This window comes from Molossus molossus, unplaced genomic scaffold (genome assembly GCF_014108415.1).
Source record: "Molossus molossus isolate mMolMol1 unplaced genomic scaffold, mMolMol1.p scaffold_m16_p_21, whole genome shotgun sequence".
NCBI classification, from domain to species: Eukaryota; Metazoa; Chordata; class Mammalia; order Chiroptera; family Molossidae; genus Molossus; species Molossus molossus.
In genome coordinates this window covers 10082089-10145161 of record NW_023425357.1, presented here as the reverse complement: position 1 = coordinate 10145161, position 63073 = coordinate 10082089, and the positions used below count along the sequence as shown (strand labels likewise).

Below are 63073 nucleotides of genomic sequence, written 5' to 3'. Positions count from 1 at the left end.
GCATGCAGGAGGTGGCCAATATGTGTTCTCTCTCATCGATGTTTCTATTTCTCTGTCCCTCTCCCTTCCTCTCTCTCTTTCTAATATCAATAAAGAAAAAAATAAAATGAAAGGTTAATGTGACCTTACTCTCCTGCTAAAACTCTCTTCCGTGTTTAACACTTTCTGAAGATAAAAATGGAACTCTTTCGTAGGGCACTTAATTTGGACTCCCACCTAGCTGGCCATTTTGATTCTACTGCCCTCTTGAACTTTGTGCTATAAGAACATTGAACTTTTATGTTGTTTCTAGCACAAATCACACTTTTATGTGTCTGTGCCTTTCTCTCGTCCTGGAGTGCCTTAGGAAGCCTTGTCTGCCTGGCATCTTCCTGGCACTGCTGCCCCATGCTGAGTGCCAGCACCTCCCCATCCAGTCTGCAGGTGCCCATGCAGCTTCAGGCGCTCCATTGCAGCAACCTTCGACTTTCAACAAAGTTCCTTGAGGGCAGGGATTGATTCTGATGTGAGGCTACCCAGGGGGTCGCAGAACACATGTTACGAGGAGAAGTATCCACAAATCTGTGTTGAATGTTTTGGGATTGGCATTTTTGAAACTAGACAAAACTGGCTCACCTTTGAGCTTAGCTAATTAGGTGCTGTTTCACCTTGGGCACACTTAATATAAGCTCTTCGAGCTCCTTGATTCTAGCAAGGCTGTTAGCTCTGGAGTTCAAAAGATGCACTCTGCCCGGCCCGTGTTGCTCAGTGGATTGAGCATCAGTCCTATGGGCTGAGAAGTCCCGGTTCGATTCCCGGTCAGGGCACATGTCCAGGTTGTGGGCTCCATCCCCAGTCGGGGACATGCAGGAGGCAGCCAATCAATGTATCTCTTGCACATTGATGTTTCTATCTCTCTCCCTTTCTCTCTCTCTAAAAAATCAATAAAGACGTATATTTTTTTTAAAAGATGCACCCTGCAGTCATACTTTCTGGGTTTGACTCCTGGTTTTGCCACTTACTGGCTATGCACCCATAGGTAAGCTAATTTACTGCTTTAGCAGAATGGGAATAAAGCTAGCTAGTATATACTTCAGAAGGTTGTTGTATTAAATGAGTTAATACACAGAAAGTTCTTGCTGCTTAAGTAAATTTTTAAAAAATGTTAGTGCCTGTATAAGTTTTCTATTGTAGCTGTAACAAATTTTCATAAACTTAGCTGCTTTTTTTGTTTCAGACAGAGTGGGAAGGAGAGGGAGAGAGAAATATCAATGTGAGAGAGACACATCAATTGGTTGCCTCCCGCACAACCCCGCCCAGGACCAAAGGGCAACTGAGGTACGTGCCCTTGACGGGAATCAAACCTACGACTCTTTGGTCTGAGAGCAGACACTCTAACCACTGAGCCAAACCGGCCAGGGCAGTTGAGCTGCTTTCAACAACATAAATGTACTTTCTCACAGTTTGGTAGGTCAGGAGTCCAGGTGGCCTTGACTGGCTTCTCTGAACTGAGCTTCACAAGGCTGAAATCAAGGGGTCTGCCCGCCGGGTTCAGAGCTGAAGACTGGAAAGAATCAGCTTCCAAACTTCTTCAGGTTGTTGGTAAAAATCAGTTTCGTGTGATTGTAGGACTGAGGCCTCTGTTTCCTTGCTGACTCTCAGCCGGGGGTTCCCCTTAGCGCCTGGAGGCTTTTCTCCAGGCCTTGCACCTACATGCCAGAGCCAGCAGCACATCAAATCCTTCCTCCCTTCGGAATCTCTCTGACCCGTCTCTCTGCCCCCTCTCCCTCTTGTGCATCACCTGATTCCAGCTGGAAAAAGTTTCCTGCTTTTAAGGATTCGTGTGATGAGATTGCCTCTCCCTCTCCCCCAAATAGTCCAGGATAAACTCCCTCTTTAAAGGTCTGTAACCTTCATTATATCTGCAAAGTCCCTAATGCCCTCTGCCTACCACAGTGCCATCTCACAGGTTGTTTTGAGTATTAAACGAAGAGAGAGAGATAAATATGTCTAACAATACATGTGATAGGCACTTAGTATATGTTGGCTCCCCTTAGCTCTGGAGAAACATTCTTTCACCCCAAAACTTTCAGCCAGCCCTTCTAACCACAGGATCTGCCTTGTAAAGGTGCCTCCCTGTGAGGAAACAATGCCACTTATGTCCCAGGAAAGCTGCCTGTCGTCCGAAGGTCTCTGTCGCAGTGTGTGAAGCACACATCTGCCTCGCTGGAGCAGTGGAATAGGTCCCATGCTACACACCTCACTGTACACTAGCCTTGACATTTACCACAGCTGTAATTTGTTTTCAATTTAGAGAAGTTGCAGAACAGTATAAAGAATAATAGAGCAAATACTCATGTGCCTACTACTCAGAATTTCACATTTGAAATGCATTGTAATTAGTTTTGGGGGGGTAATTATCCAATGTCTGGATACTTTCCCTTTGCATAATATTTTCAAGGTTCATCCACATTGTAGCAGGTAACAGTACTTCATTCCTTTTTATGGCTGAATAATATTACATTGTGGAATATTATATATATTTATATAAATGTATATATGCTTATATACACACACATAAACATATTGTATATATATTTACATACATACTTTTAGGCTATTATAAATAATGCTACTGTGAACATCACAAATTTTTGAGTGAAGATATGTTATTTTCAAGACTTTTTTTTTTTTTTTTTTACAGAATCTGTAGGTTTATAACAAAATGCAGCAGAAGATACAGAGATTTCCCATATACTACCTGCCTCCACACAAGCATATCTTCCCTCATTTTCATCAGTAACCAGAATGGTACATTTTCGCCAAGAATGAACTTACATTCACCGTATGACATCATAGTGACCCATAGAATGGGTCAACACTCTTGTACATTCTATGGGTTTGGACAAATGTATAATAACATATATCCATCATTATAGAATATTTTTACTGTCCTAAAAATCCCCACTGTTCTGCCTATTCATTTCCCCCACCCCTGATAACCACTGATCTTTTTATTGTCTCCATAATTTTGCCTTTTTGAGAATGACATATAGTTGGAATCATATCGTTTATAGCCTTTGATTTATTTTTAAATATTTTTTCTTTATTGATTTTAGAGAGAGAGGAAGGGAGAGGGAGAGAGAGATGGAAACATCGATGAGATAGAACATCGATTGGCCGCCTCCTGCATGCCTACCACAGGGGATCAGGCCCACAACCTGGGCATGTTCTCTGACCAAGAACTGAACCGGTGACCTCTTGGTGCATGGGTTGATGCTCAACCACTGAGCCACACCAGCTGGGCATATGTAGTCTTTTCTTTTTTCTTTTTTTTTTTTTTTACTTAGTAATATTCATCTGAAGTTCCCCCATGTCTTTTCATGAGTTTGATAGCTCATTTCTCTTTTAGCCCTGAATAATATTTCATTGTCTGGATATACCGCAGTTTATGTATCCATTCACCTACTGAAGGACATCTTGGTTACTTCCAAGTTTTGGCAATTTGATTTCAACTTCTCCACATCCTTGTCAACATTTGTTATTTTCCATTTTAAAAAGTTATAACCATCCTAGTGGATGTGAAATGGGTATTTCATTGCAGGTTTGATTTTCATTTCCAGTGACTAATGATGTTGAGCATCTTTGCATGTGGGTGCTGGCCATTTGTATATCGTATACATCATATACACCTAGATGGTACAGCCCTAGGCTGTATGGCATACCACCATCTTAAATGTGCTCTTCATTGACCAACATATTCTGTGGGGCATGACTGTATTTATTTATTTATTTATTTTTATCCTCACCTGAGGACATTTTTTCCATATTTTATTCAGATAGAATGGGAGAGAGAGAGAGAAAGAGAGAAACATCGATGTGAAAGGGACACATCGAATAGTTGCCACCCACACAACCCAACCAGGGCTGGGGACAAACTGCAACCGAGGTACGTGCCCTTAGCGGGAACCGAACCCGGGTCTCTCGGGACCACAGGCCGACGCTCTAACCACTGAGCCAAACTAGCCAGGGCTTAATCATATTTTTAAATGAATAAAGTTACATGCTGTTAATCAGAGTAAATCAAAAATGTTATAACACAGAAACTTTAAAGTGTCACTAGTATCATGCCCTTCTGTTTCTCAAAATCATCTAAAAGCAATAGATGAGTAGATAAAAAAAAAGCTGTGGTACATTTACACAATGGAATACTACTCCAATCTGAGTTTAGTCTATATTTGTTAAGAAATGACATGTTTCTGTCACCTTACTTCTTTCTATTTATCGTATTTTTTTTTTACTTCTTATGTTTCATCTTATATTCCTTCTATTGGATTGATTTATAGTTTATGTCCTCTACTGGTTAAATCATACATTCTATCTGTTTCTTTCTTATTGGTAGTTTTCTTATATACGTATTAATGTGCCTTTCAGTGTCCTGAGAATTTCATCTAAGAACAGTAAATGTCAGATAACCTACGCAGAGCATGCTGAGATCGTGAAGGAGATTTTTGTGGCCCTTAGCTCATTACCATCTGAGGTGTAGATTGAAAATGATTTCTTTAGACAGAATTGTTGGTTTCTCCTTTCCTCTTGTTTTTCCTCCTTGTCGGTATAAGTGAGGTACATGGCATCTGGAGAACTTGATAGGTATCCCCTGGAGGTAGGTGGGTCTCTGGCTCATGCCCGGAAAAATGTTTAAAGGGGTGTAAGTTATCAGGAAGCAGGTCGTGAGCCAGCTCTGTCAAGGGAAGTATCTCTCACCAAGGTAACAGAGGGGTCTCGGTGTCAGCTCCCTATCTGTTACGAGCCCAAGTACTATCCCCTCTCTTTGCCACGGCAATACTACCCTACCCCTAGCCATGTGGTTGGCTGGGGCTCTGGTAACCACCTCTTCTCAGGACCAGCACGGAAATAGTTTGTACTTCTTGCTGTTTCCTTTCCCAGCCCCCTTTTCATTTCTGGCTCCTGGAACCCAGCTCGTTCTTTTATTCAGAATTTCTAGGAATTGGTGGTGGGAGGCTTTCCAGTTACTTTAGTCTGGTGTCTCGTGAGAACGCGATGTCTATTTTAACGTGTGTAGTGTCTGCTTTCCATATTGTGTAGTAGACTCCTTGCAGATAGATATTGTTCTTGTTACTGCTTGAGCGCCAGGTCTAAGCACAGAGCCTGGCATACGACGGACACTGAGTAAATATTTGTTAAATGAGTGAGTGACTTACACATACATGAAGGTTCCCGTAGTGAAGAGGATAGATATAATTATGTCTACAAACTTACATCTACCAAAATGAGCATCCTGGTGAAGAGCGTTAAGGAAGAGCCGGGAAGCCAGGCTCCTGTATTATTTCAACTGTGCTACAGCGGACTCGCCCAAACTCAACCAACAGTTTGCTGCATTTTTCCCTGTTTCTAAACTTCACAAAACTCTTACTTTACTCCTGTCCTCTTTCATTGATTGATTTTTATTCTTCACCCGAGGATATTTTTCTACTTATTATCAGATAGAGTGGGAGGAAGGGGGGGAGAGAGAGAGAGACAGAGAGAAACATCGATGTGAGAGAGACACATCGCCTGGTTGCCTCCTGCACAACCCGGCCAGGGCCGGTATGAACCACAACCAAGGTATGTGCCCTTGACCAGAATCAAACCCGTGACTCTTTGGTCCGCGGGCTGATGCTCTAACTGCTGAGCCAAAGGGGCCAGGGACTCCTCTCCTCTTTTAGAAATCAAATTTATTTAGGTATAGTTTGCATGTATTAAGTGTACCCATTATAAGTGTACGTTTTGATGAGTTTTGACGAGTTATATATCCATGAAGCCACTACCACAGTCAAGATCCAGAGCACCTCCATCACAATAAGAAGTCCCCTTTCCCCACTCCCAGACAGTCTCCCAAACTGTTAGCCCCAAGGAACCACTGATCTGCGCTCTGCCCCTGTCGGTTAGATTAATCTTTTCTGGAATGTCACATAAATGGGTTCAGTAGTATGTGCTCTTTGATGTCGGGCTTCTACTCACTGGGATTTTCTTTTTTTATCCTCACCCAAGGACATTTCTACATTTATCTTCAGATAGAGCAGGAGGGAGAGAGAGAGAGAGACATCCATGTGAGAGAGACACATGGAGTGGTTGCCACCCACACAACCCCAACCAGGTCCGGGGACAAACTGCAACCGAGGTACATGCCCTTAGCGGGAACCAAACCCGGGACTCTCTGGTTCACGGGCCGACACTCTAACCACTGAGCAAAACAGGCCAGGGCTCACTTTAATGTTTTTAAGAATTATCCATGTTGTTGTAAACATCAGTGTGTTCTCGCCTCCTTCTTTTTGAAATAAGAGAGTGTCTCCTGTTTCTACAGAAGGACTTGCGCTTCTCCCCTTCTCCAACTTTTCTTGTCGTCCTTTCCTCTCTTTATTCCTTTAATTTCCAGGGTAACGTCAGATGTTGTGATTAAGTCAGTCACTCTTACGTCCCACAGGTCCTGTAACACAAGATGTCTGGAAAGAGCGCAACAGCTACAAGGATGTTGCCCTCATCCAGGCTTATTCCTGAGTGGAAGGACTTGAAACTCTTCCTAAGTAAGATCCAGAAGGAAGTAAAGGTGATGTATGGGCGAGATACGCACTTGGTGGGCTTGGACTAGTTACCTGTTGCTGCCAGGGCCCGCGGTGGCACAGGCAACGTGTGAGCAGCCTTGGAAGGACACCCACACCCCCCAAAACCACTCCCCCTTCTAGATGATGTCTATGACATTAGTTATATATGTTCTGCTATAAAATATAGAAAACGAGCTTACATGGTTAAACAAGCAGAAGGCCTCTTTGTCTTAGGACCCATGTTCCTTTTCTGTCTTTCCCACCACTGTTAGTATGTTAAGGTTACAAGATAAGTTACTGCCCTTCCAGATATCAGCTTTAAACTGCAAGTAGGTAGAACAGAGAAGGTCGGAGAGCACAGGGCTGTGCCGGCCGTGGAGGACCGAGATGCCAGAATTTTGGGGTCCATGATCGCCCTAAACAAGATCAGGGTTTTGTTGGGATGGAAGAAGGGGTGAGAGGAAGGAAGAGGCATTGATGTGAAATAGGCAGCAGTAGTGCCAGGCACAGAAACCTTGCTTGGGTTTCTTAGTCTTTTTGAGTAGAAAAGTATTGATACTTTGTGTTGAATAAGTGAATGCATTGTTTATACATGAAGTCTGGAAAGGAAAAGATGAATGGTGGTTAACTGATGGGAGAAGAGGTATATAAATAAGTCTTCTAATTCAATGAAGAGGGATGGGGGATTGGGCGCTCAGACACCAGGGTCCTTCCAACTCCGCTGCGGCCCCTGAATCAGCAATGTCAGTGGGTGCTAGAGGCTCTCCAGCTCTCTGCATTCTCTCTTCTACAGAAGATCTAAAAGTGAGCACTGTAGGGAGAAGCTAGATTCTCACTATAGATACTGGCCTCGGGGTAGTCTCAATTCATTTCTGTATGCAGGAAGTACGCGTGATGGACGTTTTGAATAAAGACGCAGGAATACTTCCGTTTAATACAGCATTTTACTTTCCAACTTAGGTGGTCCTAATACAAAATTTCAATGCAGAGACTCTAACTTCGAGAGTTAAATTCATGGAGCATTATTGTTCAAGAGGCAGGTTATAGCCCAAGGTTCTGCTAAGAAGAGAGCCCTCACCATCAAACTTCACGAGCCTCCGTTTTGGCTGATCAGAATGAGGAGTTTAGATACGTATATGATAGATACAGGCTACGTCACTGGAAGGTAGTGCGCATTATTTGTGTTCTGCTGTGTAACATGTGACAAGGTACATATCGCCCTTGCCAGACACAAACACACACACACACACACACCCCACTGGGTAGGATACAGAATGTTAGGGCTGAAGCGCAGTGAACTCCATGTTGTGCACGTAAGAACAGTGAAGGAGGGGAAACCACAGCGTCTCGCTGTCAGACACGGTGGACATTCTATGTCTGTAAAGTATGAGTTTCCCATAGGTAGTATATCATGAGTGTGATTGTGACAGAAGTGGTCCCTGGGTGTAGGCAGGAACTCTGAAGTTAGTTCAACTGTGACAAGTAGAGATGTTTGCCCAAGTTGAGTTCCTTTGTCATACTCCTAGGTGATTGAATTCCTTTCTTTTGAAGCACTTATTTGTTTTGTACATTCGTTTGTTGTTTCTTTTTATTTTAAATAATTTGTATTGAGCCCTGGCCGGTTTGCTCAGTGGTTAGAGCGCCGGCCCACAGACCACTTAGTCCTGGGTTCGATTCCAGCCAAGGGCATGTACCTCAGTTGCGATTCATCCCTGGCCCTGGTTGGGTCGTGCAGGAGGCAACCAGTCGACATGGCTCTATCATGTCGATGTTTCTCGCTGTCTCTCTCTCTCCCCCTCCCTCCCACTCTATCTGATGATAAATGGAAAAATATCCTCAGGTGAGGAATAAAAAAAAAGATTTTGTATTGATTCTTAGAGAGAGAGGAAGGGAAAGGGAGAGAGAGAGAGAAACATTGATGTGAGAGAGAAACATTGATCAACTGCCTCCTGCACAACCCCTACGAGGGTATGGAGCCTGCAACCCGGCCATGTGCCCTGACTCAGAATCAAACCAGCAACCTTTTGGTCGATGGGATGGCACCCAACCAACTGAGCCACACAGTGAGGGCATTAGTTGTTTCTTTAACATATGTTCCCCCTTCCCCCACTGGACTCTTACCTTTTTCTTAAATCCTCACTCAAGGATATTTTTCCATTTATCTAAAGATAGAGTGGGAGAGGGAGAGAGAAAGAGGAACATCGATATGAGAAGGACACATCAATTGGTTGCCACCTACACGACCCCAACTGGGACTGGGGCCGACAAACCACAACCAAGGTACACGCCCTTGGCCAGAATTGAACCCAGGACTCTTTGGTCCATGGGCCAACACTCTAACTGCCGAGCCAAACCGGCCAGGGCTAGACTCTTATGTTTTGAGAGCTAAGGCCACATCTCTTAGCATTGTATCCTGTGTCTGTGGTAGAACATACCAGCCTTTCTCAGGTGTGGCTCCTCGTACAATCATGGAACACAGAAAATGATTTAGGGGCTATTTTCCCTTAAGGGTGGCACATAACTAGTAGCAGTCTAGATGTGTAGAGGAGAAATTAATTCATTATGTAGAATGGATACTTTAGGACATTAGGGCTTACTTCTCTTATGAAACCTTGGTTATGAAAGGCTAGGAAGACTTGGATGAATGAGGATGTATTCTGAGGGTGAGCAAAGGATGACTCCCCAAATAGTGCTTTCCAGAAGTAGGGCGAATAAATGTTGGTTAGCTTCGAAACAACAAATGTTCATTGATCCCTCGTAAATATTTATTACATGAATGAGTTAGTGGGGACTTGGGCCTCTTAGCTCAGGCTACCCTTCTCTCTCAGGTTGATAGAAAACCAAAGAAAAATATGGTTGTATTGAGTGACTGGCCTGAGACTCTGTACAAGGATTCTCACCATCCCCAGAACAAGCCTTTCATTTGCTTCTACTCCATCAAGGTCAACTATTTTGTCTCCTTCAATTGGATGGAACAATTTTCAAAACAGATGAAGGTAAAGCAATCTCATCCTTTTTCCCCTCCTCCCTACCCCACTTTACATACCTCATACAGCCCCTAAACTGCTCTGATCTCAGAATGATGAGGGTGATTCTAAGTTAGCTTATTTCAACATCCATCTCCTTATTCCAACTGGACTTGGATGCAGTGATCCTCCATTATTACCGCTAGTCATCAGGTCCACAGAAGTCACTTCCCGTGAAGTAGACTGAAGGCCAAGGAAAGAGCCTTGAGCACCGTGCTTCAATCGCATACCCAGCTCCTAGAACCAGAAACTCCCAAAGGCAAGCTGTCCAGTCTTTCCTTAGTCCCACAAGAGGGAACAGTGGTCTAAACAGTCGACCTTTTCCTACCCCTCACTTCTGGGAGATAATCTGCCTCCATGGTCAGACTTTCATCTCTCATCCTCTTCTAGACAATGCTTTGGATACAGAACAAAGAGCAGGGAATGATCGAGAAGACGAAGGTTTGCATAATGGATCAAGTGCTACCCATCCAAGCCATGGTCCACACAGGCTCCCACCATACGTTAGTTGCTTCCTGTGGCGACACATACCTGTGGCTCTTTGGAGATCACTGTCAAGCATTTACGTTTCTGGATATAGTGCCCTGTCGTTTCTCCATCAGCTGCCTCTGCTATGACACTAAAACTGAGATGCTGCTTTCTGGTACCTTGGGGGCCGTGGTTACCTGGTTTATCTTACCCAACAGCAAGGGCCTCCAGATGGCACAGACAGTGCCCATGTCTGGTCATGAGCTTGTACAGGGCCTTTCCCTGAATGGCCCCCAGGGCTCCCTCCTGGCCCTTTGTGAGAATAAGGTGAGAGTCCTCGCACATCAAAGTCAGGGCCAGCTGAAAGAGGTAAGGGACTTCACTCCCGTAACCAGTGGCTCCTCCATCACCTGCTCCTTCACGTGTGTCTCTCAGGGCTATATCTATGCTGGAAACAGGGACGGAGAGGTCCACGCTTGGAGTCTAGGCCGGGGTAATTTCCTCCACAGCTTCCAGGCCCATTCCTCATCAGTGATATGTATCTATAGCCGGCCGGACACCCACACCTTACTGACAGCCGGCGGCGAAGGTGTAGTGAAGGAATGGAATCTCACCTTTGGGGATTTGCTGCGCAAGCTGGATATTGACGAGGACCTGCAGCAGCTGCAGTTTATCGATAACACCACCTTTTTCTGCCAGACCACCCACACTTTCTCATTGCACAAGCTGCCCTACTTTTACAGCCTCTTCAATGTCTGTGGTTCTGCTGTCCTGAAGGTGCAGCGGGTCTGCTGCGGCCACAATTGGACTCGAATCCTGTGCGCCACTAAGGATAGTTTGCTGCGCTTCTTGTCTCCAGTAACAGGAGACCTCCTTGTTATCACCTGGCCTCTACTTGTCATGGACAAGGCTGTGGCTTGGGCCTATGACCCAGACAGAGAGGAGATCTTTGTGGCCACAGACAGTCCAGACGTTGTGGTGTTTGATGCGACACGCTCTCCTTGCACAGCCAAGTATCTTGTGTGCACTTCAGTGAAGCCTGGGGATAAAGTAAGATGCCTGGCCTACGGGCAGTCCCACTTGGGTAAGGGCCTAGTAGGGTTAATGTTCTGTGGGCATGACAGTGGCATTGTGAGAATCCTTTCCCATTACAAATGTGCCCGAATAGAGAAAACTGTCCACTCAGGGCCAGTATTAGCATTGTCCACCCTGGAAGGCCGCCAGGAAAACTCCTTGCTTTGTTCCTACGGCATGGATAACATTGTACAGCTGACAGAAGCTGTACTTGAGGAAAACAAGGTGAGCCTGCTGCCTGTCAGCAAGATTCTCTGTAACATTCCCCTGATATATGTGGTCCTCATGCCGGGTTCTGTGGGTGCCATCACAAAGAACCACTGCTGGCATCTCTGGCACTACCCAGGGTTTCTGACATCTTCAGAACCACAACAAAGCCCTGTGTTTACAGAGACGGCATGCCTGCAGCAGTGTGACATTGCTTCATTTGACGTCTGCCTTTCCCTGAAACTTTTTGTCACAGGGGGCGTGGATGGCTCGGTCCGGATCTGGGACTTCCGTGGCAGACTTATAGCCAAGTTGGATTCAGCACTGCATTTTGGCCCACTCTGCTTTGCCAGTAATCGGGGTGACCTGCTTTTGACTTTCAACCAGAGTCTTTATCTGGTATCCTGCTTAAACTTACTTCCTCCCACTCAGCTGATTCACCTGGCCGCCCTAAACGGTGCAGATGAAATACAAGAAGTCCCGAAACCCTTCCTGCCTAGCTTCTTCTTTTCATTTGAAATAGTATCTGTACCCAAATTTGTCTACCTTGGGCATGGGCTGCAGGAATTACAAGGGCTGGAGGCGCTTGTTAACAAGCGGGCCATTGCCTTTGACAATACTGTGCCCCATGTTGTAGAGGAAGAGAGACACATGTCCTTGGTGGTTAAAAAAGAACATCTTTTGGAGGATAAGAAGACTCACTTTTCTACTCTCAACCGCAAGCATAATCGTCCCCCACATTCAGTTCCTGCTCAGTTACGGCTGGCTGGCTGGGAGGGATTGAACCTTAACTATGTATTACGGTGCTTTGCTGGTCAAGGGAAGTGGTGGCCCTTTGCCCCTGATGGCTACATCCCCAACTCAGTGGTCCGTGCCCGCCTTTGGCCTGACGGTACCCCAATCTTCCTACTTTATGATCATAACATGCCCTACCAAGATAAGGAGTGGGGTGACATTGAACTCTTCAGACACCAAGTACTGCCACCTTGGACTATAGCAAAAGACAAAATTTCAAAGAATAAACAGGAGATATCCAAGAAGTGGAGACGAACTTTATTTGATGTTCTTGTAAGCGTGACAAACCTAAATTGGATAGGAAAAAAAATTGATGAAGGACTTATAAACAATGTAATTGAGACCATCCTCAACCTCATCACTTACTCTTCTGTAGAGCAGTACAGGACATATGTGAATGTCCTGGATCAAATTTTTGCCTCTTACCAAGTATCTTCAACTTTGTACTCTATGACTACCTGTCGCCTCCTGGAAGGTACAACCCATTTCGATTCACGGATCCGTGTGCTAGCCTGGGCGGGGCTGGAGAAGCTAGGCCTCATGCGCCCTCTCTTTGCTATTCCACTGGCTATGGGACTGATGGATAATGATGAAAGTGTGCGAATGAAGGTCTTATTCCTTATGACAAGTGTCATGAAAATCCCAACTAAGACCATGCTGGTAAATCTGCTGAAGAAACAACACACTTTCCAGAACATGCAGTAAGTTGGGTGGTGGCCTTTCCCCATTCCATTTTTTCTCACCGCTAACCTCCAGAATCTGATTGTTTCACCCTTTCCACTACCTTTTTTCTGTTCTTTTCCTCTCCCTGTGTCCTTTGTTTCTACTGGCTTTTCTCTGCAGTAAGTATACCTTTTTTTTTTCTTTTCTGATCACTGACTAACCTTCTCTCTCATCATTTCCTTGGTTCTTTTCCTCAAGATTACTCAAGGCTCAGGTCCATACATCTCTCAACCAAAGAAGCATCTTCTGTCACCACTCTATTCCTTGCAATCCTTGATTCTTGTTTATCTTCTTCAGACTACTCCATCTTAAATATCTACTTTATCCCTGCCTCTCTCATTGTAGTTTGTCCTCCTCCCCCTCTCCTCTCCCTCTTCCTTCTTTTCCTCCCCCTCCTATTCTGTTTTATTACTGGCTCCGTGTTATCCTTCTTTTCCCTTGACTTCTGTAGGCAGGAATTTATTGGAGACACCTCTCTGGACCAGCTTCTGGGGATTCAAGCTAAAGATATCCAGAACCTACTCCATCAGGTGGACGAGGAGCTGGATGAAAACCTCATGTTGTCATATAGAGACCAACAATTCACATTGTTTTCTGATATATCAAAGGCTGGTGAACTTGAGGCCCCTGATGAACAAACACTCATGCCTTTGTCAGAACCTAAAAAGATCACCAAGCTGAAGAAAAGAATGACACGTGCTCGAGCAAAGAGAAGAAATCTTAGTATGTATGGGGTAATATATGGGGCATATTTGGTTTTCATATTAGGGCACCAAAAGGCAGGGTGAGAAAGAGCAAAGCATATAAAAAGATATAGTGGAGACAGAGATAGGTAAGGAGACTTTTTCACAGAAAGCAGCCTTCCTGGGAAAGGTCTACCCCACAACAAATACCAAGGTCTTATTTCCTTAGGATGTGGAAACTGGGGTAGAACAGCACACATTTCTGTACTGTAAATCCTTAGTCCCTTTGCCTTTTTACCTACTATGGCAGTTCTTTGAATTAGGTATTACAAAAGATCTCACTCAGGACCTCTGTGGGGTTTTTTTAAAATCCTCATCTAAGGACATGCTTAGAAAGAGAGGAAGGATGAGAGACAGACAGACAGACAGACAGACATCAATGTGAGAAACATTGATCAACTGCCTTCCATACAAGCTCCAACCGGGGATCAAACCCACAACCCAGGTATGTGCCCTGACCAGTAATCGAACAATGATCTTTTGGTGCACAGGACGATGCTCAACCAACTGAGCCACTCCAGCCGGGCAAAACTTCTGTGGTTTTCTTAACTATTTCTCTCCCAATATCTCTGCAGTTATGAAGGACCTGAGGGTTTCCAAGAAGCGGAAAGAGACAGAATTTGTAAAGGTTAGCTCTGGGTTGGTATCTTCAAAGGATGAAGATGAACAAAGAGAGGCCATAAGATCAGAGCAAACTGATATCCAGGATGTTGCTTCCAGCCCATTCAGATCCCAAGAGGATGGTGAATCAAAGGACATCATGTTGGAAGCCATAGTAGCCACAGACACCACAGAGGCAATGGAGGCCACAGAAGTTATGAAGGCTGTAGATCAACATGGCATGGAAGATTTTAAAGAGGTGACACCTATGCTGGAAAGACGAGAACAGATGAAAAGGCTTTGGAGAATGGCACTTAAAAAAGCCTATGAAGAAGCAAATGTGACGTTGAAAGAAAAAACATATTTGAAGGATATGTCTACGACAACTGCAGAAGAACCCAAGAAAGTCATAAAGGATACCCAACAAGAAAGTTATAAAAAAAATAAACTTCAAAAGGGTGACCATGGTTTGGCTAGGGCCCCTGAAAACATAGATTCATCAGACACCGGGGATTGGCGGGAAGACATTTGCTCTCTTGCCACCTCAAGGATAGCAAGTTCCCATCCAGGAATGGTCAGGGATCTAGGTCAAGAATTGGTGGACTTGGCTCGGGCGACGCTTGCTCCCCGACATCCCAGCTGGGATATCTTCCAAGAGATCTGTCCCCTTTTAGACAGCTCATCAGAACTGTATCACAGTGAGGAGGAAGGACAACCCATTACAACAAAAAAAGTGGCTAAAGAGGTTGTCACAGAAGAAGGAAAGGGAGGACCAAGAGTACAAACAGGTAAAAAATCATTAAGGAAGAAGGGCAAGGCATTTTATCAAGCCAAGAAAAAGAAAATTGCTTTCTTACAAGATCACCCAGTCTTAGAGAAAAGGAAATTTAAACAGGAAGTAAGAAAACTGGCCAGGCAGGAAGGGTCAATAGCTGAGGAAGAAAGGAAACTTGGTAAGCCAGAGAAGAAAGCAATGCAGGAAAAGGAGAAACAGACCGAAGATAAGGAGCAGCTGATTCATCAAAAAGAAAAACCAGCTTGGGAAGAAAAAAGATTGGCTTCCTCACAAAAGAAAGTAACCAGGGGAGAGCAAAAGTTAGTCCCAGGGGAAAAGAAATGGACAGGAAAAGAGGACGAAATGCTAGGGGAACGAATGAGAGAAACCAGGAAAGGGGGGGAAGCAACACCAGGAAGGAGGAAGTGGGACTGGAAGGAGGAAACTGTGCCGGCCCAAAAAGAAGGCGTATGGACCCAGAAAGAGAGGTTACCTGTCTGGGAAAAGAGGAAGCTCTCCCAGGAAGAGGAGAAAGCAGGCGAGGAGGGGGAGGAAAAGGAGGAGGAGCTGGCCTGGGATGAGGAGGAACAAAACCTGGACACAGAGAAACATGTTGAAGAAAGAAAGAAAAAGCCCTACGAAACGATGAAACACACCCTGGGTATGGAGAAACATGTTGAGGACAAGGCCTGGAAGAAGGAGAAATTGGCCCCGAAAGAGGAACATTTGTCTAGAAAAGAGGAAGGGCTTTCTGGGGAAGAGGGAAAATGGGCATTAAAAACAGACAGTTTGGCAGAGCAGGAGATTACATTGACACAAGAAAAGAAGAACTGGTTAGTGAAGGAGGAAAAAGAGACCCGTACAATGAAACAAGACCAGGAAAAGAAGAAACAAGTTGGGAAACAGGAGAAGAAAGACAAGAAGGAGAGGCAGGCCGAGAAAGATAAGAAAGAGGCCGATGACAAACAGTTAGCCTGGAAAAGAAATGAACTGGACCTAGAAAAGGAGACGTTTGAGGAAATGAAGATATTGTCACAAGAAGATGAACAGACAGAGAAAAAGGCTTGGGAAAAGGAGAGAAGGGCCCAGAAAGAGGAGAAAACAATCAAGAAAAAGAAAGTGGACCTAGGAGAGCAGGAACTGGCTGAGGAAATGGAAAAATGGTCACAGAAAGACAAGGAACAGGCATGGGGGGAAAAGAGGCAGGACCAGGAAGAGGATAAATTAGCTGGAAAAGTGGAGAAGGAGGCTGAGGAGAAAAAACAACAGGCCGCAGAAAAAGTGGAACTGGTCCCTGAAGAGGAGAAAAAGATAAAGGAAATTGGGAAATTGTCCCCAAAAGAAGAGCAACAAGTCATGAAAGAAGAGAAAGAGGAGACATTCGTTGGAAAAGTGGAGAAAGACGCTGAGGGAAAAATAAAACAGGTCACAGAAAAAGTGGAACTGGTCCCTGAAGAGGAGAAAAAGATAAAGGAAATTGGGAAACTGTCCCCAAAAGAAGAGCAACAAGTCACGAAAAAAGAGAAAGCAGCTAAGAAAGAGAAAAAACTGGCCCGAAAAGTGAAGAAAGAAGCTGAGGAGAAAAAACAACAGGCCACAGAAAAAGTGGAACTGGTTCCTGAAGAGGAGAAAAAAATAAAAGAAATTGGGAAAGTGTCCCCAGAAGAAGAGCAACAAGTCATGAAAAAAGAGGAAGAGGATAAATTAGCTGGAAAAGTGGAGAAGGAGGCTGAGGAGAAAAAACAACAGGCCACAGAAAAAGTGGAACTGGTCCCAGACGAGGAGAAAAAAATAAAGGAAATTGGGAAAGTGTCCCCAGAAGAAGAGCAACAAGTCATGAAAGAAGAGAAAGAGGAGACATTCGTTGGAAAAGTGGAGAAAGACGCTGAGGGAAAAATAAAACAGGTCACAGAAAAAGTGGAACTGGTCCCTGAAGAGGAGAAAAAGATCAAGGAAATTGGGAAACTGTCCCCAAAAGAAGAGCAACAAGTCACGAAAAAAGAGAAAGCAGCTAAGAAAGAGAAAAAACTGGCCAGAAAAGTGAAGAAAGAAGCTGAGGAGAAAAAACAACAGGCCACAGAAAAAGTGGAACTGGTCCCAGAAGAGGAGAAAAAAATAAAGGAAATTGGGAAAGTGTCCCCAGAAGAAGAGCAACAAGTCATGAAAAAAGAGGAAGAGGATAAATTAGCTGGAAAAGTGGAGAAGGAGGCTGAGGAGAAAAAACAACAGGCCACAGAAAAAGTGGAACTGGTCCCTGAAGAGGAGAAAAAGATAAAGGAAATTGGGAAACTGTCCCCAAAAGAAGAGCAACAAGTCACGAAAAAAGAGAAAGCAGCTAAGAAAGAGAAAAAACTGGCCCGAAAAGTGAAGAAAGAAGCTGAGGAGAAAAAACAACAGGCCACAGAAAAAGTGGAACTGGTCCCAGACGAGGAGAAAAAAATAAAGGAAATTGGGAAAGTGTCCCCAGAAGAAGAGCAACAAGTCATGAAAAAAGAGGAAGAGGAGAAATTGGCTAGAAAAGTGGAGAAGGAGGCTGAGGGGAAAATACAGTGGACCACAGAAAAAGTGGAACTGGTCCCAGAAGAGGAGAAAAAAATAAAGGAAATTGGGAAAGTGTCCCCAGAAGAAGAGCAACAAGTCATGAAAGAAGAGAAAGAGGAGACATTCGTTGGAAAAGTGGAGAAAGACGCTGAGGGAAAAATAAAACGTGTCACAGAAAAAATGAAACTGGTCCCAGAAGAGGAGAAAAAGATAAAGGAAATTGGGAAAGTGTCCCCAGAAGAAGAGCAGCAAGTCATGAAAAAAGAGGAAGAGGAGAAATTGGCTAGAAAAGTGGAGAAGGAGGCTGAGGGGAAAATACAGTGGACCACAGAAAAAGTGGAACTGGTCCCAGAAGAGGAGAAAAAGATCAAGGAAATTGGGAAAATGTCCCCAGAAGAAGAGCAGCAAGTCATGAAAGAAGAGAAAGAAGCTAAGAAAGAGGAGAAATTGGCTGGAAAAGTGGAGAAAGAGGCTGAGGAAAGAATACAATGGACCACAGAAAAAGTGGAACTAGTCCCAGAAGAGGAGAAACAGTCCCAGGTGGAGAAAATGGGCCTTCAGAAAGAGGATCAAGAGAGTGAGCCACAAGAACAATGGGCTTGGGAAAAGGAGAAATTGTCTCCAGAAGTGAAGGAACAAGCTGGTGAAGTGGAGGAAGAATCTCAGGAAAAAGAGGAAACACTGACCAAGAAAGACAGTAAACCGCCCAAGGAAGAGAGGTATATTTCTAAGAAAAAAAAGGAAATAGCCAAAGAGGGGATTGGCATGACTAAGAGAAAGAAAAAAGTCACCCAAGAAGAGAAAGAAATTATGAAAAAAGAAGGTAAATTGTTCCAGGAAGAGAGGCAATTGGCATATGACAGGACCGAGGAGATGGGTGTTGCCAAGAGAAAAGAGAAAAGAACTAAAAAGGAGGGAATCGAGGCTATAAGAAAACTGGATATGAAAGGGGGGCTTCGTTCTGAAGAAAAAGAAACTAGTTTCAGGCACAAAGATTTAAGGAAGAGAGTGAATCACTGGTTGGGGATCCTGGCTAAAAGAGTTAGAGAAATGAGTATAGTGTCATTGGAAGAAATAAAAATACCTGAAGAGGAGAGACCATTCATTATGGGAAGGAGGGAAAGTGATGGCCAGAGGTGGAAAATTCTTAAGGAACAGGAGGAAATAACCAAAGAAGAGAAGGAGCTGGATCAGAAAGACAGAAAAGCAGAAGATGATACACTGGCCACAAAGGAGAGAACACTGGCCGATGAGAGTGTGGAGGAAGACCAGAGGTTATTAGAGAAGGTCCAGGAAACAACACAAATCGGTAAAATCCAAGTAGAGAGTATATTAAAGGAGATCCAGGAGCAAAATCTGCTAGGAATAAAGCAACTAAAGAAACTTCGGGAGAGAATTGAGAATATACCAGAAAAGACTCAGGAAAAGTGGTTATTAGAGAATATCAGAGATATACTGTTTGAGGGCTTGACTGAGAAGGAAAGAGGGGAAGGTCCAACTGAGAAGGGGAAAGAGGAGGAGAGTCTGAGCGAGGAGAAGGAGGAGGAGAGAATGAGTGAGGAGGAGGAGAGTCTGAGCGAGGAGGAGGAGGAGAGTCTGAGCGAGGAGGAGGAGGAGAGTCTGAGCGAGGAGGAGGAGGAGAGAATGAGTGAGGAGGAAAAGGAGAGTCTGAGCGAGGAGGAGGAGAGTCTAAGCGAGGAGGAGGAGAGTCTAAGTGAGGAAGAGAGCTTGAGTGAGGAGGAGGGGGAGGAGGAGAAGGAGGAGGAGGAGAAAAAAAAGATTGAGAAACAAGGGGGAAAGGAAGAAAGGCAGGAGGAGAACCTGAGGAAAGAGAAGGAAAAGGAGAGCATACTTAAAGAGGAGGCAGTGTTGAAAACAAAGCTCTGGAAGGGGAGAGTGAGCTTCCCGAAGCTAGTAAAAGAAGGTGAGATTCTTTCTGAGAAAAGGGATGTCACAGCTAGGTGGGAAGTGCCTTTTGAGAAGGAAAGACTGCTTACCGGAAAGAGAGGTCCCACATCTATGGATAAGCCTATTCAGCCAAAAGTTCCGAAGAGCCCCTTCAAAATACCCCTCCCAGTAGCCCTGGATGAGAAAGAGGGCATGCCCCTGAAAACATTAGGGGACCGTTTGTACCGGGAAGGACAGGAAAGTCGGCCTGGAGCACACCCCCTGGGTTCACGGGGAAGAGAAGAGGATGCACTCTTGGAGAAAGCCAGGGGCATATTTTTACAAGCCATGGAAACAGGCTCAGAGAGCCAGATCCCAGAAGAGCTCCACAGGCCAAAGCCTCACTTACCTGCTATTATCATAAAATCACAAAAACCTGAACATAGGCCCAAAAGTGGCAAGTGGAAGTGGTTCTTAAAGTATCAGGAATCCTCAATGGGGAAAACTGAGGGTCAGGCCCCAGCCCCAGCCTCAGCCCCAGCCCCAGCCCCAGCCCCAGCCCCAGCCTCAACCCCAGCCCCAGCCCCAGCCCCAGCCCCAGCCCCAGCCCCAGCCCCAGCCCCAGCCCCAGCCCCTACTTCCGTACCAGCTACAAGACCATGCTACTCAGAAGCAAGCTTCTCAGATGAGGACTGGGTTAATAATGCCTTAATAAGGCTGAAAGCAGGAGAGCCACTTTCCAGGGACAGTTTCCGTAGACTGAGCCAGCTCCTCAGAGACTGGCCTTCAAAGGGACCCTTGAAATGGCTGCATCTGTCCAATCTTAAAGTCATCACTAAACACTTCAGGCAGAAGCTAGAGGTAAGTCACACAGAGACACCACAACCCTATAGAGATGTTCTGAGTCCGCTGCACTTAAAAGTGATCCCTCCAATTAGAAGAAAAGAAAAAGAGAGCTGGCTAGAGCCATTCCCGATCCCTGAACCCGTGTTACCATCAGCTACTCGGAGGACTCAAACCCCACAGACTCCCGATTGGCATCTCTTCACTGAGTCCTACAGGAAGCAGGCACGACAGGTAGCCATTGCTGTCAAGGAGATAAAGCAAATATATCCAATCAGAAAGGATGAAAAATCCCTGGCCTTGATATTCCAGAAAGACTTGAGGGGAAGGGGTGAGTCCCCAAAATTTCACAAGGCAAAGAAGAAACCGCTACCCATCCCTGCGCCAGTGTTACCATCAACCACCAAGAGCATTCAGGTCCCAGTGGCTATAAATTGCCATCTTCTGGGAGAGCCTTACAGGAGTGCACGGGTACAGCAGTTATCCAGTGCCCTCAAAGAGATGGAAATGCGACACTTTTATCCTGCCCAAAGAGACATCTTCACAGGTGCCCATGCCTCTGTGGACAAACAAACCTTAGCACTGATGTTTCAAAAAGATCTCAGGGATTTTAAGGGTAAAGGCAGGCCCCCCAAGTTGCCCCAGTTGGAGAAGAAGGCAAAGCCCAAATTGACCAGAAAGAAAGAGATGCCTCTGTGGGAGACATTTGTGGCCGTGTACCATGTTTTGCGGATGTTGCAGGAGCGATATGCAGGAGACAGTGCTACTTGGATGGAACAGTTTTACCAGCTCATAGACCTGTACCAACTTAAGTCCCCTGGGATCCAGAGGCTTCTGCTGGAGTTGCTGCAGAGAAAGGAACTCCAACCCCAAGAGGCCATCTCCAAAAAGGCCCTGAAAACCAAGGAGCTGGTACTTGGTGAGCGGTTACTCTACGACATGTTCTGTGGTAGTTCCCATGCTCCTGCTGGTCCCAAGTTCCAGGATATTATACCCTTGCCTGGGCACAACAGGGTGCACGCTATCCAATCTGTGGGCATCGCGCAGTACGGGTTCCTAGAACTTGCCTGGAAAAGCCTGCCCCAAATCAATCCTTACCTTATTGAAAAGGCTGCCCAACATCCCTACTTCCCCTCTGATTTGGCCTAGTATTAGTACTTTGGGGTCTCATTTGAAAATGAGTCTGGGTCACCAATTTTAGGCCTCCTTACCTGTTCCCCATTTTGGGGGGGTGGGCTGGACAAGGGCTTGTCTTCATTCAGCTCCAGGAATCTTCTATGTACTGAATAAAATGACATTTATCACTTGTAACAAATATTCTGACATTGCTCTTCCTCCCCAAGCCTAGATGTAGCCAGAGAAAGCAGATGACCTTTGTCCTAAAGGGGACAATTTTTTCAGACAGTGGGCTACACCCTTTAGAGGGTATTTAATCACCATTTCATAGGAAAGTCCACCCTGCCCCTTCAAGTGTTTGGCTATTCTATTTTCCTCAAAGGATCTTGGAGGGAGAGAGTCTGGCACAGGCTCAATAAATAAATTTATTTAATATTCGTAGGAGAGAAAGAAGACTTATCATTTTGCCCCTTTATAAACTTTGAAGTAGACTGAAGTTCTTGACAGCTCTATGCCCCAGTGTTCTTGTCGATGTAACAAGGATGTGGAGTGAAATAAGGGTTAAGAATGCCAACTTTGAATTCAGAACTCTCATCCCAGTCCCTGCTCTGCCACTTATTATTTCTTTCATCTCAGTTTTTCTTTCCTCAAAAGTAAAATGGTGTTAATGCCTGCCTTCATGAAATGCTTCCCAGTTTCTGAACATAGTTTTCTCTCTACTGGATAGCCATTTTCACGGGAGGTAGTGTGTGAATGAAAATGTGGGTTCTAGATTCAAATCAAAATCCCTCCTTTTCACTTTAGCATGTAACCTTTAGTCAGTGACTTTACCTATCTGGGCCTGTTTTATCATGTGCAAAGTGGGGCTCATTGTGAGGCTCAAAGGAGATTCTGGCCATGCCATAAGAGAGTGTACTAGGCCATAAGAGAGGAACTGAAAGCTAGAGGAGGGGCCTGCGACCTCAAGGGAGTTTGGGAGTTCCTTGGAAGAGGGGACAGAACTCAAAGAGAAGGCTTGCAAGAGTCAGGGAGGAGCTAGAATATGAAGATGTTGAAAAGTCCAGTGGACAATCTTGGGCAGAGGTCAAGAGTTCAGGTGACAGACTCTTAAACTTGGGAGCCCAGGAGGACAGAAGCTTGGAAGTATTGAGCAGAAACCCTGGAGCAGAAGTCAGATCTCAAGGGAGAGGACTTAGAGCCCGAAAATTTTTTGTATATAGATTTTGTATCCTACAACTTTACTGAATTCGTTTTAGTTCTAACAGGTTTTTGGTGGAGTCTTTAGGGTTTTCTATATATACTGAAATCTGCATATTGACAGTTTCACTACATCTTTTTGATGCCTTTTATTTATTTTTACCTAATTGTTCTAGCTATAACCCCAGTACTATGTTGAATAAAAGTGGCAAGAGTGGGCATACTTGTCTTGTTCCTGGTCTTAGTGGAAAAGCTTTTGGTCTTTCATTATTATGTTAGCTTTGGGCTTGTCATATATGGTCTTGATTATGTTGAGGTACTTTTCCATTCTAACGACTTTGTTAAATTTTTATCGTGAATGGATGTTGAATTTTGTTAAAGGCTTTTTTGGCATCTATTGAGATGATCGTGTGATTTTTATTTTTATTTTTTTATTTTTTGGTACGTGCCCCTAGCGGGAACCGAACCCGGGACTCTCTGGTCTGCAGGCCAACGCTCCAACCGCTGAGCCAAACCAGCCAGGGCTTGTTTTATTTTGTTTTGACTTATCTTTATTCTTGAATGTATTACAGATGTTCCCCCCTTTTTTCCCCATTGACCCCATCCTCCTCAATCCTGCCCCATTTCTGCCTTCTCCACACTACTGTCGGTGTTCACTGGTTATGCATATATGCATAGAAGTTCTTTGGTTTATCTCATCCCTCCCACCTTCCCTTTGAGGTTCATCAATCTAACAACAAATTTGTACTTCTTAATTCCTTCATCTTTTTTCACCCATCCCCCCACCCCCCAACCATCTGGCAAGCAACAAAAGTTCTCTGTATCTGACTCTGTTTCTGTTCTGCTTGCTCATTTTGTTTTTAGATTCAATTGTTGATAGATATGTATTCACTGCCATTTTATTGTTCATATTTTTGTTCTTCTTCTCCTTCAAGAAGACCCTTCAACATTTCATATAATACTGGTTTGGTGGTGATGAACTCCTTTAGCTTTTTCTTGTCTGGGAAACTCTTGATTCTAAATGTCCATCAATTCTAAATGATAGTTTTGCAGGATAGAATAATCTTGGTTGTAGGTCATTGCTTTTCATCACCTTGAATATCTCTTGCCACTCTTTTCTGGCCTGCAAAGTTTCTTTTGAGAAATCAGCTGACAGTCTTATAGGAGCTCCTTTGTAGGTAACAAACTGCTTTTCTCTTGCTGCCTTTAAGATTCTCTCTTTGTCTTTAACCTTTGGCATTTTGATGATGTGTCTTGGTATGGACCTCTTTGGGCTCATCTTCTTTGGGACTCTCTGTGTTACTTGGACTTGTATATCTGTTTCCTTCACCAGGTTAGGGAAATTTTCTGTCATTATTGTTTCAAATAGGTTTTCAATTTCTTGGTCTCTCTCTTCTTCTGGCTCTCCTATGATGCAAATATTGGCACGCTTGAAGTGGTCCCAGAGGCTCCTTCCTCATTTTTTTGGATTCTTTTTTCTTTTTGCTGTTCTGATTGGGTGTTTTTGCTTCCTTATATTCCCAATCAATGGTTTATTTCTTGGCTTTACCTACACTATTATTGATTCCCTGTAAATTATTCTTTATTTCAGTTAGTGCATCCTTCATTTCTGACTGGTCCTTTTTTACATTGTTGATGTTCTCACTAAGTTCCTCGGTGGTCTCCTTAAGTTTCTTGAAGGTCTCACTAAGTCCCTTGAATGTCTCACCAAGTTCCTTGAGCAACTGTATAACCTGTTTTCTGAACTCTGCATCTGATGAATTGCTTCTCTCCATTTTGTAAGTCAGAATTTGTATATACTTGTTCTCATCTGGGAAGCTGAAGCAGGTAGCAGGGATCTAGTTCACTGGTAAACAGGCGCATTCACACACTCCAGGAAACTGCAGCCAAGCTGACTTAATCCTCCAAATGGACAGGAAAACCTCTCCCGGGTAGTAAAGGTGATTTGTATTTATTGATTGATTTTAGAGAAAGGAAAGATGTGAAAGAAACATTGATTTGTTGTTCCATTTTATTTATGCTTTCATTGGTTGACTCTTTTATGTGCCCTGACTGGAGACTGAACCTGCAACCTTGGTGTATTGGGATGTCGCTCTAACAAACTGAGCTACCCAGCCAGGGCCAAGATGGTCATATGATTCTAATTCATTTCATTAATGTGGTGTATTATCAAGTTGATTTGCAGATGTTGAACTATACTTGGAATCAATCCCACTTAATCATAGTATATGATCCTTTTAATGTATTCTTGTATTTGGTTTACTAATATTTTGCTGGCGACTTTTGCATCTACAATCATCAGAGGTATTGATCTGTAATTTTTTTGGCGTCCTTGTCTGGTTTTGGTATCCAGGAAATGCTGGCCTCATAAAATAATTTTGGAAGTGTTCCCTCTTCTCCTTTTTGGAAGAGTTGGAGGATTGGTATTAGTTCTTCACATTTTTGGCAATAATTGTTTTTTTGTGTGTGTCATCTTAGGATTCACGTCTTTAAGACTGGAAAATTCTCAGATGTTAACATTTATTATAAGTTAACTTATTTCTTCTCCCTCATGCACTCTATTGATTTCTAGGAATCTGCTTACAAGTAGGATAGTACTTCTCACTCAACAACATTGCTCTTGACTTCTCATAGTTCCTATCTCTGTCCACCTAAGTTACATTCTCTTTAATTTCTTCTAATCTAATTGTTAATCTTTTTTTTTAATCCTCCCTAAGGATATTTTTCCATTTATCTTCAGATAGAGTGGGAGGGGGGGTAGTGAGAGAGAGAAACATTGATGTGAGAGGGACACATTAGTTGCCTCCCACATGGCCCCGACCAACACTGGGGACCAAACCGCAACCCAGGTATGTGCCCTTGACCAGTATCAAACCCGTGACTCTTTGGTCTGCAGGCTGACGCTCTAACTAAGCCAAATCAGCCAGGGCAATTATTATTATTATTTTTTAATTATTATTATTTTTTTTAGAGAGGGAAACATATTGTTTCAATTATGTATGCATTCATTGGTGGATGCTTGTATGTGTCCTGACTGGAGATAGAATGTGCAATTTTGGCGTATTGGGATGATGCTGGAACCAACTGAGCTACCCAGCCAGGGCAATCATTTTCTTTTCAGCTGTGCCAAACCAGTTAACTGCTTTGTCTGTCTTGTTTTTCAGACCTGTCTGATGTTTTAAATAGTATTTTCTTTTCCTTTGTTTTAAAATATTTATTGTTGGTTATTGTTTTAACAACAGTTTCAGTATAATCTCTAAGCATTTATATTTTCTGAGAGCAGGAAGGAATGTGAATTTTACTCTTTATTGTGTCCACTAAAATTTATTCATTGTGGAAAGTTTCACTGAATGTTTTCTCATTTTGGTTTGAGTGCATGAGTTAGGTTTACCTTGTGGGAAATCTCCAGGTTCAACTGAAGCGTGGCCTTGTATCCTATGGCTTCTACTAGCTGAGCAGTTTTGCTTGTCCCTGGTTTGGATTTCTATACGTAAATAAACTCACCTACAACACAGCAAAGGAGGACTCGTAATATGTAACTACTGGAGAACTAAGATTTCCCATCTTAGCATCTGTCCTTATGCAGTGCTCTTCATTCCAATTCTCGGTCGGAATCACTCATTCATTCCTAAGACTCATACCATGTTAAAGACATTCAAACGTAAACTTTTTTTACTCCTGTTTCAGTTATTTATTGCTACATAACAAATTACCACCAAATGAGCAGGTTATAAAAACATACATTTATTATGTGACAATTTTCATGGGTTAGAGGTCTGTACATGGCTTAGCAGAATTCTCCACTCAGGGCTTCACAAGGTACCAGTTGGGCTCCTGGAGTTCAGGGTCCCCTTTTAAGTTCTTGTTGGCAAAATTCAGCTTCTTGTGCTTATAGGATTGACGGCCGTTTTCTTGCTAGTTGTCACCTGGGGGCTGCTCTGAGCTCCCAGAGGCTGCCCAAAGCACCGTCCCACGTGGACCTCTTCCAAGTCCACTTATAACATGGCAACTTATTTTTCCAAGGCCAGCAGCAGATTTTATCACTCCAGTCTGCTAAAATGCAGTCTTTTATAATGTAATGCAACGATGGGACTGTCTCGCCACCTTTGCCATGTTCCATTGGCTAGGAACACATTTCAAGTTCTGCTTGTACTCAAGGGGAGAGGATTAGACAAGTTAACTCATTAGGGGTTAAATTAGGGGGTGTCTAGCACAAGTCCTAATATCTGAAGTCCTCCTGGGTTAATCACAGCATATGCTCCTACTGATTTCTTTTTGTTTTGTTCTTAAGGCTTTCCATTAGGATCTTTGTGAATTCAGCTGTGCATTTATTTTATTTATTTTCCAATATGTTTTTATTGATTTTAGAGAGGGAAAGAGAGTCATCGATGAGAGAGAGAAACATCGATTGGCCACCTCCTGCTCACCCCCTACTGGGGATTGAGCCCGCAACCCGGGCATGTGCCCTGACCAGGAATCAAACTGGTGCCCTTTTGGTGCACAGGACGATGCTCAAACAAATGAGTCACACTGGCAGGGCTCAGCTGTACATTTTAAAGGATGGCTCCTATACTGTATTCATTACTAACATGCTTTGTGGAGATTCTATCAACTTATGTAGTCAGCTCCCCTGCCTCTAAGAAATGTACCTATTCTGTAAGCCTAGGTTCAACACCAACTTGTACAACTTTCCCTTTCTTGTGCTAGCAGTCACCATCTACTCAGTTTCTTGAAGGCATCTATTTGATTTGTTCCTAACTGCAAAATCAACAAAAGCAGGCAGAAGGGAGGGGGCAGGCTGGACTCACACAGCCCACGAAACTGGAGGGAAACTGAAGCTTACAAAGTATGACAGGGATAGACTAAAGCCAGAAAAAGCATGGCCTCTGCTCAGTGAAGATAAAAAACTTCCAAGTCCTGCCAGGCCGGTGTGGCTCAGTGGATTGAGCGTCCTCCTATGGACTAAGAGATCCCGGGTTGCAGGCTCAATCCCCAGTAGGGGGCCTGCAGGAGGCAGCTGATCGATATTTCTTTCACATGGATGTTTCTTTCTATCTCTCTAAAAAGTCAATAAAAAAAATATTAAAAACAAAAAACAAAGAAACTTCCAGGTCCTAATTGTCACCAGACTCAAAGCGGGTCTGCCTCAGGCCTGCCAGTAGTGTGTGACTTCTTGACTTCGTGCAAGAAAGACTGCACAGCCCTGGCCAGTTTGGCTCAGCGGTTAGAACGTCAGCCCGTGGACCAGAGAGTTCCAGGTTTGGTTCCCACTAAGGGCGCTTACCTCTGTTGCAGTTTGTCCCTGGCCTCGGTTGGAGTTGTGCAGGTGGCAACCACTCGATGTGTCTCTCTCACGTCGAAGTTTCTCTCTCTCTCTTCCCCCCTCTCTCCTTCCCACTCTGTCTGAAGATAAATGCAAAAATGTCCTCGAGTGAGGATAAAAAGTAAATAAAATAAATAAAGACTGCACAATACAAGTCCAGGTGACTTTACGAATGTATTTATTAAAGCTGGGGACAGTGTGAGTTTTGGAGAAATAAAAAGTTCACACCTGAGATAAGGCTCTCTCTCCAGAGAGAGCCCAGGTTGGGAGCCCCAGGGGAGGCCTCGGGCAGGGTTTCAGCAGAATAGTCATCAGCTTTCCAGGTGTGCTCTTGAATGTGCCGATGTGCCAAAATGAGTGCACAGAGACCAGGGTCATTTTCTGGTCAGCTCTGCCTCTGTCTTAGATTTGTTTGGTTTTAATTGAATTTTTTGTTATTTATTACCCTGACTTGATCCATCCTTGGGTTTGGTTGGCATTAAGGGCACTAAGTGGGTCTCTGCTATCTCCCTGACCAGGGTGATTTAAACTATTTATTCTCTCCTTAGGGAGGAAAGGTGTAAACCATTTGCTCTCCAGTGTCCTTGGTTAGGGAAGATAAGATCTTGCAATTTACTAGCTAGCTGGAAATTGCTTGACTTGTTTGGCCCTATTTGTCTAACCATTTGCCTCAGTTTCCCTTTCCCTACTTGTCAAAAAAAAATTCTAACATCTAACTATCCTGTCTCAGCTAAAATGGCAAATTTTCATCATCTCTGTTTTCCCCACAATTTTTTTAAATGTATAATGTGATGTACCCAAATCATTAAATTGTACACTTTAGATGCGGGGATTGTATTACCACAAATTTTGTGGCTTAGAAAATACAAAATTATTCTCTCACAGTCCTGGAAGTCAGAAGTCAAAAATGAGTCTCACTGGCTCTGAAGCCCAGGGTGAGGTGGCGGAAGTTAAGCCCAGTGACTAAGAACTCAGGAGCTGTCATGACTCCAGGTTTGAATCTCAGCTCTGCCCCTCACCAGCCATGAGCTTTAAGCAAGTCACTGAATCTTTCTGCGTGCCTCAGTGTCCACGCATGTCAAGTGGGGATCGGCATATCAGAAGCTTCTAGCTCTCAGGACTCGCATTCTAAGGCTGGGCACAGCTTAAGTGACAGAGCCAGCGCAGAAGGAAGTGCAGCTGACATGCCAGGTCCTCTTCCTGAAACTACACCGACTCCCCCGCCCCACACACAGGGCTCGCCCCCTCAGGGACTCCTGGATGGGATCCCAGTAGGAGCCTCACCAGCCAAGAGAGCAGACACCCACTGAGCAAGTGAGAGGTGCACCCCTCCTGGAGGAGCCCCAGCTCCCGAGGAGCCCCAGCATGACCAAAGCTTGGTTGGCGCCACTGCTGCTGTCGCTGCTTCTGTTGCTCTGGGCATTAACAGGAGCCAGTGAGTGACCCTGCACAGTCCCCAGACCTCTGTTCCCATGTCACTCCCACTATCCTGGGCATCTGACCCCCGGGTGCTGGAAGCCTGAGGGTGCTGCCCTTCAGGCTGTGATTGGGGTGCCATCTGCACAAAGACCCCAGCAACCCTTTGTCTAATACCCACTTCCAGACTCTTGTTTTTCACCCAAATACCTGTGCGTGTGCACAAAGACCTAGTACAACCCTACCCCTCTGTAGCCCAGAATCTGTAGATGTTCCCTCTACCCACTTGAGCATCCTCAGGCAGTACCTGGGTCTTGTGACTGCCCATGCCTCCCTCTTCTGCTCAAATGCCAGCGCATGTGCAGAGTGCAGCTGGAGCAGCCCCAGACTAGAGCCTCTAGCTCCAAAATGGAACACCCAGGTCTCTACTCCCAGGGGCCTGTCGTGGCTCTCTTTACAGGAGTCACTGCACAGAGGCCGCCCACCTAGGTTCTCTCCCCTTGATGGCATACACAGAGTAGGCTCATGCTTAGAAGCTGCATCCAGGACCTGGGCCCTCTGGCAGTCTGCAGGTCTTGTGCAGACCCTGCTCTTCAAATGAGGATCTGTAGCTCCCATTCTGTGCCTCAACCTACCTGAGACACAAAAGGCACCTACCTGCAAGTCTCCATGAGGGTTTTGGGGTCACCTGCATCCACTGCCTGCTCGCTGCCAAAACAGCAGAACACCCAAACAGCTCCAGAAGCTGTCCCAGGACTTGGACACTGGCCTAGGGATTGTCAAGCCCATGAGAGACCAGCTCCCATGGGAACTGGGACCTTCCACTTACGCCCAAACGTGAACATCTAGGTGCCATGCTGAATACAGCCCCTTCTAGGTCCAAATCTGCAGCACAGGCCCTGTCCCTCTGCCACCCTGGGCGTGCTTGTGCCTGCAAGCAGAGTAGTCCCTGAGCAAAGGTTTCAGAAACAACTACTTCATACTTATACTGAGAGCATCCTGCTTCCTTCCCAAACAACTGTCCATTTGATGGCAGCTGCTGCAATTCTGTCCTTCCTGGGCTCCGGTTCTGTACCTCCAACCCAGCATCTCCACCAAACCTAAATGCCCCAGGGCTCTGCACGATCCTACAAGATTACCAGTCCAAATTCCTGCCTCTTATTCAAAAGCCCTCCCAACCTCCATCCCCAGCATATGCAGGGAGCCCTCTGCCTAGAACCTGCCTCTAGGCCCTGGTCCCTCCTTCCACTTGAGAGTCTGCAATCCATCAGCCACTGCCACCGTAGGTGCCCGGAAGCAACACTGACTCCAGTGACAAGAATCTGCAATTCTCATCTGGTCTCTCCGTTACCCGGGGCTACCCAGGGCGCTCCCAGGCCTGGGAGAAGAGCAGTGTCTGCTCCAGGGTCCAAGAGCCAATTGCACAGAATCTCACTTCCCACTTCGTGCTTCCTACTCAAACCCTGCTCAAGGGTATGGGGACAATGACACAGCCCCTCTCCTCCAGGAACCAGAATCTGCAAATGAGTACTTCATCAACCCACTGGTCCTCAGGTCCTCCACTAAACACGCCCAGCCTTGGGTGCAGGGTAGGAGGGGTTGTCAGGATCGCCCCGCCCCCCCTCTGCCCCAACACCCATGCTATGGCTTGACTTCCATAGGCTTATCTTCCATCGACCTGGGCATCCTCAGAACCTAGACTAGAGCACCACCTGACCCAGCACCCGCGCACGCGCACGCGCACAGAGCACAGTCCAGACTGCAGTTGCACCAGTACCTCCAACTTCGGTGACCAGAGGTTGAAGCGTCACTTGCGCAGGTCCCAGACCGCACGCCCACCCACAACCCCAATCCCAGCTTCCGGCCGAGACAATGCGCGTGCGCGCATGGGACACCCAGCGCTGCCCGGCCCTCACCAACCTGGGCGTCCAGGCTGGGCCTGTCCCAGCCTCCGACAAGACCTTGGTGAAGGAACACCGTACCCCGATTTTGCACACGACAGACTCGGGTTACTCTAGTTCTGTCCCCTCCTCAACTTGGCATTCGCAAGACAGCTCGGGTTAACCTAGGAAGGGACGACTGCAAGCGTCCGCGCAGGAGACAACGGCTGCGCTGCTGCCCGAAGCCGGAAGCGCGTGTGGATTCGGCGACACCGAACTACAATTCCCAGAAGCCTCGGCGGCGCGAGCCGCATGTGGGCGGGGTTCCAGCGCCTCAGGGCAGGTGGGCGCGGAGACCCAGCTGGACCCCAGGAGGCTTCAGGATTAGGGTCCCGGCCCGGGGCTGCGTCGGTGCGTGTCCGAGTGTGAGTGGGGCGCTGAGACGAGAAGTGGGGTGCTGAGGCCGAGGTCAAGGCGGCGATGCTGAGGAGTGGCTGACTTGGGAAAGGCTGGCTCTGGGTCTGGCCGAGAAAACGGGATCCTGGAAGCCGCCGGGACCCCTCCCGACCGCCGGCTTGTCAGAGCTGAGCGCGCACCGCCTCCGTTGGTTCTCGAGGCCCAAGGTAGTTGCTACAAAACCATTAAACAGTCCGGGGAGCTCATACGAGGCCCTTCAAGAATTTGATATGTTTTGTTCCCTTCCCCTCCCCTTTTCTCTTTGCCTCCATCTTCTTTTTTTTGGCTCAACCCCCAGCCATACAGGCCTTTCTACCTTCTTCAACAGCTCCCACCGCAGGACCTTTGCATGTGCTGTTCATGCTGCCTGGCAGGCTCTTCCTTTGAGGATGTCCCCACCATCCAGCTTTTGAACTGGTGTCACCTTCTCATGAGGCATGCCCCCACCACCCGTGGTAAACTTGCAACAAAACCTTCACTCCCCACATAATCCCTGCCTCCCACCTCATCTTTATTTTTAGAGAACTTTTGTGTGGGAAGCAGCTGATCAATTCGCTCTCTGCTTCTCTCTCTCCTCTCTTCCTCCCTCAGTAAAAAAATATATATATATATATATTTTTTTTTTTTACAAAAATATGCATGAATCAAAATCCTAAGATTTGATGGGATATAGAGTCCAGAGCCTGAATAACACATTGAAGCAGAATGTCACAAGGTCTACAAAGAGAGTGGCTGGAATATAATATGCACCCAATAAATGTCATTGAATATATCATTGAGCATGGTTTCTCTGGGGCTTCTGGAGAAAGGATCTTTGCTTCCATCAGGCTGAGGGCTTCATTCGGCAGTAAAGGCTCTGTTCTGGGTTCACAAGCACCTGTTCCACAAGGAAAAAGGGTGAGTACCATTTTCTGGGTGAGCCCTCCTCTACTTGCTGTCATCCAGGACCCATCATTGAATACTCCAAAGATCTTTCTTTCTGCACTTGAGTCATGCTGGTGCCTCACTGTTCCTGGAATGGCCCATATATGTCCCCACTGTGGAGGACAGATGCTAAGGTGGCCCCCATATCCTGGTTACTCATGTCCTTATGTTATCCCCCTCCCCTTGAGGGCAAGACCTGTGACTTGCATCTAACCAGTAGAATATGACAAAGGTGACCTGAAGACAGGATTGTATACATGTGATTCTGTTATGGAAGACTGTGACTTCTGTCTTGGCTTTGAAGAAGTGTTGTGAGCTGCCTATGGAGAGGCCCACATGGCAAAGGACTGAGGGTGGCCTCCACCTGACACCCTATAAGAAACTGAAGCCCTCAGATGACGACCTGCAAGGAATTGAATGCAGCCAATAACCACATAAGCTTGGAAGTGGATCCTTCCCCGGTCAAGCCTCAGGTAAGACCTGAGCCTTGGCCAACATTTGCAGCAGACCAATATGAGCAGTGCCTGGACTCCTGATCCACAGAAACTGTGAGATAATAAACGTACGTTGCTTTAATCTAGTAAGTACGTGGTAACTCATACAGCAACAGATCACTAATACCCCCACCTCAGGGTCTTTTCACTTGATGGCCTTCAACTTGGAATGTTCCACTCCAGACTCTCTACATGGTTTGCTCCTTCAGACCCTCCAGAGTTGACTGATCTGACACCCTTCCCCATATTTTTCCCTTACCTGCTTCTGTTGAAGAGGCTGGGAAGGGACCACCTCACTTTCTCAGCCTTCCTTGCAACATGGAATACCATGTGACAGCATTTATGTCAAGGAGATACAAGAGGAAGTTTGGTGGGTGAGATTTCCAGGAAGAACTTTTGCTCTACTGATAAATGGGAATAAGTATGTCCCCAGACCCTGATAGAGAGGAGCCAAGGAAGCTAAGTTTGTACCAGTTCCTGGCTGACTGGAGAGCTGACAAACTTAAACTCAAGTCGTGCTATAGCCCAAGCCAGTCTGATTCTCCTCTGGGGCATCTGAACCTAGAAACTCTAACATAATAGTAGAGGGTGTTATCTAGAATCTGAGGTTAGCGAGGAGTAGTAACCAGGTAATTTGCCTAAGAAGTCAATCTGGACTGAGAAGAATGGGAAAAATTCATAGATCAGCAAAAATGAGCAACCACATAAGAGAGAAAATCTTCCTGATAACATTTCAGTCCTCACGAGACCCACAAGTAATTTCTGAAATGGAATTATCTGAGATTCCCCCAGTGTTCTTCCCATTAATTCCCATTTTATATAGCTACTTTCAGAAGGTTTGTCTTTCTCATTAAAATCCCTAACAACCCTGGCTGTGTGGCCCAGTTAGTTAAAACATCATTCCATACACCAAATAGTTGTGGGTTTGATTCTCAGTCAGGGCACATACCTAGGTTGAGGGTGCAATCCCTGATTGAGGCACTTGTGGGAGGAAACCTATTGATGTTTTACACATCAGTCTGTTTCTCTTTCTCTCTCTCTATAAAATCAATAAAACCATATCCTTGGGTGAGGATTTTTAAAATCTCTAATTGCCCTGGCTGGTTTTGCTCAGTAGTTAGAGCATTGGCCCAAGCATTGAAGGGTCTCAAGTTTGATTCCAATCAAAGGCACATACCTGGGCTGCAGGTTCTATCCCTGGCCCCAGTTGGGATGCGTACGGGAGGCAACCAATTGATGTGTCTTTCTCACATTGATGTTTCTCTCTCTGGCTTCCTCCCTCCCTCCCTCCTTCTCTCCCTCTTTCCCTTCCAGTCTCTCTGAAAGTTAATGGAAGCATATCCTTGGGTGAGGATTAACAACAACAACAACAACAACAAATCCCTAACTAAATTGCATAAGACATTCACATCTTTCAAAAATAGTTCTTCTGTCAATTGGGCTAAAGTCTGCTACCCTCTAGTCTAGCCTTCAAGGTGACTGATTTGCCTTCTGGAATAACAGGGAACACATTGGTCCCTCTACCCCAAGCCTTCAGACACTAAAATATTGGAGTTCTATGTACCTAAACTTTCTCTTTTCCAGACCTAACAAAATATTGTCAATAGAATGTGGATTTAGCCTTCCTCTTTTGCTTCCTCAAAGTCAGATTGGTGACTGACTCCTTTAAAGTATAGGGTCTAAAGTCCATCCCCGGACATGGAATAATCTGACTAGTCCCGATGACAGGGATGTTATCACTTGAGTTCTCCGAAGCAATTTCACTAGTGTAAGGAACAAGGAAGCCATCACCCATGTTAGCTGAACTTGCCATGGGAAGCCCTGCTATGCCTGGATGAGCTAATAGTTCTCTTCCTTTTGGGTGATGAAACTGACTGTACTTCTTTATTTGCCCACCAGGAAACTCAAAGACAAATGAGAAGTATAGAGACAGACCATAGAGGTCAAGCATATTTTTATAGATATCTTGACTTCCTACTATTAAAAATATTTTCTGATATGATTTCTATTTCCGATTTGGCACCATTTTATAATGTGGTTTGTAAGCTTGCTGTGAACTGCCACAAATCCCCCGTGGGAAAAATGTAGGGACGTAAATATCATAAAGGAAAGGAGGGATCCGGAAAAAAAAAAAAAAAAAGGCAAGAAGTTGGAAGGAATAGTTAGCCGTGCAACCGACAGGGATGGGGAAGGCATGAGTGAAATGGGGAGAAATGGAGAAGAACAGAATGTCATGTGAGTGAAAAGCAGCCAGTGGGTGGAATAAATGGCCTGGTGCCCAAGAGACAGAAATGAAAGGAATGGCAAGGGAAGGAAACTTGTAGTGGAAAAGAATGAAGTCAGCCCAGCCAGTGCGGCTCAGTGGTTGAGCATGGACCCATGCACCAAGAGGTCGCTGGTTCAATTCCCGGTCAGGGCACATGCCCAGGTTGTGGGCCTGATCCCCAGTGGGGGGCTACAGGAGGTGGCCAGTTGATGTTCTCTCTCATCGATGTTTCTATCTCTGTCCTTCTCCCTTCCTCTCTCTCTAAAATCAATTTTTTTAAAAAACAAGAATGAAGTCAGACAAAGCCGAGTGGACAGAGCAATGAAGCACAGTGCAGCGTCAGAATGGAACTAATCAGAAAAGAGGGGAATGGAAATGAAGTGAAGAAAAGGAGTGGACAGAAATCAGTGACATGCTTGGCCAGTGTGGTTCAGTGGATTGAGCATCCTCCCATGGACTAAGAGGTCCCAGTTTGATTCCCGGTCAGGGCACATGCTCGGGTAATGGGCTCAATCCCCAGTGGGGGGCACGCAGGAGGCGGCCAGTTGATGTTCTCTCTCATCAATGTTTCTCTCTCTCTCTCTCTCTCTCTCTCTCTCTCTCTCCCTTTCTCTCATTTTAAAATGAATAAAGAAAACTATTTTAAAAAAGAAAGAAGGAAATGGAAAGCCAAGGAAGTGAATGGAAAAGAAATCTATAGAATGAGAAGAAATGGAGGCCGTGGGATGAAATGAAAGCCAAGCAAACGGAAATGAATGTGAACAGAGACACTGAATAGAGGGGGTGGAGTGGTGAGACCGAGTGGAGGGGTTGGGTGCGCTGTGTGGATGGAAAACAGGAACGAAATGGGATGGGAAGGGAAAAGAATGGCAATGAAATAAAGTGAGGGGGTGGAAATGGGTGACATGGAGTTGGAAAGGTTTTAAAAGGGAAATTCTCTCTCTAGTTTATTTTTCTTCAGCAAGGAGGAAAGGGCAGATGGATGACAGCTCTCACCCTCTCCAAAGGCTCTGCTCCACGTGACATACAAATACCTCATAGTTCGATTCTGTGTTTCCTTCCGGTGGAGTGGAGCCTGGTGGATGCAACGCAAGATTGGGTGGTGGCTTCCTGGGGCGGTGAGGATAGCCCCCAGGGATGGCAGGAGGCAGCTGCTTCTGCAAGTGAACCAGGAGATTGGTTAGGGTCCACCAGCACAGATGGCCTTCGAGTCACAGTATCTGGAACGTGCCAGCTTGCACTCTTCAGAGACCCAGAGAGGAAGAGATTCATCCAGGTTCTTACCAAAAAATTCGAAGCAGAAGTAGGGTTAGGACTGAGGGCCCTGCCCCTGGCCTAGAACTCTGTCCTTTCACCTAGCTACCTCTGCAGCCCTTACTCCAAAACGTCCTCCGCACCCAGTACATGCTGGGCCCGGCCACCTCACTTACAATCCAGTTCCAAGCCCTGGAGGTGGAAGGAGAACAGAACAGAAGCCAGAGTCCTAGAATATGACCCAGATGCCATGGGGCCTTGGGCCACCTCCTCCCCATCCCTGGCCCTGTAATGCACAATGAAGATTTAGGCAAGATAGCTCCTTAGACTTGTCAAATCGAAAATTCTAGGATTATATTGCCTCTGCACCTTCTTTAATAAAATCTATGAACTGCTCTGGGGATTCTGGTGGCAGAATCTGGGGACAAAAAAAGAGGTAAAGAGTCCAGCCGGTGTGGCTAAATGGTTGAGCACTGACCCATGCACCAAGAGGTCACCAATTTGATTCCCAGTCAGGACACATGCCTAGGTTGTGGGCCCAATCCCCGGTGGGGGGCATGCAGGGGGCGGCCAATCGATGTTCTCTCTCATTGATGTTTCTATCTCTCCCTCTCCCTTTCTCTCTCTCTAAAATCAATAAAGAAAAAAAAAAAGATGAAGAAGTCATGGGCCTTGGAATGGGGGCTACCCCAGAAATTCTCAGAAATAGCATTAGCCTCAAAAGCAGTTACATCTCTTCTGATTCCCAGAGGGGCTCAAGGCATTGTCATGTTGAAGAACAAGATGACAAGGAGAAAAGATGAAGAAGCCGGGGAGATTCTGGGGATCCCCAGAGAAGGCAGAGGAGGAAATGCAAAGACCTAAACTGGCACTGGTGTTTTCAAGAGAACATGCGTGACTCCCCCACCCCAAGAAATGGGACTGGAGCAGCCCTTCTGGGCTGGGGAAAGGCCAGACAGTTGAGGGAGCAGGGCGGGTCCCTCTGGAGCATCACCCACCTTTTTGGCTCTGGCCTGTCCTTGAGGTTCAGGTATATTGGCATATATGGTCCTTGGCCAGTCTAGAGAAAGCAAATGCCAACCCAGGGCTAGAGTTAGGAAGAGATCTGAGGGGAGGGCTGTTTTCCCAGGTCACGTCTATGTTCCGGAAAGAGGTGGCAGAAACCTTCCTTGCTTTCTCCCAGGACTCCTCATCACATCTCCAGTGAGCTTGACCTGGGATGCCCCAGAACACTAGTTCTAGGTTAGATAAGGTTGTTTGATGAAACGGATGAGGGCAGACATCTAAGCCCTAGCTCTAGTTGCACAAGTGCGTTTCTGGTTGTGTGGGTCTGTCCTTCACCCTTCCTGGCCTTCGGTTTCTGCTCTATAAAATTGAACGGATTGGACAGTCTCTAGAAGACTCCCATCCTTCCAGAACCCTAGGCCAGAGAGGGCAAAGATGTTTGACTTTGCTTTTGGGCAATTCCCACCCATCAGCAGAGGTGGGTTGGGGCACTGTGTTGAGATAGATTATGAGGCTGGTTTTGGATCCAGCAGGGAGCCGTGTTGTGATTGCTTCTGTCTACAGCAATCAGTTAACAACGTTTTCTGAGAGGGCGGGAGGAGAAAACGGCCGCACAATGCCTTGTTTTTGTTATGGCTGTCAGAAAAGGCAGAACTCCTCAGAGTTCTCAATTCCAATCTCACCCATTTTCCAGATGGGGACACTGAGGCTCGGAGGGAGCAGGGCTTGCTTATGCTTCACATGGTGACCTGGTGGCAAAGCTGGGAGCAGAGGGGCTCCCAGCACCAGCCTCTTCCCAGCCCTCACTCTGCCCTGGGATTTAGCTAGCATGCACTTACCAGAACTGGGCTGGGCAGAGTGCTCCTCCTCAGAGGTGGCTGGGGTAACCTCACGGGTGGGGTCCTCTGCTATTTTCCTGGAGGACCAGAAACCCCAAAGCACTCATACTCTGTGCATCTAGTCCTTCCCATCTCCATAGACTGCCCATATCCCACGTCCATTTTCAGGCAATGCCCCAAACCCTCTGAATTGCCCAGGTGCCATGGATACAGTTCAGCACCATGGTCAGCAACTCTCCTGCCGGGCAAGCCCCCTGAAGACCACACCCCCACCCCATTTCCAGCTTTACCTTCTGGCATATCTGATGTAGAGAAAATAGCCCAGCCCTACAGACAGGGCAATGACTGCCAGGATGCCAATGGCAATGCCAGCAATGGACCCTGCAGACAGCGACGACTGGGGACCTGGGCCTGGAGGGAGAATCAGGACTCGGGCCTGACACACTCTCATCCCTGTTCCCAGCCCTATTCCCAAGCTTGTGGCTTTATCTCCACATCAATGGATGAGCACTGGTTTTCCAATCGCTGAGAGGCAAGGATTTGGGGTATTAACAGCATCACTTCTGGAGTCAAACAGCCTCGGTTCACATATCAGCTGGGTGATCCTGACCATGCCCTTCTGTAAAACGGGGATAACAGGGCCTACTCCACGTGGTTGTGTTGGTGTCATGATGATACTGCTCAGGAGGATGGATCAAATATGGCTTTCATAGGAAAGGCTTGGACAACCAGAAGCTGGCTTTCCCCTGAGAAATCTTTCCCTCTCTGAGGCCCTGTGACGAAGTGGTACAGGCTCAGTAAAGAATTATTTTATTTAACAACCGCAGTGTGCCAGGCACTGCCATAGAGCTTTACAAATGTTCATAATCTTCAACAGACCTCTGATATGTACAGGCATAATTATTATGTTTGTTTTACAGGTAAGCAGTCAGAGGCCCAGAGAGGTTAAGTAGCATGCCCAAGGTCACACAGCTCATAAGCTTTGGAGCTCTGGCTAATAGTGACACTATGCTGCCTGCTCAAGAACTCAAGAAAGGGCATGGCTGGTGTGGCTCAGTGGATTGAGCATCGTCCCATGCACCACAAGGTCACCAGTTCAGACATGCAAGGCCTCATTGCCAGTCATACCCAGTTGCTATTAAGAGAACATCTGGCTCCCCTCCCATCTCACTCCTCTCGGTGGCTGTCCCCCTGACTCATGCTACTTCTAAACAGCTCGGAAAGGCAGGCACCACATCCCCATTTACAGGTAGGAACACTGAGGCTCAGAGAGACTTTTCCAGGGCACACAGCTAGGAAGTAGAGGTTCTCGGGCCTGAGCGTTAGGGCTTGGGATTAAACAGCTCTGGATTGGCAGCCTGCCTATGCAGTATACTCATGTCTACACCTCGAGCCCAGGAAAAGCCACTTGTACCCAGGGGAAGGTAGTGCACCTGAAGGACTCACCTATCACTCTGACCAGGACCGAGGCGGAGCGGGCCTGGCGGGTCAGAGGGTTGAGGGCCGAGCAGTTGTAGGTCCCCTGGTGTTCCCGGGTCAGGGCCCCGATGATCAGCTTCTCCCCCATAGACACACTGGTGGAGTGTTCAAGGGTCCAGCGATACTCGGCGCCTGGCTGGGACTCAGCCTGACACTGTAGGGTCAGGCTGGAGTTGAGCTCTGCCTCTACTGTGCTGACCACCTCGGACTCCAACCCGCTGGTGATGTCCACTCTGTCAGGGCCATCTGTGTGCAAAGCCAAACATGTGCCCGTCCTGCCCTGGCACTTTAACCCATTGTGCCCCCTTCACTTCCACACTGGAGGTTTCTCCTTTTTCTCCTTATCAATTCTAACCAAGGTTAATCCCACGTTATACCCTGGACAACAAAGGCTCTTCCGCCATTGAAAGGAATCTCAGCAGGATGAGGAGGAGGAGAGCTCCCTTTCCCCCTTAGATGCCTGTTGAATAGATAGTAGTTTGCAACATGGAGAAGGAAAAAAAAATCAAAATCAAAACCAAAAAAACCCATCCTTGCAAAAGCAAATCCCAGCAAAGGAGCCTCATAAGACATCAGACTTCAGAAATTGTTGTGTCTGTGAACATAGCCCCTAACTTCCAAAAACGGTTATAATTCTAATGGAATTTCTTTTTATTATTTTTATTTTATTTTTTTGTTTGTTTAGGTAGCCTGGGAGGGAGAGAGAGGAAGAGAGAGAGAGAGAAACATCGACGTGAAAGGGATACATCGAGTGGCTGCCACCCGCACAACCCAACCAGGGCCGGGGACAAACTGCAACCGAGGTACATGCCCTTAGCGGGAACCGAACCCGGGTCCCTCTGGACCGCAGTCTGACGCTCTAACCGCTCAGCCAAACCGGCCAGGGCTATTATTATTTATGAGTGTTCAGTTTGTTTGTTTGTTTTCCTTTATTGATTTAGAGAGAGGGGAAGTGAGAGGGAGAGAGAGAGATAGAAACATCAGTGAGAGAGAACATTGACTGGCTGCCTCCTTCCTGCCCCGCACTGGGGATCGGGCCCACGGACCTGGGTATTTGTCCTGACCAGGAATTGAACCCAGACCTCTCAGTCCATGGGACGATACTCAATCCACTGAGCCACACCGGCTGAGCTCTGATGGAATTTCTTATTTAACAACACATGGCTCTGTTACAATATTTAGTTTTCCGTCTGTGTATTCTCAGCGACAGAGATACTTGTGGATTTCCTCTGTAAAGAGCACTTGGCTGTCCTCCCTCATCCGTGAAAGAAACAAAGGGAAAGACTGTTGGGTTTCTCATGCAAACTAAGAGTTTGAGTCTTGTCTTGTTTACCTTAATGGAAACTACTAGCAAAGAAGGATGCAAAGATTTCCTAGTGGAACATCCCAGGAAAGGAGGAAAATCCTGGCCCTGCACCTGCTAAATATCCTTCGACGCTGTTCATTTCTCCCCATCCTAACCCCAGGATCCCTCATCTGCCCTCTTCTTGGTCTTTGGTCTTCCCACCCTAGTCTCAAATCCTCCACACAGCAGCCAGAGGGTTCTTTCCACCTTGACACTACCCCTCCCTTGCTGAGAACCCTCCATGGCTCCCCAGTATCCTTGGGACAAAGCCCATGGCTGACGAGCTCACTCACTATCTGGCCCTTGCAGACCCCTGAAGCCCCATCACTCACCCCTCCACCCCTTCCACTCTCAATCCAGGAAGAAGATGCTACTGCAGCATCCCATCCTTGTCGTGCTCCCTCTTGCCTCGAAGCCACCCCATAGTCTCTTCCTCCTCTGGGATGCTCTTCCTAGCTAACGTGCTGGTCCTGCAGATCTCAGGATGGACGCCACCTCTCACGATGAGCCCTCCCACATCCCACTGACTGGCTGGAGGCTTCCTTGGGGCTCCCCAAACCCTCTCATCTCATGGCAGCATTTATCACTCTGTTTCTCTGCCTGGTGATTTCCTCTCCCCGTCCTGAGTAGGCTGCGGGCTCTGAAGGTCATGCTGTCTACTCTCAAGTGCCCGCCCGACATGCTGACCAGCACAGAGAGGTGTTTTTGGTTTAATGACTGAAGTAGGAAGGAAAGAAGAGAGAGCAACCAAGGAGGGCAAAAAGGAGAAAAGCAATGCATTTAACCCTTTGTATACATCTCCCAGCTACATAAGACGTATAAAAGTGGACCCTTGCCCTGGCCAGTTTGGCTCAGCGGTTAGACTGCTGGCCCATAGACCAATGAGTCGCAGGTTCAATTCCAGTCAAGGGCACGTACCTTGGTTGCAATTCATCCCCGGCCCTGGTTGGAGTCGTGCGGGAGGCAGCCACTTGATAATGTCCCTTTCACGTCGATGTTTCTCTCTCTCTCTTCCTCTCTCTCCCTCCCACTTTATCTGAACAAAAATGGAAAAATGTCCTCGGGTGTGGATAAAAAATTTTTTAAAAAGTGGACCCCTGCTTCCTGCTCCTGCACAAACCTCTTACCCCAACCGTTTCCACCTTAGCTCATGGTTTCTACACCCTTCGAGTAGCTCAGGAAGAAACCTAGGACTTGTCGTTGACTCCTCTCTTTCTCTTTTGCTTCATGTCAACCAGCAGCAAATCCTGTGAATTCGATGTTCAAAAGATATCCGAAGTCTGCCCACTTCTCATCACCCACAGTCATCCTGGCCCAGCCCCATCTCTTGATGGACGATTGCGCTTGGTCACCACGAGAGGGCGCCTTGCAACCTCCAATGGCCGGAGTTCAGGTGACCAGAGGCCCAGCTGCTGTGCCCTGAAATCCACTCCCAGGCCTCCCGTGGGCTGCACCCTGCCAATACCTGAGTGTGTTGGGGGACGGGAGCAGACCCCTTCCTGGGAGACCTGGGACCCTGACAGCCTTGACGGTGTTCCTTAGACTATGCTTCCACCCGGCGCTCCCCCTTTCTGCTCGCTGGGGGCAGGCTTGCATCTCCGCCCCAGGGCTCTCCCAGCCTTCCCAGTCCCTCTGTACTTGTTCTCACAGGAACATAGCCCCTAACAAGATCCTTGCGTGTAGAATTCCATTTAATCCCCCCTTGGGGTCTGCCTCTCCAAGGACCCGGACAAACACACCCTCTCCACAACCTCCTCCCTCTCCCCTGCTTCTATTCTGTACACCAGGGCCAGGGGGACCTGTGAATCTTGTCTGGTCCTATCGCTCCCAGGACCCTCACCATGGCCCCCAGGGCCCTGCCCCCAGCCTGTCACCCCCCCCCGACGTCTTCTGTTCCACTCTCCCCCTGACTCACCTCCCTAGGCACCTTGGCCTCCTCAGGGCCTCTAACATGCTAAGCGCAGTCTGTTCCCTCCCCCTTAGATGCCTGCATGGCTCACTCCCTGATCCTTCCATCTCTGCACAAATGCCACCTCCTCAGGGAGGCCTCCCCTGACCACCCCAGCTAAGGCTGCATGCCTCCCCTTAGCCGTCCCTGTCCCTCTCACTGCCTCATGGTCTCCTCAGCCTCAGCCCCACTGGACACACCAGGTAGCTCCCTGCCCAGCTGTTTATGGTCTGTCTCCCCCTCCATGAGGACAGGTGCTCTGTCTCATCTGTGCCAGACATGCCTGGCACAGGGCAGGTGTTCAATGAGTGCGGAAGGGATGGCTAGAGGAAGAACTAATGCCAGGGAGAGAGGGAGGGAGGGAGGAGGGAGGAGGAGAAGGTCCAGGCGCGGGGTGACTCACAGCTGATGGTCAGGCTGAGGGGGTCACTTCGGGCCCAGCTGCCTGAGATCCAGGCCTCACACTCATAGGGCCCCGTGTCGTTCCGCCAGAGGTTTTGGATGACCAGGGTCCTGTTGTCGGGCGACAGCACCAGGTGCTCGCTGGGCAGGAGGGGCTGGCCGCTCAGGAACCACCGGACTTGAGCCCCCTTTTGGGTGGTCTGGCAGGTCAGGGCCACGGAACTGGCGTTCTCCACGAGGTTCAGGCTCGGGGTCACGATGTGAGGCTTGGTCAGCCTTTCTGAAACACGTGGAGATAGAGGATCAGGGTCAGGGACCCTTCCCCAGGCTCCTGCCCTGGTGGGGCCCTCAGGACTTTCCAAGGCTGTGTTTGTGTTGGGGTGTGTGTGTGGGTGTGGGTGTGCGCGCGCACACGTGTGGCTGTATTGTGTGGGTGGTACGAGTAAGTCCTTTGTGTATAAGTGTGTTGTGGGATGATTATATGAACATATTATGGATTTTGTGTGGATGTGTTTGTGTGTGTGTGTATTGTACATGTGTGTGCTGTGTGTATATGTTTTACAACTGTGAGGTATGGGTGTTGTACATATGCATGTGTGTGAATGAGTGCCTACTGTCTATGTTTTTTCTGTATGTGAGTGCATGTTGTGTGTCTGAGGTATTGTATCTGTTGTGCATATGTGTTGTGTGGTGTAAGTATATGCTTTGCATATGGCTCTGTGTGTGTGTGTTTGTGGTCTGTGGATACACTGAGTGTGTGTATTGTGTGTCAGTTGTGTGCTTGTGTGGAGGGTGTTGAATTATGATAAGTGGTGTTGTCTGAGTTGTATGTGAAAATGCTGAGTGTCTGAGATCTGTGTTGTGTGTTATCTACAAGGTGAGGCAAAATAGGTTTACAGTTGTGAGTACATGAGTTTATTCTAGTATTGTTATTTATTTATTAATTCTTTATTTTAATCCTCACCCAAGGATGTGTTTATTGCTTTTCTAGAGCAAGAAAGGGAGGGGGAGAAACATCGATCAGTTGCTTCCCGTAGGCGCCCCAACTGACCAGACATCGTACCTGCAGCCTTGGTCTGTGCCCTGACCAGAATCAAACCCGCAACCTTTTGGGTTACAGGACAATACTCCAACCCTCTGAGCCACCCAGCCAGGGCTCTAGTATTATTATTTATGAACTTTGGCCTTATATTCCATTCAAACAACTATAACGTACTTTTGCCCCATCCTGAATTGCGTGTTTGTGATTTTGTTAGTTGTAGATTTGTTGATGTGAGACGTGTGTGTGTGTTTTAGATGTATGTTCTGTGTGTTTCGGTTTGTGTATGGTATCTATATGTGTTGTGTGTCTGTACTGTTATGCACAGTGCACTGTGTTGTGTATGTCTGTTGTGTGCATGTTATGTGTGTTTTGTGTGAGTATGTGTTGTGTGTCTGTGGCATTGTATGTTATGTGTTGTGTGCAAGTCACATATGTCTCGTGCGTGTGTTGTGCACGTGTGAGTGGGCCGTGCACGTGGGATTATAATTTGTGTGTGTGACTCTATATGTGTATAAATGTGAGTGTTGTGTTAGTGTTTGTACCTACAGTATAGAGAATCAAGCCCCAAATTCCAGAGAATCAGATAATGGACTACCCATAGAGACCAACAGGGTGGTGTGGAGGGTGTGTCAAGGCAGGACCCAGTTCTTCCCTGCTCTGCCACCGGCCACATGGGAGATCCCCACCACTCTGGGTCCTCCTCAAACTCCAGGGAACTGTGGTTGTCACAGGAACAAAGGTGAGGAACAGGAGACAGAGACTCACCCAGTACTCGGACTTTAAGAGCAGCCAGGCGAGACAGGTGGATGACATCGTTGGACACCAGGCACTTGTACACGCCCTCGTGTTTCCTGGACACGGCATGGATGGTGAATGTTCTCACAGTGAGAGAAGAGACGGTGTCATTGGGGAGAAACCAGGAATAGGCTGGGGGTGGGTAAGACTGTATCTCCACTGAGAAGGTCACGTTGGAGCCCTCTATCACCCCAACCTCCTCTCCGTTGGGTATACCGGACTCCACCTTGATTTCAAAGGGGTCAGGACCATCTGGGGGGACAGGAGCAATTACAACAATAACATTAGCATCAGCACCAGCTCTCTTAAGGGAACTTACAGGGCCAATATTAATATTTCTCTTTTCCCATCCAAGCTCTGAGTCAATTACAAAGGAGATGTGGGAGTCTCCTGGAGAGTAAATGGCAGCCTTATCCCTGGATGACATAGGATCGGAAGACATGTCCAAAGCCAGCAAACGCCCTCTCCTTGTTCCGACCCAGGCAAGACTTCAGATCAAACAGGGGAAGGGGAAGGAACTCAGGTTTAGATATAAGTTGGATGTTTCTGGTAGAATCCAAGTAGAGACACCACACAATTAGTTATACATCTGGAGTTCAAGGGTAGACAAGTTTATGTTTGGATGGTATCCAAAGAGAATGAAGGAGAACACGAAGAAAGTGTCAGGGAAAGGGACTCACAGTTCACAACCAGGGTGATGGGGTCACTGATCTGGACCCAACTGGTACTCTGGGCCTCACATCGGTAAGTCCTGGCGTCCTCTCGCTGGACAGTGAGAATGGTGAACCTTTTGCCATCTGGGGACAGCTGCATGCGCTCATGAAACACCAGGGGGCGATTATCGGCAACCCAGTGGATGGTACTGTCCATGTCTCTGGTGTCACAGTGGAAGGTCACCGTTCCGCTGTGCTCTGTGACAGTGCCCTGGCTGACTGAAAGGATGGGTATGGCCAGCAATTCTGCACAGGGAAAAAGAGAGAGGGACACAGAGGCAGAGACACGGAGAGAGGAAGACCAAGCAAGACATAGTCACAGAGGGACCCAGAGAGACAGAGAGAGATTGGAATTGTCAGAAGATACATGAGCCCAATGGCGGTGCTCAATTGCTAGGTCTACTGTTCACTCGAGGTTGTGATCATGGGCCACTGACCTCCCCTCTCTGAGCCTCACTACAAATGGGATTGTACAAATAAAGCAGAGGGTCCGCAGCATGACGACAGGTTGATTAATATCAGCTGCAAAGAGCCCTGGCCGGTTTGGCTCAGCGGTTAGAGCGTTGGCCTGCAGTCTGGAGAGACCCCGGTTCAGTTCCCGCTGGGGGCACGTACCTCAGTTGCAGTTTGTCCCCAGCCCTGATTGGGTCGTGTTGGTGGCGACCACTCGATGTGTCCCTTTCACGTCGATGTTTCTCTCTCTCTCCCTCCTCCCACTCTATCTGAACAAAATATCAAAAAATGGTGAGGATAAAAAAAAAATGTCCTTGGGTGAGGATTACAAAAAAAATCAGCTGCAAAGAGAATCAAGCCTGTAACAGGGATGCCAGCCAAGTCCTGCTCCCCACTTTTTTTTTTTAATCCTCACCCAAGGACATTTTTGCATTTATCTTCAGATAGAGCAGGAGGGAGAGAGGGAGAAAGAGAGAGAGAGAGAGGGAGAGAGAGAGAGAGAGAGAGAGAGAGAAAGAGAGACAGACACATCGATGTGAAAGAGACACATCGAGTGGTTGCCACCCACACAACCCAACCAGGGCCGGGGACAAACTGCAACCAAGGTACGTGCTCTTAGCAGGAACCGAACCTAGGACTCTCCGATCCATAGGCCAATGCTCTAACCACTGAGCCAAACCGGCCAGGACCTGCTTCCCACTTCTGAGCCAATCTTTCCCACCCACAGCCATGACAGTACCCCAGTACCCCTGTCCCGATACAACTGATCCAACCCATTGTTGCTAGACTCCGGCTGGGCCCATCAGATTCATCCCGATGGGACTCTGGGCATGGGAGCTTGATGGGTGCTTGCTTTCTATGCCCACGTATCTGAGTCTCCCTGAGTCTGGAGTGTCCAGAGGGTCCGAAACATAGAAAAACATCCTTCTCACTTCGGGTGGTGTTAAGCAGGTTGGCATCGAGAATGAACTGGGCTGCAGCTGGCCGACTCCACATGGTCAAAAGTGAGGCTGGTGGGGGAGATAGGAGGCATTCATGAAGGGGGTGGTAAGGGGGCGCTGTGCAGTTATGTTCTCCATAAGGAAGGAGCTCTGAGCTCATGGACATGGCACACCATCCCTGGAGGCTCGGCTCCTCCTCCATACTCACTGGGCTTGTGACTTTTTTTTAATCATCTCTGAGCCTCAATGTTCCCAGCTGTAAAATGGGCATAATCGCACCTGCATCCTAGGGTGGCCGTGGGGTGGTGATGAACACTGGCTCCCTCTGGGGCAGATGCACGATCCACAGAGGGAGACAGGCGCTCAGAGAGGTGAGCTCACTTTCCAAGACCATAGAGTAAGTGGCAGCAGCCGAACTTGAACCTGGCCTGCCAGCCCCTGAAGGCTCTCAACACTGCGGCGATTCCTCCTGTCCGCCCGGGCATGGGCACAGAGCCTGCCCTCCTGTCAGCCCGGGCATGGGCACAGAGCCTGCCCCTGGTAAAGGAGACGTGTCCACCTACACCTGCTGGGAGGAACTCACCTTGGTACTGCCTCGGGCTTCCCTCAGCTGGGAATTCCCCTTGCACGGAGGGGGGGGGGGGGCACAAGATAGCAGAAGTTTCCAGTTCTCCATCTGGCCATTCTGCATAGTTTTGTGGAGGCTTGAAGAGACTGGGCATGGGAAGGAGCCCCTAACCCCAGCAGCCTTGGTTCTGTGCAGGAATCTTGCTCTCAGGTCAGTGCCCGGCTCCCCGCAGATGGAGCCCAGTTAACAAAGGCTGTCAATCATGCTTCTCTCCACCCTCCAACAGACCCCAGTCGGGCCCAGGCCCTGCCCCATTCCTTGCTCAGTCAGTGGTTAAGGGCATAAGCTCACATATAGACTTCGTTGCCTACGGGGTCTATTATCATGGGCAAGGAAGGGCTTTCTCTGTGTGAGCCTCAATTTTCTCAACTGCAAAATGGGGAGAATAGTAGGACTTAGTTCCTCGGGTTGTTGAGAAGTCTGATGAGCTATCAGGGGTGACACGCTTCAGACAGTTCATGGTAAGTGTCCAGTCACTACTAGTGTTATTGTTTCCATGTCTGGATTTTCTGCCTCCAGTGCTATTAGAGGTCAAGTCCATAGACTCGGAGTCTGGCTGCCTGGGTCTGAATCCCTGTTTTGCCACATTGGGGGGCAAGTGACGTCCCAGTTTCCCCAAAGTAGACTAGGGTAATGGTTCCTGCCTCATCTAACTGTCGTAAAGATTAGTGGGAATGTGAGTGAAAGCATCAGTGATGACCATCTGAGATCATCTCCCTCCGCGGAAGGCCTGCACCTGGCCTGGTCCCTCCTGCCTCCCCTCCAGTCCTGCCTTCTGTGCTCAGGAAGCAACTCTCAAAGAGAAACACGGCCTCTCTCTCCCTCTGCCCCCAGAGGACCCGGAGCCCTGCAGCCTGCCAGGCTCCACCGGGAAGCTCCCCGCAGAGCCCAGAGCCCAGAGCCCAGCTCAGCGAAGCCGGGCTGGGCCCTCACCTCTGCACACCACACATCGCAAAACCATCTCTTTGCCTCCAAAACTCTTTCCTTACCAAAGTACCATAGTTTCTCCCTTTTCCCTCAGATGCCCTTGAAGCATAAATTTCACATCCGTCCCGACCTGACGCGTGACCTGGCCACTCCGGGCTGGCACACCCTCCCACTGCCTGTCTCACTCCTGTCTGCCTGTCTGTCAGTTACGTTCCAGCTTTCCCCACGCACCTCTCTCTGCTTCTGTCATTCCAACTTCATCTCTGTCTCTCTCTGTCTCTACGTCCTCGTCTCTGGTCTCTGTTCCCCTTTGTCAGTCTCTCTTGTATTTGCCTGTATTTCCATCTGTCTCTCTCTGTTGCTATTTCTCCTGTCTCTCTCTCTCTCTCTCTCTCTCTCTCTCTTACACACATGAACACACACACACACAAAACCCCACCCCCGTCGGCGGGGAGCAGGGCACTCACCTGAGAGCAGGATTCCTGCCCAGTGGGGGCCACGTAAGTCAGGGGGCCCCATGGCTCCTGTACCCGGCTCCGTGTGCCCGGCCTGCACACAGGAACAGCGTCCTCACTCCAGCTCCCTCCCTTCCCCCGACCTGCTGCAACCACAGCGCCCGGAGGACAGCAGCTCCCAGGACAGAGAGCAGAGGTGGCAGCAGGGGAAGAACTTTGGCACCACCTCCACCCTTCACCTGGCTCTCACTTTCCTTCCTCTGCCCAGCGCAGGGAACAGGACTCCCAGGAACCCTGGGGTTCCCCCAACGTGGAAAAGGAGAAAGAAAGCCCCGCCCTTGGGCCCTGGGTGCCCTTGAGGATTATGTCCCCTTCAAGCCCTCCTCCCCACCTCTTTGCCAGGATGTAGAGCAACCCACGGAGAAGAGGGGCCAAGAAGGGACCCTGGGAGGACGACAGTTACAGGGGCCAGGAGCTGAGGTTGTGGTGGTTAACAGCAATGATAACAACAGTGGTGGCTCCTGGTTGTCGAGAGCTTAGAAAGTCAGGTCCAATGCCAAGCTCAGTCTGCGCCTGCAGATACCAGATGAGCTGAAGTGATGCTTGTGGTAAGGATTCCTGGTCATAAACTAAAGGTGAGAAACAGAGGGTGAGCTGGGCTGGGAGAGCCCCAGGGGGTGCCTGGCCCAGCCTGGGAGGAGGGAGCAGGAAGGGCTCCCTGGAGGAAGGGGCACCTGATCTGAGAGCTGGAGGGCATAGTAAAGGTTCAGTGTAGGCGGGTTGTTTTATTTGTTTATTTGTTTTTAATTTCTTTTTTTTAATGTTTTTATTGATTTATTTTTTTAGAGAGGAAGGGACAGATAGAAACATCGATTGACTGCCTCCTGCACGCCCCCCACTGGGGATGGAGCCCACAACCTAGGCATGTGTCCTGACTGGGAATCGAACCGGGACCTCTCAGTCTCTGGGACAACGCTCAATCCACTGAGCCACACCGTCTGGGCTGTTTTTAATTTCTTATGAGCAAGACAAGCTGTTGGCCTTTGGAAGCACAGAGAGCAAGAAGATTTAATGTAATTGCCTGGGTCAGGGAACTGCCATTAATCCATTCATTCGTTCACGTACTCATTCACGCAACAAATTTCCTGAACTCCTGTGCTGATCCCTGTGCCTAGTACTGTTGAGGACACCGCAGTGACCAAGACATCCCCAGCCCTGCCCTAATGAGCTCACAGTCCAGAGAGACAGACCTGCTCCCAGTCCAGTGGTGAATGGCCAGGGCTGGGGTGGGGGAGCCCCAAGGGGTGCCTGATCCAGCCCGAGGATCAGAGATGCTTCCTGGGAGTTGGAGGATGCAGGGGGAGTGAGGGGGAGCAGCATGGGAAACTTTGCTGAGTTTGAGGCGCAGAAGGAAGTTCAGGGGGCCCCAGGGTAGAGGAAGTGAGGGCATGAGTGATTCAAGTCAAGGCTGAGACAACCCTAACACAATCCATTTGTTTTCCACAGACAGGATACAGTCTCCCTCACAACATGGTCGTGTGGCTCCAATGAGTTCACGCTGGGGAAGTGCTGGGAACAGCACCTGGCACGGAGTAAGTGCTCAGTACATGCAACCGCCCCCGGTTCCTCGGCCACTCGACACACATGTCCTGAGCACCTGCTCCAGGTGCTGGGGAGACAGCAGGACAAAACAGACCGAAACCCTGTCCTGGAGACAACAGACAACAGCTAGGTCAGTGACGTGGGCTGTTAGATGATGCACGCGATGCAAGAGTGGAGAGTAGAGTAGGGTGAGGGGTGTTATTCCATCTCATAGTGTCTCTGGCCGGCCTGGGGTACGTGGGTTCTTGGCTACGTGCAGGAAAGCTAGCACAGTATGCGCCAGGCGACTTTGACAGTATGTTCGTCAAAGCTGGGGACAGTGAAACAAGAAAGGGCCTAGGATGGAAGCCACGGGAGATGCCGATGGGGCTGCTTTGGCTCCTAGAAACGTTATGGAAAAGAAGTGAGCCCAGGCGGGGCTGCTGTCAGCTCCCTGGAGAGTCAGAGAAAAGAGCTTTGGGGACAGGTTCAGGGGTTAGCCGGGGACTAGCTGCCGCTGCCCATTGCTCCCCTGGTTGCAAGTCTCATGGGGTCCCTTAGAGTTTAGGAGATGCTCGCCTGTGGGGGAAGAAAAAGGGGAAGGGAAAAGTGAGGGTGTCCTCCCGGGAGGGAGAGTGTGCACTGGGTCCTTTGTCCTGAGGGTTTTAAAGGCTGGGAGTTTAGGGGAGGGTCTCAGGGAAGGATCTCAATAGAATAGTCATCAGTTTTCCAGGTGTGCCCTTTCAGGATCCTGGTCTCCACTGATCGGTCAGCACCAGGGCAGGGGGTCATTAACCAGTGCAGCTGGTCCGGATGGCATCTGCCTGGTTCTGCTGCTTTTCTGCACCTGGAGCTGAAATACAACTGCGGCCTAGATGTTATCTTCAGGGAGGGGAGATCAGGGCAGAGAGCTAAGCAATGACCAGCCATATGCCGGGGCAAGCTGCCTTGGGGTCGAGGTCCTGTGCCAGTTTTGCCCGTCGCTGGACACCTGGGGCTTTCTGCCTGTGTGGCCTTCTGTATCTGGCTGTATATTGCTGCCATTGACCGGGGGTCGCAGGGGAGGTTTCGGCAGTGAGACACCCGCGGTAAAGAAAGCTCGTGGAGTCCTGGCTGGTTTGGCTCAGCGGTTAGATCGTTGACCTGCGGTCCAGAGAGACCCGGGTTCGGTTCCCGCTAAGGGCATGTACCTCGGTTGCAGTTTGTCCCCGGCCCTGGTTGGGTTATGCGGGTGGCAGCCACTCGATGTGTCCCTTTCACGTCGATGTTTCTCTCTCTCTCTGTCTTCCTCTCTCTCACTCCTGCTCTAGCTGATCAAAAAATGGAAACATGTTCTCAGGTGGGGATAAAAAGAAAGCAAGCTCGTGGAGCGACATCCGAGGGATCAGCCGCAGCCTGTTCAGCACCAGCTTTCATAGACTCGTGCAGCCGGGCCTTGCTGCGTCACGCTTACATAATGGTCCTGTGACGTAAGAAGACATGGTCTGCGCCTGCGCGGCCGTTTCGGGTCATGTCCGGAGCCACGGGTTCTATCAGCAACAGGCCAAGTTCCCTGTTTGTTCAGCCGTCTGTCTCGGTTTCCCCATTCCCCTTGCCAAGGAACTGCCCTGGCTCCCAACTCTCCTGCCTCAGGAGTTAGGACCGAAGCTCACAGGACTGAGGTGCCTAAGGTCCCGGGGCACCTTGGGCCAGGGGGTTCTGGTCGGCCTGGCTCTTAACCTCCAGGGGTGCCATACCCCCTAGTCTTCGTGTGGCTGCCTTCAGCCCCATCTCCTCTGTCCACTCAGACCAGTCAATGCCCGGGCCGTATCCCCCCCCCCCAACCCCAAACTCTCTGGCCGTCTGCTGAGGGCCCCTGGAGCAGCTGGCATTCAAGGCCTCTGGTGCCCATGCTGTTCTTCCCAGAACGCCCGGGTCTTCTGACTGCCCACCGCCCCTCAGCCAGGCTTCCCTCCAGACCTCCCCTGCTTCGTCCCAACCCCCTCCCCATGCTCCCCTCTGCCCCAGCCCACAGGACGAGCAGCCGCTGGGGTGGACTTCCCAAGTCTGCCCCTCCGTGCAGGATCAGGGTTCTCCCTCCCTACAGCCCACTCCCACCACACCCATGGCAGCTTCCCTCTTCTCCCGCCCCGGCCAGAGACAGGGACTTTTTGGACCCCTCCCTGTAGCACAACTTCTACTTTGTTCCTAACAGTTGAAAATAAACCCAGGTGCTCCCCCGTACCTCCTCAGTCATGCAGGCTGGCTCTATACGGTCTTCTCATGCGTGACCTTGACTGGCCTCCCGATGCACAGTGCTTCCCAGTGGTGCCCCCACTCACTCAGCAAATATTTATTTGGCCCTGCTCTGTGTCAGCGTTGTTCTAGGGGCTTAGGGCACGACAGCAAATGAAACACACACCGATCTCTGCCCTTAAAGAAATGACATTTTCGGCCCAGCCCGTGTGGCTCAGCAGTTGAGCGTTGACCCATGTACCAAGAGGTCACTGGTTCGATTCCCAGTCAGGGCACATGCCTGGGTTGTGGGCCTGATCCCCAGTGGGGGGCATGCAGGAGGAGGCCAATTGATGTTTCTCTCTCTCTCTCCCTCTCCCTTCCTCTGTCTCTAAAATCAATAAAGGAAAAAAGAAATTTTTTTAAGTAAGAAAAAGATAACATTTTATGCAAGGAGGGGAGAGGTGGAGGGACAGACAATAAGCAAGATACATGATAAGTAATGAGTTGTCTATGATGTTAGAAAGTGATGAGAGTCACCCGGCCGGTGTGGCTCAGTGGTTGAGCATCGACCCACGCACCAAGAGGTCACCAGTTCAATTCCTGGTCAGGGCACATGCCCAGGTTGTGGGCCAAATCCCCAGTGTGGGGTATGCAGGAGGCGGCCAATCAATGTTCTCTCTCATCGATGTTTCTATCTCTTTCTCCCTCTCCCTTTCTCTCTCTCTAGAATCAATTTTTTTTAAAAAACACACATTTTTTAAATTTTATTCATCAATTCCACAAACCCGGCCACTTAAAACAACACAAATTCATTGTCACACCCGCAGGTCAGAAAGGCAGGTTGGCTCAGCGGGGTTCTCTGCGGAAACCAAGGTGTCTAGAGAGGCTGTGGAAGAACCTGATCCCCAGCTCTCTCAGGTTGCTGGCAGAACCCAATTTCATGGAGTTGTGAGACCGAGGTCCCCACTGCCTTGCTGGTTGTCAGCTGTGAGCTGTGGCTACCTTAGCTCCTGAGCCCTCGCCCCGACCTCGCGTGAGCCCTGTGTCTCGGAGACAGCAGCACACGACACCTCACACTTGGAACCTCTCTAGCTTTCCTTCTGCTGAATGCACTGCCTGCAGCTGGGGGAGTTCTGTGCTCTGAATGGCTGGTGCCCTTTGACTGGGACCTCCCGGGTAGTCCAGGCTACTCTCCCTATCTTTTGTTTTTTAATCCTCACCTGATGATATTTTTCTATCTTTAGATAGAGTGGGAGGGAGAAAGAGAGACAGAGAAACATCGATGTGAGAGAGACACATGGACTGGTTGCCTCCCACACAACCCCGACCGGGGACAAACTGCACCCAAGGCACGTGTCCTTGACCAGAACCAAAGCCTCAATTGATCTTCAAGCTGACGCTCCAACCACTGAGCCAAACCAGCCAGGGCACACTTTCCCTATCTTGAAGTCTGTTACCTTAATTACATCAGCAAAGTCCACAGGTTCATAACATAATTACAGATTGGGGCATGGGCATCTATTCGCTGACTACAGTGACATGATGTGAGAGCAGGCAGTCTAGAGTTCAGGCAGCCATCTTGACACCATGAGGTAGGAAGCTGGGGAAAACAGTCAACAAATTGAGGATGGAGAATGGAGCAAAGGATTTCAGTGAGCCATGAAAGAAGCCTGGGGCACCTGGTAAAGTAACAATTATGGGTGAGCCAGGAGCCAGGCTATCTTTCTGTTGTTGTTTGTTTGTTAATCCTCACTAAAGGATATTTTTCCTTTGATTTTTAGAGTGAGTAGAAGGAAGGGAGGAAGAGAGAGAGAAACATCGATGTGAGACACATGGATTGGTTGCCTCCCGCATGACCTTGACCAGGGCTATTGATGAGGCAACAACATGGCTAAATAGCAGAATAATTATGCCGAGTGAAAGAAGCCATAAAAAAGCATCGGGTGCCTGCAGTGTGGTCTCCTTTCTATAAAAGACAGTCACGCGCAGACTAACCCCTACAGTGACTGATCGTTGACCAGGGGTTGCCTGAGGCCAGGGTGGGGGCGGCAAAGGGGAAGCAGTGGGGCTGACTGATTGGATGGGGGTGTGAGAGACAGAGAGGAGCTGGCGCTGCTGACTCCATGCTGTGGGGAGGGCTCCAGGTGATAGGGTGGATGGCAGAGACGGGGGCCACCACAGAGGTGCCGGGGTCAGGGCAGAGTGGCGGTGACGAGGTTGAGTTCCCGAGAGGGGATTGGGTGGCCTGCGGGTCTGACGTGGGAACGTGCAGGAGACGGTTGAACAAATGTTCTGGGTCTCAAGAGGGAGGTAGGGACAAGGCAGGGCATCAGGGACACACGGAGCAGGGGGCAGTGGTGTGCGGAACGACCACCTCTCTGGGGGGAAAAGTAAAAGCCCTGATTTGTGCCGCTAGTACTGATTGGTGTGAATACCCCTACCACTGGCCAATTTCAAGCTACTAACGGCCTGAGAACTAGCTGGCATTCCGGACCATTGACCAGCTGAAGCAGCGGAGGGGAGCGGCCCCACGAGGCCCCGGGGAAGCGGAGGTGCCGACCACCTGCACTTAACGTCTGACGAGCTCTAACCGGGCCTCAGCTCTATCACCTGCCCTGTCCCTTCAACCCTCCCAGCGCTCGAAGGAGCAAACAGAGACTCAGAGAGGTGCTTTCTTCAAAGCCACAGCCACCCGCTGGCAAGTGGGGGTCTGGGATTCGAATCCAGGCCGACGGGTGCGCTGCTGCACAAGCGTCGATGGCGTTGTTCTCTAACTCCGAAGCTCCCCAAACTGGACACTCGCCACCCCGCCCTGACCAAGGAGTGTCATTCCTCACAGCACCCCTGCAAGGTGGAGTGTGCCGTGACCCCCGTTTTCCAGACGGGACGCTGTGGCTGGAAGGATCGGCCGTTGGCCTGCCGGCTCAGCTGGCCATGGTGCACGCAGGCCGGTCCCGCAGTCACGCCCCCACCTCCAGGCTGTGCCACCAAGAGGCCACAGAAACCTCTTCTCTCCCAGCGCACAGGCTCCGTCCTCCTCCCTCAACTCCATTCAGATCACCGAGTTGTTGCGGAGCTGAGCTCGGTGGGTTCAGGAATGACCGGTTTCATCACGCCTTCATTCCGGTCCATATGATGTCACGAGCGTTCTTCAGGTTGTTCAGTTCGCCAGATTCGATGGCTGAGTGATTGCTCTGATTGGGACAATCAGGACGAGGGACACTGAGAGAGAGATACTGCAGGACACTGTGGGTGTGGCTCGAGAGGCCCAGAGGCTGGGGAACTCAGACCCTCCCAGTGGCCACCGCCTTCAGGGCAGAACCCTGCTAGCCCACTGGCTGTGCTGAAACCAGAGGCTGCATCTGAGCTCATTCAGGGTTCGCAGTCGGGGGAGCCTGGGGGGATGTGTCTCCCTCCAAGTGAGCAACACTGGGAGAACTCAGGGCAGCCATGTCCTGGCCTCTGGAGAAAGCAAGTCTGTAAGAAGAGAGAAGAATGAATCCAGGGCACATCGAGAGGCAGATGCGAATGAGAGTTTGCTTTTTTTTTTTTCTTTATTGATTTTTTAGAGAGAGGGGAAGGGAGAGGAAGAGAGAGATAGCAACATTGATGAGAAAGAACATCAACTGGCCGCCTCCTGCATGCCCCCCCCTCTGGGGGTCGGGCCCACAACTTGGGTATGTGCCCTGACCAGATATCGAACCAGCGACCTCTGACCTCTTGGTACATGGGTCGATGCTCAGCAACTGAGCCGCACCAGCCAGGCAAACGAGAGAGATTTTTTTTGTACATGCCCCTAGCGGGAACTGAACCAGGGACTGACTCTCTGGTCTGTAGGCCAACGCTCCAACCACTGAGCCAAACCGGCCAGGACAAATGAGAGATTTTTAAAACCCCTGCTGGGGGGGGCAGGGTTGAGCCTCTGGTTCTATCTGAGGTGCAGCCTCATTCCTATTTTTGAATTCCCTTATAACAAATTTTCATTTTCCCTTAAACTATTTCAAGTTGGGGTCCTGCCAGCTGGACCCAAAAGAACCTTGAAAGATACGCCCGCCTTGACAGGATGCATCCTGCATTTTTCTTCCCGAGAGAGCACTTTGTCAAGACTAGTTTCAGCTGCAAGTAATAGAAAAACTCAAAGTCAAGTGGCCTAAACAAGATGGAAGTTTGATTTGCTTTTACGTAAATGGAGTCCAGAGTTAGGGTGCCCAGGGCTAATGCGGCAGCTTCAAAATCATGGAGACCCAGGCTCCTTTCATATAATTGCTCTGTCATCTTCAGTACATAGCTTGTGACCCAAATGGCTGCTGAAGCTCCAGCCATCATATCCATATTCCAGTCAGTAGTGAAAAGGAAGAAGGGGTGGAAGTCCCATACAACACTTCTGGTTGTTATCTATTAGCCAAAATGTTGTCACATGGCCACACTTAGCTCACGGGGGTGGGCACGCAGAGAGAATGTAATTTTTGCTGGGGGTCCAATGTATCTCTTTAAAAACCAAGCTTTACATTACCAAGAAAGAAAGGAAATGGATATCAGGGAGCTCTCTTCCAAAATCTTATTTCTTCTGCAAGGAAGGTGGGCAGCCTGAACCTTCAGACCCTGAGGCTCTCTAACCTGAGAAGTTTCCGGACAGACATTTGGAGAACTGATTCCACCAAAAAGAAACTATCAACAGTGTGCCCTTGGATATAGTTCACCTGGGGCAGGCAGTGGCCTCGGCAGCAGGTGCAAGGCCAAGGAGCTGTCAATCTCTTGTTAGAGCCCAGCTGTGACCTTTTCTGTCAAGAGAGAAAACCTGCCCTGGCCAGTTTGGCTCAGCACTTAGAGCATCGGCCCGCAGACCAGAGAGTCCCAAGTTCAGTTCCCGCTAAGGGCGTGTACCTCCATTACAGTTTGTTCCTGGCCCCGGTTGGGGTCGTGTGGGTGGCAACCGCTCAATGTGTCTCTCTCACATTGATGTTTCACTCTCTCTCTCTTCCTCCCTCTCTCCCTCCCTCCCTCCTGCTCTATCTGAAGATAAATGCAAAAATGTCCTCGGGTGAGGATTTTAAAAAAAAAGAGCCCCAGCCAGTTTGGCTCAGCAGCTGAAGTGTTGGCCTGCGGACCAGAGAGTCCCAGGCTCGGTTCCTGCTAGGGGCATGTACCAAAAAATTAAAATTAAAAAATTAGAGAGAGGAAACCACCCCATCCCTATCCAGGGCAAAGTCCCTGCCCTGCCCAGATGGGAGTGGACACTAAGAATCTATCTTATCACGTGACAGCCACAGTGCATGCTTACCTGTGATCCCCAGGAGTTGTAAATTGGGTGGGGCCCTGATCTCCTGTATCCCCCAGGCACAGAAGGCCCATTCCACCACTGTCCTCAACAAAAGCACACACCTTCACCCTGCCCTGTGTAGCTCAGCTGGTTGAGCATCGTCCAGTGCACCGAAAGGTCTCCAGTTCGATTCCTAGTCAGGGCACATCCTGGGTTGCAGGCTTGATCCCCAGTAGAGGGCATGCAGGAGGCAGCCACCCACGTTTCTCTCTTATGGATGTTTCTATCTCTCTCCCTCTCTCTAAAATCAATAAAACATTTTTTTTTTTAAATCAACTACTGTCCTGGCTGGTTTGGCTCAGCCAGTGAGTCACGGGTTCAGTTCTGGTCAAAGGCACGTACCTCGGTTTTGGTTTATCCCCAGCCCTGGTTGGGTCGTGCAGGAGGCAAGCAGTCAATGTGGCTCTATCACATCAATGTTTCTGTCTCTCTCCCTCCCATGCTCTCTCCCACTCTATCTGATCATTAGAAAAATATCCTCAGGTGAGGAGAAAAAGCAAAACAAAACAAAAATTAACTACTAACAGCTAATTGTTGGCAGGAAGGGTTACCAATAACATGAAGTCTATTAACACATATTTCCTGTGATATGTATTATATACGGTATTCTTACGATAAAGTAAGCTAGAGAAAAGAAAATGTTATTGAGGAAATCATAAGGAAGAGAATATACATTATGGTAATGTAGGTATTTTCCAAAAACAAACAAACAAAATGCCAAGTATAAGGGGACCCATAGAGTTCAGACCCGTGTTGTCTTGTTTGAGGGTCAACTGTAATAACAACAGCTTGATACTGTTACAGCCCAAATTGTAACCGGGAAGGGGACCCAGCCCTGAACGGGGCTGCCTGGGGCCAGCGGACGGTGTGCGGGTTTCTGACTTGGTGCAGGAAAAGGGTCACGAGTCCAGGTGGATTTTGGAGGACGGTTATTAAAGCTGGGGACAGGAAACCAGACAGGGCTGGGAAATGAGCCCAGGCTGGGCTGCTGGCTCACTCAGAGGTCAGAGGAAAGGGGCCTTGGGGGCAGGTTCAGGGGGTTGTCTGGGATGAACTCCCGCCGCCCATTGCTGCCCCGGTTGCAAGCCTCAGGGGTCCCTTAGGGTTTAGGAGAAACTCCCCTGACTGGGGAAGAAGTGTGGGGGGGTGGGGGTGCAGGCGTGCTCCTGGGAAGGAAAGTGCAATCTGTCCTTGGGAGTGGTTGGCCAATGGCATTAATTGTGTTAGCTCTTAACTTCCATATTACTGCCCTAAACCTCTCATTCCAGAAAACCAAAACCCATCACTCCAGTCAGGAGGCACAGAATGATAGAACCACCCTAACCCACCCAAAACTGCAAATGGTCGCTTGACAAGAAAAACAAGTTTCAGGAGATCCCAGCCCCTAACCAATCAAGAACTCGGGAGACTCCAGCCCCCAACCAATCAAAGACGACCACGTCTTTTCGGCTGAACAACCACCCCCCACTCCCCAGCCCTGAGTTTTAAAATCCCTAGTCTGCACAAGCCGGTTGCTACTCTCTCCTTAGAGGTAGTCCTGCAGGCTGATTCTCAATAAACCTGCACCTCTGGAGACCATACACAGCCTCGTTCCTACAAATTGGATTTCTGCTATCTGTCCTCCAGAGTAGGGTGATTTAAGCTATTTACCCTGTGGTTGGGGAGAAGTGCAAACCAGTGACTCTGGGGTAGGGGAGATAGGATTTACTAAATGGCCGCAACCTGCTGTTTAACTGTCGCCTGTTTCCCTGTCCGCTTGTCCTGGCTCACTGGCCTCATTCTCACTTCTCAAAATGACAGGGTGGTAGCCAAGCTGCAGGAAGAGTTTGATGGCAAGTGGGGGATGGACTAGAGATGGAGGGAGGGGGAGACCAGGCAGCAGCCTCTGAGCCTCTGGGGGAAGCGCAGACGGAGCCCTGCCGGGGCAGCACGTCCGGAACTATCAGAACTAACGTGTCTTTGGCCACCGTGGTTCAGTTCTGAGCAGCTCTCTAGGGAGGAGGGACTGGGGGCTGAGAGCAGAAACCACTGGGTGTCCTTCAGCTTCTGGAAAAGGGATGACAGGTGCGCCAGGCAAGGGGACAGCAGGGCAAAGGCACGGCCGTAGCCCTCACACTGGGGTCCCCAAACCATCGGGCTGAGAGAATTACGCGGGGAAAAGCACAGGCTTGATCCCATCCTCGTTCCTGTCTCTCCCACACTCCGTAGCCGAGGTCATCACGGGCGCGTTGTGTTCCCCGGGGACAGCTCGGCTTCAGACTGGAATGATGTCCCCGTGCCAAGGACCCGTGCGCGGCTCAGTTCAGCCCAAGTGTCCGTGTAAAAGAGACTGATTCTAAACTGCTGGGGGAAACGTTTGATAAACTGCAGTAAAAATTAAAACAGTAATAATGAGGCAGGATGGTAAGAAGCTAGGGGAATTCCTGGACAAGTGGAATGAGGGAAACAGATCAAATAAACAAAGCCAAACAATTTGAGCAATTTATAGCTAGCTATGAATCACAAGGTCTTATCTTTCCTAAGCAAGGACACCTGGGAGCAACTTGTTTACACATTCCGACCCTCCCAGGGCCGACCAGCCTCCGCCTCCTGCCTCAGCTAGTCCAGAAAATAGCGCTGGCCTCCCTAGACCATTGGAAAAATCTACATATCAAAGGACACACCTAAAAAGCTAATGAATATTTTGTTAAGACCCTCCCCTGAGACTTCGCTAGGATTTTGGCAGACCAAAGAAAGGTAAAAAAGCCTCAAGCCCTGGCAGGTGTGCTCACTGGTTAGAGCATCTGCCCATGTGCCAAAGCCTCACAGGTTTGACTCCTGGTCAAGGGCACGTGTTTGGGTTGTAGGTTTGATCCCGGCCCCTGATTGGGGGCGTGCGGGAGGCAACCACTTGATGTGTCTCTCTCACATCAATGTTTCTCCCTCTCTCCCTCCCTTCCACTTTATCTAAAAATCAGTGGGAAAATATCTTTAGGTGTGGATTGACAACAAAACAAAAATTTTAATATGTTTTTGTTGATTTTTTTTTTTAGAGCAAGAGGGAGAGATAGAAATATTGGTACAGTATGTGTGCAAGAGATACATTGATCGGCTGCCTCCTGCACACCCCCTACTGCGGATGGAGCCAGCAACCCGGCCATGTGCCCTGGTTTATCACCCATCAGGGTCCCCTGGCGTGACTCGTCACCCACCAGAGGCAAAATCATAAAAGAGGCAGTACTGCTAATGCCAATAAAGACATAACCACGTCTTTTGAGAAGGACTATATGAGAGATTCTAAGGTGGAACTTTGCCCCAGGGTGGAGCCTGGATCTCTCTGGGAAAAGCTTCTGAGTCAGATCAGCATTCAATCCTCAGTCCTCTCATTATACTCACTGGCTTATTCCTTCACTAGAAAGATATTTATTGGGCACTTATGGTGTGCCAGGTACTTAACTGCGTTGTGGTGTAAGAGAACCGAGAGGCCACCAGAGCCGAATGAAAGCCAAATAGAGAGCAAAGCCAGCCAGTGACTGATCCCCCCGAGTTCTCGGAGACCAGCCCTGGGGCCTCCAAATGTTGTGGCGCAACAGAGTCAAAGAAAGACCCCTGGAGAATTGAAGTCCAAATAAGAGCCCTTCATTAGCCGGCCGGCGGCTGATTCCGCACACCCCCGTGACAGTCTTCAGAATCAGCCCCGATGTGTTTATCACATGCCTTCTGTACCTGACAGCAAATAGGATCTTCCTGATATAATGCCCAGGGCCACAGCAATGCTGTATAGAATTAGTTTGCCTTGTGAATAACAGGAACACCTGGGCACACCCAGGTATTTCAGGTATTTCAAGGTACATGGGGTCACACTTAGCCCCGAGCTGCACGAACACAATGCAAGCCTAATTCCTTCAGACTATGGGGGAGGTCGAGTCTCTGACTCAAGACCTCCAGGCTCCGTGGACTCTGTCAGACACGTAAGCCGGCTCCCAACAATTTCTTGGTTCAGGGAGTATTCCAGTTTACTGAGGTTATTTTGACTAAACAGGTTCAGCTAGAGGGCACACTGTGACTTCCCCAATCATCAATTATGGAGCAGCACAGTAATTTACCAATCATCAATTATGGGGTTTTAAACACGCCAGCACAACCGGGGAAAGTGAACCGACAAAATCCCTGCCTTCCTGGACCTGACGTTCTAGTTAGAGACGTGGCCATGGGGGAGGGGAGAGCAATAATAGGACAAAGAAAAAGAAATTCAAATAGTAATAAATATTGTAAAAAATAAAATACAACAGTGTGTTTTGCTAGCAAGGAGCTAGGAGCCTGACTTGCAGGCAGCGTTAGCCATGAGATGATTTGTGTATGGTTCTAAGAAGCCAGCGAGCAGCGAGTGCTAAGGCCCTGAGGTGGCTTCCTCC

General features: G+C 48.3%; 1 protein-coding gene across 1 annotated transcript; it reads right to left on the bottom strand.

Annotated features, from left to right (window-relative positions):
• Nucleotides 1-38719: 38719 nt before the first annotated feature.
• CEACAM20 (CEA cell adhesion molecule 20) lies at nucleotides 38720-49625 on the bottom strand. The gene is made up of 7 exons (XM_036275023.1): nucleotides 49574-49625; nucleotides 47543-47620; nucleotides 46125-46403; nucleotides 45415-45696; nucleotides 43609-43887; nucleotides 39880-40158; nucleotides 38720-38838 (listed from the first exon to the last, which is right to left on the bottom strand). The coding sequence occupies exons 1-7, from the start codon at nucleotides 49623-49625 to the stop codon at nucleotides 38720-38722; spliced, it is 1368 nt and encodes a 455-aa protein (XP_036130916.1).
• Between the last annotated feature and the right edge of the window lie 13448 nt (nucleotides 49626-63073).

Coding starts and splice junctions, on each gene's coding strand:
- CEACAM20 (XM_036275023.1), bottom strand. CDS start 49,625: ATGGGGCCCCCTGACTTACGTGGCCCCCACTGGGCAGGAATCCTGCTC. Junction 46,404..47,542: donor CCTGCTTAACACCACCCGAA/GTGAGAAGGATG, acceptor TTCCCTGTGCAG/AATTGCTGGCCATACCCATC. Junction 45,697..46,124: donor CATCACCCTGGTTGTGAACT/GTGAGTCCCTTT, acceptor CTGTCCCCCCAG/ATGGTCCTGACCCCTTTGAA.